Raw genomic sequence first — 72089 nt, forward strand, 5'->3', positions numbered from 1 at the left:
CTGAAGTCCGTCCGAATCATGTTAGCAATTGCCGCATACTATGATTATGAGATATGGCAGATGGACGTCAAAACGGCATTCCTTAATGGCTTCCTTAAGGAAGAGTTGTATATGATGCAGCCGAAAGGTTTTGTCGATCCTAAGAATGCTAACAAAGTATGCAAGCTCCAGCGCTCAATCTATGGGCTGGTGCAAGCATCTCGGAGTTGGAAAATTCGCTTTGATGAGATGATCAAAGCGTTTGGGTTTACACAGACTTATGGAGAAGCCTGTGTTTACAAGAAAGTGAGTGGGAGCTCTATAGCATTTCTCATATTATATGTGGATGACATACTATTGATGGGAAATGATATAGAATTCTTGGAAAGTATAAAGGCCTATTTGAATAAGTGTTTTTCAATGAAGGACCTTGGAGAAGCTGCTTATATATTAGGCATCAAGATCTATAGTGATAGATCAAGACGCCTCATTGGTCTTTCACAGAGTACATACCTTGACAAGATATTGAAGAAATTCAGTATGGATCAGTCCAAGAAGGGGTTCTTGCTTGTATTGCAAGGTGTGCAATTGAGCACGGCTCAATGCCCGACCACGGCAGAAGATATAGAAAAGATGAGTGTCATCCCCTATGCCTCGGCCATAGGGTCTATTATGTATGCCATGCTGTGTACCAGACCTGATGTAAACCTTGCCGTAAGTTTGGTAGGAAGGTACCAAAGTAATCCCGGCATGGAACACTGGACAGCGGTCAAGAATATCCTGAAGTACCTGAAGAGGACTAAGGACATGTTTCTCGTTTATGGAGGTGACGAAGAGCTCGTCGTAAAGGGTTACGTCGACGCTAGCTTCGACACAGATCTGGATGACTCGAAGTCACAAACCGGATACGTGTATATTTTGAATGGAGGAGCAGTAAGCTGGTGCAGTTGCAAGCAAAGCGTCGTGGCGGGATCTACATGTGAAGTGGAGTACATGGCAGCCTCGGAGGCAGCACAGGAAGCAGTCTGGATGAAGGAGTTCATTACCGACCTAGGGGTGATTCCCAATGCGTCGGGCCCGATGACTCTCTTCTGTGACAACACTGGAGCCATTGCCCTTGCGAAGGAGCCCAGGTTTCACAGGAAGACCAGACATATCAAGCGTCGCTTCAACTCCATTCGTGAAAGTGTTCAAAATGGAGACATAGATATTTGTAAAGTACATACGGACCTGAATGTAGCAGATCCGTTGACTAAACCTCTCCCTAGGGCAAAACATGATCAACACCACGACGCAATGGGTGTTCGATTCATCACAATGTAACTAGATTATTGACTCTAGTGCAAGTGGGAGACTGTTGGAAATATGCCCTAGAGGCAATAATAAATGGTTATTATTATATTTCTTTGTTCATGATAATAGTCTATTATTCATGCTATAATTGTATTGTCCGGAAATCGTAATACATGTGTGAATGCATAGACCACAACGTGTCCCTAGTAAGCCTCTAGTTGACTAGCTCGTTGATCAACAGATAGTCATGGTTTCCTGACTATGGACATTGGATGTCATTGATAACGGGATCACATCATTAAGAGAATGATGTGATGGACAAGGCCCAATCCTAAGCATAGCATAAAAGATCGTGTAGTTTCATTTGCTAGAGCTTTTCCAATGTCAAGTATCTTTTCCTTAGACCATGAGATCGTGCAACTCCCGGATACCGTAGGAGTGCTTTGGGTGTGCCAAACGTCACAACGTAACTGGGTGACTATAAAGGAGCACTACGGGTATCTCCGAAAGTGTCTGTTGGGTTGGCACGGATCGAGACTGGGATTTGTCACTCCGTGTGACGGAGAGGTATCTCTGGGCCCACTCGGTAATGCATCATCATAATGAGCTCAATGTGACTAAGGCATTAGTCACGGGATCATGCATTACGGTACGAGTAAAGAGACTTGCCGGTAACGAGATTGAACAAGGTATTGGGATACCGACGATCGAATCTCGGGCAAGTAACATACCGATTGACAAAGGGAATTGCATACGGGATTGATTGAATCCTCGACACCGTGGTTCATCCGATGAGATCATCGTGGAACATGTGGGAGCCAACATGGGTATCCAGATCCCGCTGTTGGTTATTGACCGGAGAGGCATCTCGGTCATGTCTACATGTCTCCCGAACCCGTAGGGTCTACACACTTAAGGTTCGGTGACGCTAGGGTTGTAGAGATATGTGTATGCGGAAACCCGAAAGTTGTTCGGAGTCCCGGATGAGATCCCGGACGTCACGAGAGGTTCCGGAATGGTCCGGAGGTGAAGAATTATATATAGGAAGTCAAGTTTCGGCCACCGGGAAAGTTTCGGGGGTTACCGGTATTGTACCGGGACCACCGGAAGGGTCCCGGGGGTCCACCGGGTGGGGCCACCTATCCCGGAGGGCCCCATGGGCTGAAGTGGGAAGGGAACCAGCCCCTAGTGGGCTGGGCGCCCCCCCATGGGCCTTTCCCCATGCGCCTAGGGTTGGGAACCCTAGGGTGGGGGGGTTTCCCACTTGCCTTGGGGGGCAAGGCACCCCTTTCCCCCCTTTGGCCGCCGCCCCCCCACCCTAGATGGGATCTGGCCGGCGCCCCCCTCCCAGGGGCCTATATAAAGGGGGGGAGGGAGGGCAGCAAACTACAGCCATGGGCGCCTCCCTCCTCCCCTGCAACACCTCTCTCTCTCGCAGAAGCTCGGCGAAGCCCTGCCGGAGACCCGCCACATCCACCACCACGCCGTCGTGCTGCTGGATCTCCATCAACCTCTCCTTCCCCCTTGCTGGATCAAGAAGGAGGAGACGTCGCTGCACCGTACGTGTGTTGAACGCGGAGGTGCCGTCCGTTCGGCACTCGGTCATCGGTGATTTGGATCACGGCGAGTACGACTCCGTCATCCATGTTCATTGGAACGCTTCCGCTCGCGATCTACAAGGGTATGTAGATGCACTCCTTTTCCCTCGTTGCTAGTAGACTCCATAGATGCATCTTGGTGAGCGTAGGAAAATTTTAAATTATGCTACGATTCCCAACAGAGGTATCAGAGCCAGGCCTATGCATAGTTACTATGCACGAGTAGAACACAAAGCAGTTGTGGGCGTTGAGTTTGCCAATTCTTCTTGCCGCTACTAGTCTTGTGGATGCTACCACGTGTCATCTTGTGGATGCTACCACGTGCTACTTGGAGCCATTTCAAATAATTGCTCTACTATACGAATCCGGTTTACTACTCAGAGTCATCCGGATTAGTGTCAAAGTTCGCATCGACGTAACCCTTTACGACGAACTCCTTTTCACCTCCATAATCGAGAAAATTCCTTAGTCCACTAGATACTAAGGATAAGTTCGACCGCTGTCATGTGATCCATTCCCGGATCACTATTGTACCCCTTGACCAACTCATGGCAAGGCACACTTCATGTGTGGTACACAGCATAGCATACTGTAGAGCCTACGTCTGAAGCATAGGGGACGACCTTCGTCCTTTCTATCTCTTCTGCTGTGGTCAGGTCTTGAGTCTTACTCAATACTCACAACTTGTAACACAGCCAAGAACTCCTTCTTTGCTGATCTATTTTGAACTCTTTCAAAATCATGTCAAGGTGTGCGTTCTTTGAAAGTATCATCAGGCGTCTTGATCTATCTCTATAGATCTTGATGCCCAATATGTAAGCAGCTTTATCGAGGTCTTCCTTTGAAAAACTCCTTTCAAACAACCCTTTATGCTTTCCAGAAATTTTACATCATTTCGGATCAACAATATGTCATTCACATATACTTATCAGAAATGTTGCAGTGCTCCCACTCACTTTATTGTAAATACAAGTTTCTAACAAACTTTGTATAAACCCAAAAACTTTGATCACTCCATCAAAGCGTATATTCTGACTCCGAGATGCTTGCTCTAATCCATGGAAGGATCACTGGAGCTAGCATACCTTTTAGCATCCTTAGGATCGACAAAACCTTTCTGATTGTATCACATACAACCTTTCCTTACGAAAACTGGTAAGGAAACTTGTTTTGACATCCATCTGCCAGATTTCATAAATGCAGCTAATGCTAACATGATTCCGACGGACTTAAGCATTGCTACGGATGAGAAAATCTCATCGTAGTCAACTCCTTGAACTTGTGGAAATACTCTTTGCCACAAGTCGAGCTTCATAGACGGTAACATTACCGTCCATGTCCGTCTTCTTCTTAAAGATCCATTTATCTCGGATTTCATGGCTTCTAACCATTTGTCGGAATATGGGCCCACCATCGCTTCTCCATAGCTCGTAGGTCATTGTTGTCTAACAACATGACTTTCAAGACAGGATCACGTACCACTCTGAAGTAGCACGCATCCTCGTCGTCCTACGAGGTTTGGTAGTGACTTGATCCGAAGTTTCATGATCACTATCATAAGCTTCCACTTCAATTGGTGTAGGTGCCACAAGAACAACTTCCTGTGCCCTGCTACACCCTAGTTGAAGTGACGGTTCAATAACCTTATCAAGTCTCCACCATCCTCCCACTCAATTCTTTCGAGAGAAACTTTTCCTCGAGAAAGGACCTGTTTCTAGAAGCAATTACTTTTGCTTCCAGATCTGAAATAGGAGGTATGCCCAACTGTTTTGGGTATTCTATGAAGATGCATTTATCCGCTTTGGGTTCGAGCTTATCAGCCTGAAACTTTTTCACATAAGCATCGCAGCCCCAAACTTTTAAGAAACGACAACTTAGGTTTCTCTAAACGGTGTCGTCTCAACGGAATTGCATGGTGCCCCTTTTAAAGTGAATGCGGTTGTCTCTAATGCCTAACCCATAAACGATAGTGGTAATTTGATAAGAGACATCATGGTATGCACCATATCCAATAGGGTGCAGCTATGATGTCCGGACACACCATCACACTATGGTGTTCCAGGCGGTATTAATTGTGAAACACTTTCCACAATGTCTTAATTGTGTGCCAAACTCGTAACTCAGATACTTATCTCTATGATCATATCACAGACATTTTATCCTCTTGTCACGATGATCTTCAACTTCACTCTGAAATTACGTGAACCTTTCAATAATTCAGACTTGTGTTTCATCAAGTAAATACACTCAGCATCTACTCAAATCATCTGTGAAGTAAGAACATAACGATATCCACTACATGCCTCAGCACTCATTGGACTGCATACATCAAAATGTATTACTTCCAATAAGTTGCTCTCTTGTTCCATCTTACTAAAAACGAGGCCTTTCAGTCATCTTGCCCATGTGGTATGATTTGCATGTCTCAAGTGATTCAAAATCAAGTGAGTCCAAACGATCCATCTGCATGGAGTTTCTTCATGCATATATACCAATAGACATGGTTCGCATGTCTCATTCTTTTCAAAAACGAGTAAGTCCAAAGATCCATCTACATGGAGCTTCTTCATGCGTTCTATACCAATATGACTCAAGTGGTAGTGCCACAAGTATGTGGTACTATCATTACTATCTTATATCTTTTGGCATGAACATGTGCACCACTACGATCGAGGTTCATTTTAGGTGCAAGACCATTGAAGGTATTATTGAAATAAACAGAGTAACCATTATTCTCTTTAAATGAATAACCGTATTGCGATAAACATAATCCAATCATGCTCAACGCAAACACCAAATCTCGATGGTAGAGGGAGCATGCGATGCTTGATCACATCAACCTTGGAAACACTTCCATATCGTCATCTCACCTTGAGCTAGTCTACGTTTATTCTGCAGCTTTTATTTCGAGTTACTAACACTTAGCAACCGAACCGGTATCTAATACCCTGGTGCTGCTAGGAGTACTAATAAAGTACACATTCATATAACGTATATCCAATATACTTCTGTCGACCTTGCCTGCCTTCTCATCTACCAAGTATCTAGGGTAGTACTGCTTCAGTGACCGTTCCTCTCATTACAGAAGCACTCAGTCTCGGGTTTGGGTTCAACCTTGGGATTCTCCACTAGAGCAGCAAATGATTTGCTGTTTCATGAAGTATCCCTTTTGCCCTTGCCCTTCTAGAAACTAGTGGTTTTACTAACCATCAACAATTGATGCTCCTTCTTGATTTCTACTTTCGTGGTGTTAAACATCGCGAATAGCTCAAGGATCATCATAACTATCCCTGATATGTTATAGTTCATCACGAAGCTCTACTAGCTTGGTGGCAGTGACTATGGAGAACCATCACTATCTCATCTGGGAGATTAACTCGCACTCGATTCAAGCGATTGTGGTACTTAGACAATCTGAGCACATGCTCAACGATTGAGCTCTTCTCCCTTAGTCTGCAGGCTTAAGAAACTTGTCAGAGGTCTCATACCTCCTGACGTGGGCACTAGTCCGAAATCCCAATTTCAGTTTTCGGAACATCTCATATGTTCTGCGACGTTTCAAAAACGTCTTTGGTGCCACAATTCTAAACCATTAGCATTACGCACTGAACTATCACGTAGTTATCAAAACGTGTATGTCAGATGTTCCGCAACATCTACAGACGACGCTGAGGTTCAGCACACCGAGCGGTGCATTAAGGACATAAGCCTTCTGTGCAGCAATGAGGACAATCCTCAGTATACGGACCCAGTCCGCATAATTGCTACTATTAACTTTCAACTAAATTTTCTCTAGGAACGTATCTTAAACAATAGAACTAAAGCGTATGACATAATTTGCAAAGACCTTTTGACTATGTTCATGATAATGAAGTTCATCTGATTGATGAACTCCCACTCAGATAGACATCCCTCTAGTCATCTAAGTGATACATGATCCGAGTCAAACTAGGCCGTGTCCGATCATCACGTGAGACGGACTAGTCATCATCGGTGAACATCTCCATGTTGATCGTATCTGCTATACGACTCATGTTCGACCTTTCGGTCTCTTGTGTTCCGAGGCCATGTCTGTACATGCTAGGCTCATCAAGTCAACCTAAGTGTTTTGCATGTGTTCCGAGGCCATGTCTGTACATGCTAGGCTCGTCAACACCCGTTGTATTCGAACGTTAGAATCTATCACACCCGATCATCACGTGGTGCTTCGAAACAACGAACCTTCGCAACGGTGCACAGTTAGGGGGAACGCGTCTCTTGAAATTTTAGTGAGGGATCATCTTATTTATGCTACCGTCGTTCTAAGCAAATAAGATGCATAACATGATAAACATCACATGCAATCAAATAGTGACATGATATGGCCAATATCATTTTGCTCCTTTGATCTTCATCTTCGGGGCACCATGATCATCTTTGTCACCGGCATGACACCATGATCTCCATCATCATGATCTCCATCATTGTGTCTTCATGAAGTTGTCACGCCAACGATTACTTCTACTTCTATGGCTAACGCGCTTAGCAATAAAGTAAAGTAATTTACATGGCGTTATTCAATGACACGCAGGTCATACAAAAAATAAAGACAACTCCTATGGCTCCTGCCGGTTGTCATACTCATCGACATGCAAGTCGTGATTCCTATTACAAGAATATGATCAATCTCATACATCACATATATCATTCATCACATCTTCTGGCCATATCACATCACATAGCACATGCTGCAAAAACAAGTTAGACGTCCTCTAATTGTTGTTGCAAGTTTTTACGTGGCTTGTATAGGTTTCTAGCAAGAACGTTTCTTACCTACGTAAGACCACAACGTGATATGCCAATTTCTATTTACCCTTCATAAGGACCCTTTTCATCGAATCCGTTCCGACTAAAGTGGGAGAGACAGACACCCGCTAGCCACCTTATGCATCTAGTGCATGTCAGTCGGTGGAACCTGTCTCATGTAAGCATACGTGTAAGGTCGGTCCGGGCCGCTTCATCCCACAATGCCGCCGAAACAAGATAAGACTAGTAGCGGCAAGAAGAATTGGCAACATCTACGCCCACAACTTCTTTGTGTTCTACTCGTGCATAGAAACTACGCATAAACCTGGCTCATGATGCCACTGTTGGGGAACGTAGCAGAAATTCAAAATTCTCTACGCATCACCAAGATCAATCTATGGAGTAACCTAGCAACGAGGGGAAGGGGAGTGCATCTACATACCCTTGTAGATCGCGAGCGGAAGCGTTCAAGAGAACGGGGCTGATGGAGTCGTACTCGTCGTGATCCAAATCACCGATGATCCTAGCGCCGAACGGACAACACCTCCGCGTTCAACACACGTACGGAGCAGCGACGTCTCCTCCTTCTTGATCCAACAAGAGGGGAGGAGAGGTTGATGGAGATCCAGCAGCACGACAGCGTGGTGGTGGAAGTAGCGGGATCCCGGCAGGGCTTCGCCAAGCGCAAGCGGGGAGGAAGAGGTGTCACGGGAGGGAGAGGGAGGCGCCAGGGGCTAGGATGTTGCTACCCTCCCTCCCCCCACTATATTTAGGGCCAAGGGAGAGGGGGGGCGCAGCCTTGGCCCTTCCTCCAAGGAAGGGTGCGGCCAGGGAGGAGTCCTTCCTCCCCAAGGCACCTCGGAGATGCCTTCCCCCTTTAGGACTCTCCGTTTTTCTTATCTCTTGGCGCATGGGCCTCTTGGGGATGGTGCCCTTGGCCCATATAGGCCAAGGCGCACCCCCTACAGCCCATGTGGCCCCCCCGGGGCTGGTGGACCCCCTTGGTGGACCCCGGACCCCTCTCGGCACTCCCGGTACAATACCGATAAAGTGCGAAACTTTTCCGGCGACCAAAACAAGACTTCCCATATATAAATCTTTACCTCTGGACCATTTCGGAACTCCTCGTGACGTCCGGGATCTCATCCGGGACTCCGAACAACTTTCGGGTTACCGCATACTAATATCTCTACAACCCTAGCGTCACCGAACCTTAAGTGTGTAGACCCTACGGGTTCGGGAGACACGCAGACATGACCGAGACGACTCTCCGGTCAATAACCAACAGCGGGATCTGGATACCCATGTTGGCTCCCACATGCTCCTCGATGATCTCATCGGATGAACCACGATGTTGAGGATTCAATCAATCCCGTATACAATTCCCTTTGTCTATCGGTATGGTACTTGCCCGAGATTCGATCGTCGGTATCCCGATACCTTGTTCAATCTCGTTACCAGCAAGTCTCTTTACTCATTCCGTAACTCACATCATCCCGTGATCAACTCATTGGTCACATTGTGCACATTATGATGATGTCCTACCGAGTGGGCCCAGAGATACCTCTCCGTTTACACGGAGTGACAAATCCCAGTCTCGATTCGTGCCAACCCAACAGACACTTTCGGAGATACCTGTAGTGCACCTTTATAGCCACCCAGTTACGTTGTGACGTTTGGTACACCCAAAGCATTCCTACGGTATCCGGGAGTTGCACAATCTCATGGTCTAAGGAACTGATACTTGACATTAGAAAAGCTCTAAGCAAACGAACTACACGATCTGTGCTAGGCTTAGGATTGGGTCTTGTCCATCACATCATTCTCCTAATGATGTGATCCCGTTATCAACGACATCCAATGTCCATGGTCAGGAAACCGTAACCATCTATTGATCAACGAGCTAGTCAACTAGAGGCTTACTAGGGACATGGTGTTGTCTATGTATCCACACATGTATCTGAGTTTCCTATCAATACAATTCTAGCATGGATAATAAACGATTATCATGAACAAGGAAATATAATAATAACCTATTTATTATTGCCTCTAGGGCATATTTCCAACACCGGGCGGCAGAGGCTCAACTTGACGCGGAGCGCGTGGATGCCGCTGCCATCGAGGCCCTCCTGCAGGCGGAACCGGACGTCCTGGACTTGAACCTGGTAGTGGAGGCTCAACTCGACGCGGAGTGCGCGAATGTCGCTGCCATCGAGGCCCTCCTGCAGGCGGAACCAGACATCCTGGACATGAACCGGGCGGTGCTCTCGTCTGTGCAGAGCGCCCGCACGCTCTGCGTGAATGAATAGCTGGAGGCCGAGGACAACGACGGTGCGGAGACACACGTCGGCAGCTACGGCTGGTTCGCGCCGGCAGCCAAAGACGACGAGGCTGTCTCGTTCCGCGAGCAGTGATAGTTTTTCTTTATGTTGTTGTTTTTAGGGATCTTTTTCTGTGTAAAAACATATATTTATTCAATTCGCCTGACTTTCATCATTTGGGTCAGTCGACCATTTCAGGCGGTTGGATGAATATCCTACGTCTCCTAACCCTTCTTCCTCACCTCTTCTTCTTCCCCAACAGACCACCGCACGGGCTGCACGGATCTTCCCCAACGTGCGGTTGGACAAACATACTGTATGAACAAAAATTATGTGTCAGCGGTAGGATGACTGAGTTTGGTTTGATCACATGCGGTAGCACGTGTCAGTGAGGGTGCGTTCCCTTGGTTGGGTTTGCGGTGTGCAGGAGCGACTGTGTGAGGGTGTGGTGCGACCGTGACAGCCGTGCGCAAGTGTACCTCCTTTTCATTTTGAAAACCTTAGGCAAGCTTGGCAAAAATGTGTGGCAAAGTATGGCAATGCAAGGCCTAGACCCAAACAGGATACAAGTATGTAGGTAGGAGTACTAGTGTTAAAAAAGAAAGGTGGGGTTTTCCTTTGCAGGATTAATCGATACAAATCCTCATTTGACGTGTCAATTAATGTGTATTTTTTCTCCAACGCCCAAAGAGCTAACCATCTCACTCCTCGTCGCTTGATTAATGCAGCACCATGCAAACCAACCTTCTCACTTCCGCATGCATGCAAGGGTATATTATTGTCCTGGGTTCCTAGTACAAGGCAAACCCCATTAATTTTGCCTCGATTAGTGTAGTGGCCTTCTGCAAATTGTAATTTTGATATACCGGCCTTGTGTACAAAAAAATGGAGGTAGTAACTATTTGACTTCCTTCCCCATTGCGGTGACGTCGACGATATCTCAAACGTTGTGGTTTGGCAAAGTGCGTTTGATGGAGAACATCATTGAGGGAGACCACGGTAAGTCATTCGCAAATGCCGTCTGCAAGCCGAGACAACCGCCTTATTTGCATCCAGAAAGTCCGTTGAACCAAAGGACGCATAAATGTACTAGTAATACACAATAGCGTCGTCCATCCAGCTTAGTGCGGTGAGGTGGTTTCTCGAAGAAGACGGTGGAGAGGCGGAGTCAGCGAAGAGTCAAATGATGGTTGCTTCGTCCGTGATTTGTGATTTGATGCCTCACTACTTTGTGATTTGTGATAGAAGGGACAGGGGAGTAGACTCTGTGCTCCAGACTGTACATGCGTCCAAGCACGGGAGAAAGAGGAGAGACGTTGCATTTTTCTATTCCTTCAATCAATCAATTAGGGAGCTTCGGTTCCATCAATTTGTCTTTGGCAGCACCGTCCACAATGGTTCCCATCGATGCCAAAAGCTATTTTCACATTTGGCTACACATTGTGGATGCCCTTAACCGTACCACTTGGTTTTGCTCCTGTGTGCTATCTATACAAATCTCAATTATATTGATCTAAAAAATTATACTATCAAGATTAGTAAAAAGGAGGTGATTTTGCCACGCGGATGGCGGGGGAGGTTTCTTATTTTTAGAGGACGTTGGCCTGGTGGTTTGCTAACATGCGGTCCCACTTGTCAGTGCTTTACCAAGCCGATCCGCGTCGCACATGAGGCAGAACAACGGCAGAAGCATCACGTGGTTAACTTGAAGAAGATGAGGGAGAAGCAGATTCAGCAACGAGTGAAATGATGGTTGCTTCGTCCCTCGAACTTCTTTTTTTAGCATTATTACATCGTCCCTCCAACTTAACTGCGGGAAAGGTGCAGCTTTGTGATTTGACGCCTCATTGCTCATTACTACACCGGCGCCATGACTAGGGTGCTTCATCCCTGCTGCTGTGCACTGTATTTCAGTATGGCACGTGGACCCGGTAGCTTGATGTCCCACATGTCGGCGAAAGGGACTAGAATATTTATGAAAGCGAGCGCTCCACTCTTACGACGGAGGAGTACACGACACGGCGGCCCAGTGAACTATTACTTGTACTGTAGTACTACTATAGTTTTGCTGTTTTGAACGATCCATCGATACAAACCCGATTAAACAGGAAAGGGCGGGATTTTTCCCGCGCGGTAGATGATACTGGCCATACATTTCAAAGGCAATTTTAATGTATGCAAACTGAATAATTAAGTAACAATATGAGATCTAGTAAAACTAAAAACACATATGATTTATTGTGTTAGAGTGTAGTAGTAGTGTTGTATTGCATAGTTATTAGATGTAACATGCGAGAACGTGTAGAGATGTAGTTTTGGAGGGCCTACGGAGAGAAAAGCGTAATACAGTCACCGGACTTCAGAATACGCTCATTACGGTTACTATATACGTGTTGCGGTGATTATACGGTCACTTGCTCACCGTTCAGCATCGGATTGCCACTACAAGAAATATGTCAACTAGTGACCTTCTGTCAGTGACCCTGGAAGAATTGGTCATAGATCTATGACCATTTCAGACCAATTGGTCAAAAGCTGTTCGGGGGGCTCCAAACCCTAAACTATAACGACCATTTTGGTCAGAAAGGTCGTAATTTCCTTACACGAAATGGTCATAAAGCAGATAGCACTGGTCCGCTGCCTTATTTCTACCTGATCACGACCAATATAGATGGTCATAACCTTGTAAATTGTGGTGGGTTGCTATGACTAGGCGCCACCTCATCAGTTTTGCCTATGTGTCATGTCCATGTGGCATTTTTTGCCCCAGGTTGTGAAGCAACCTATATTTCTGTCATTCCCAAAATTCCCAAAAAAATCTCATAAATTCTTTGGGTCATATCTTCGTCAAATATGTAAAAAACCTTCCTTGCCTAGTTCAAAAATATTCATTTTCCTATTCTGTTCAGAACAACACTTTGTGAAGGAAGTACCACTTTGGCATGTCCAAATAGTATCCATTTTCTACAGTGCTTCCTATGCCCAAATAACCATCCTCCACCAAATGCCAGCTCAACCATTCATTATTTTGAGCCCAGCTTCAACATTCGTATTTATGTCTAGTGTGGTACTTTGCAAAGCAAGTACCACCTAGGCTCGTCCTTTTGAACTGAAAATTTGTGAAGACGGTCTTCTTAGTAACTGATCATCCTCAGCCAAAACTCACACCCATTAGCCATGTACATTTCCCATACCGCTAATCAAACACTTGGCTGCTAATTCATGTTTGAGCATCGATCGGTCTCCTCGTGAGAATCTTTTGTTGTAATTTTCTTCCTAGCACCTACCTGGGGAGTGCCCAACCCACTAGACATGCCTAGGCCGCCCAAAACACATGGCAACGCCACGGTCACGCGGTGACCATGCAGCGGGCATGCGAGTTTATGCGCTCTAGAGTTGGGGCCCTCGGCCACTGCCCAAACCTTGACGTATCGCCACCAAACCATGTATTTATGGTTAAATAGGTACTTATGTAACTATAAATGATTTTTGAAAAAAATAAATAACAAACTATGAGGCAGCTGCAGTTCAAATTTGACCCGCTCCCAACTTAATCGGCGGAAATTTATCTTTTTCACGAGAGGTGGATCAAAACTTTTTACACCCAACCATTTTGTCAATTGTGCATTAAATATGTCCTAGTATTTTAGAAAATTGATTTGGTCCAATTTTGCAACAATTATTTGGGAGGTCCTTCACAAAAAAAACCTCCTTTTGGGCACTCGAAAAATGGAAAATGTTTTTTCGTCCAAAGAAAATGAGAACTTCCTTAGGCAACGTTGTTTGCCATTCTAATATGCACCCTTGTGCACAATATGAGATCATTTGAACAAACTATGCCATGAATGTGGCCACAAGATTGATCATTTGGCTTGAAACCCATTGATCTCCACACGTGGTAGCTCGTTTCTGAGAACACTTTTTTAAAATAATTGCCGTATTACAAGATTGTTATTTTTTCTGGGAACTTGGCCACATATAATGACACAATGCGAAGGTTTCCCAATTTTTTAATTTTTTTTAAAAATTTTTATGCCCGTTTCAAAATGTGGTCGAAACGGCGGGAATGGCCGTTCCTAACTAGTGGTTGAATCTTGGAAAACTTTTGATGTTTCTCTCATTAAATAGATATTTATGTACCTAGAAATGATTTTTGGAAAAAATAAAGAGCAAACTATGAGGCAGCCGCAGTTCAAATTTGACCCGCTTCCACCTGAATCGACGGAAATTTGTCTTTTTCACGAGAGGTGGATCAAAACTTTTTACACCCAACCATTTGGTCAATTGTGCATCAAATATGTCCTAGTATTTTAGAAAATTGATTTGGTACAATTTTGCAACAATTATTTGGGAGGTCCTTCACAAAAAAACCTCCTTTTGGGCACTCGAAAAATGGAAAATGAATTTTCTATGCAAAGAAAATGAAAACTCCCTTAGGAAACATTGTTTGAAATTCCAAGATGCACCCTTGTGCACAGTATGAGATCATTTGAACAAACTATGCCATGAATGTGGCCATAAGATTGATCATTTGGCTTGAAAGCCATGAATTTTCACACATGATAGCTCGTTTCTGAGAACACTTTTTTAAAATAATTGCCGTATTACAAGTTTGTTATTTTTCCTGGGAACTTGGCCACATATAATGACACAATGCGAAGGTTTCCCATTTTTTTTGATTTTTTTGAATTTTTTATGCCCGTTTCAAAATGCGGTCAAAAAGGCGGGAATGACCGTTCCTAACTAGTGGTTGAATCTTGGAAAACTTTTGATGTTTCTCTGATTAAATAGATACTTATGTACCTAGAAATGATTTTTGGAAAAAAATAAAGAGCAAACTATGAGGCAGCCGCAGTTCAAATTTGACCCGCTTCCTTCTGAATCGGCGGAAATTTGTCTTTTTCACGAGAGGTGGATCAAAACTTTTGACACCCAACCATTTGGTCAATTGTGCATTAAATATGGCCTAGTATTTTATAAAAATGATTTGGTCCAATTTTGCAACAATTATTTGGTAGGTACTTCACAAAAAAAACTCATTTCGGGCACTCGGAAAATGGTAAATGATTTTTTCGTCCAAAGAAAATGAGAAATCCCTTAGGCAACATTGTTTTCCATTCCAATATGCACCCTTGTGCACAATATGAGATCATTTGAACAAACTATGTCATGAATGTGGCCATAAGATTGATCATTTGGGTTGAAAGCCATGAATCTTCACACACGTTAACTCATTTCTGAGAACACTTTTTTAAAAGAATTGCCGTATCACAAGTTTATTATTTTTCTGGTAACTTTGTCACATATAATGACACAATGCGAAGTTTTTCCAATTTTTTGATTTTTTTTGAATTTTTATGCCCGTTTCAAAATGCAGTCAAAACGGCGGGCATGACCGTTCCTAGCTAGTGGTTGAATCTTGAATTTTTTTGGTGTTTCTCTGATTAAATAGATACTTATGTACCTACAAATGATTTTTGGAAAAAATATAGAGCAAACTATGAGGCAGTTGCAGTTCAGATTTTAGCCGCTTCCTATTGAATCGGTGGAAATTTGTCTTTTTTACTAGAGGTGGACCAAATCTTTTAACAACCAAGCATTTGGTCAATTGTGCGTAAAATATAGCCTAATATTTTAGAAAAATGATTTGGTACCAATTTTGCAACAAATATATGGCAGGTTCTTCACAAAAAAACGATTATTGGCACTCCAAAAATTGAAAAATGATTTTTTGTGCAAACAAAATGAAAACCCCTCAAATCAATATTGTTTGTCGTCCCAAGATACGCAAATGCGCAAAATATTGGGCCATTTGAAAAATTTATATAAACGGGTAATATGTTGAATGTTTATCCAGTAGAAGAGGGTACAAAATATAAGAAAACAGAAGAAAAAAACAAAATTACACTAGCTGAATTATGATTGGTGCAATCTGTTGTGGCATGGATCAGTGACATGGCAAACTTCCATCCATCCATCCATTCATGCAGCCCACCGCAGTAAACATCCGTCCATCGATCCATTCATCCAGCCTTTCTCCCTCTTGCGCGAACCCTAGAGCTCCGCTCCTACGCATCCACAGCCGCCGCCTTCAACCATCTCCCTCCCTCAGATCTCGATCCGCCGCCGCCACCAACCCCACCCCCACCGCCACCACCAACCCCACCCCCACCGCCACCGTCGACGACCCTCACCGTAGACAAGGTCGAGGCTGACCCAAGATCGAGCCCATGCCCAGATTCACGAGTGGAGCCCCGCGAAGCTGCCCGCAAACTGCTCCTCTTCCCCACCCCCGATTCCTCTCCAGTCTCCGCCGCCGCCGCCGATCCCCACCCCCACCGGCGACCTCGTCTCCCCGTCTCCGGCCCCATCCCCACCTCCGGCCGACCTCCCTCCTCATCTCGTCCATCCACCCATGGAAACCCCCTTTTCCACGGATCCACCCACCCATCCACGCCCACCCATGGATAGATGGATGGGGCGCACCAGTTCCGGCGACGGCGGCGCCGGATCCGCACCCACCTGCGTGATGGAGGCCGGCCGCATCGGGATCCACCGCCTGCTCTCGGTCTTGTGCGGCACACCGGACCACACCGGAGATTGCTACTGCGGTGGCCGTCGACGACGGCGCATCTCCGGCGGGACCTAGATGCCCAAGGTATGTACGCCGTCCTTGCCAAGTCTTCCATCTCCTCTCATGTACGGCGGGACCTAGACTGATTACATTCATGTCAGGCATGCATCCGTGGTTGGTGACCTCGCGTGCCGCCATTGCCGGAGGCTGGCTGGATGGACGGGCGTCCGCGGTGCCGGTGTTTTGCAGCCTTACATCTCAGGTGTGGTTTCTTCCTGCTGTCGTCCGGTACTCGTCCCTTGCTGTTCTAAATTTTCGTGAGGCTTGTGTTTGACATCTCTCGTCGGTGCTGTTTCCATCGCAGGGAAGACGCTTGCTAAAATGTGTGCATGCCAAGATTCCTGTGGTTCCAGACTGATTGGTGAGATTACATTCGTACTGAAGTGTTACGCAAATGTTATCTGCTATGCTAACTGAACATACAGAGCCGATTCCAAGTAAATAAAATCGTTTTGCTATGGTTCCTACTGCCTTCAGAATTTCGAAACGTGTCCTACACAGGATAGCCGTTTGGGATCTCTAGGGACACCGCGATTGAGGAATTGACCCGTGCAACCGTTCCCTCGGCTCCGTCGTAGATAGATGGTCGTACTCTACAGTACCAAAATTTTGCCGATAGGCACAAGGTTGTGTAGCAACCATCAAGATCAAGTGTCTCATTAATTTGTTGATGGGTGCAAGGTTGTATAAACCATCGACATCAAGCATCTCATTAATTTGTCGCTCGGTACAAGGTTGCGCATACTTACCAGGAACCATCAACATCAAAGTATCTAATGAGGATACAATTTAAGCCTGGCGATAGCATGACCCATTGTGATGTTTTGTCCCCTACTGCTTGTACCATTTGTTCAGTATGCATATGTCCACATATCCCAGGCTGCTATAGAACCACTGCTTATCCTTTATTCTCTTCTCTAGGCTCAGGTTCCATGAAAATACTCCTCTGTAATCGGCATGTAACATCATAAGCTTGCCTTTTCCACATGGCTGACAGCTATGTCATGTTTATCAGTAAAGAGGAGTCTGGTTATTTGTATGTTAGCATAGCAGATAACCAGACTGATTAGTGAGACTAAAATGTGTGCATCCTCTCGTTTGTTGTTACACAAGAAGATGATGATGGAAGAGACATTACTTACATTTGTACTGAAGTGTTACAGTATGCATGTTTTGCTTAGTTGAAAAATCTGAGATATCGTACTGAAGAGCATGCGAATGATGTTCACTCTGTTATGCTTCTAAAGCATCTGAATGATGTTCAATGTTGTTTAAATGATGTTCATCTGCTATGGTTTGCTTCAGCTCGTGCGGATGGGAGGTGGATGCCCGCACGGATCCGGTGTCTCCGACCTCGGCATCCACAAGGAGGAGCGGCGACAATTACATACCCAACCATGGGGCAGCAGCAATTCATGGTTGAGCCTCCCTCTACCTCTCTCACATTCCCTGATTTTGCTGCTGCTCTAAATTCACTTTCACTTGATTGAATCTAGTGCTACTGCTGTCAGTCCCTAGTCCCTAGTGCTACTACTCTAAATTCACTTGCATGTTTGACTAAATTCACTTGGCATTGCACTGCTTGCCAAATTGAGTTGCTTTCTTGCTGCCACAAAAAGTCAGTACTCCCTAGTGTTGAACCAGTATTTACATGCTTGCAAATATTGGTCTGAATCTGCGATGCTCCCTAAAGTTGACTAAATCTCATGGAGTAGATTTCATTTTACCAATTGGTCTGAATCTATTTATACGCTTTACTGAATCGGCGGAAATTTCATTTTATACGCTTTACCAATTGGTCTGAATCTATTTATACGCTTTTCTGACAGTTTTGGGCAGCGAGCTTCTGACTGAAAAACGAGTTCGTTATGCTCATAATTTCAAGTTGACCTCTACATATGAGTTGTAAAGGATGTTCTAAGGTTTCCGTAGAGTACTTATTTGCTTCGTTTGGATGTACGGTTTGAGAGCAGCCGTCTATTTTAGTTTGCTGTCCAGAAATATAGTACAGTTTTTCTGTGTAAACATAGTTAGCACCTCTGTTTTTGAAGTAGTTCCTTACTTACCTCAGTTTTTGAAGTAGTTCCTTACCTCTGTGTAAACTGAATTTGGTTCAGCTAAAAAACTGCACTACCTGACAGTTTTGGACAGCGAGCTTCTAACTGAAAAACGAGTTCGTTATGCTCATAATTTCAAGTTAGCCTCTACGTATGAGTTGTAAAGCATGTTCTAAGGTTTCCGTAGAGTACTTATTTGCTTTGTTTGGATGTACGGTTTGAGAGCAGCCGTCTATTTAGTTTGCTGTCCAGAAATATAGTATAGTTTTTAAAAGCAACCAATTCATGATAAGACTTGGTGAGGCTGATGCACATAGCTACTTTCAGTACCTTGTTAACAGTGTTGAGGACAAGCTAAATCCTGTATCAGGGTCCTGTTCTTGTAGACATTATGTAAAGCTAAAATTCTTCCGTGTCTTGCTCTTTTGTTGGTGCCACTATACATGTTAGATTGCTAGATGTACTTGTTTCCATCTCAAATTACTTGGGTGTCATTCATATGTACATAAGATAATTGTATTGCAAAAAGATCTTTTATATATATTCTGTTGGCTAACTTTCCATCTCAAATCACTTGTTTCTATCTCATGTGCCTTTAGTTTTTATTTTAAAAGTATTCGTGTAAGATTTCTTATATCAGTGACATACTTTTTGTTCTCTTTTGAATGCCCAGATGTTTTGCATCAGCCTGTCATTGCTAAGGAAGAAGCAGTACTTGAAGAAGCAGACTACATGTTTTCTTGTTGTGAAGCACTAGATAGTTCTATTTATTCTTTCCTGTTCTAGAGTATTTCAGCAGCTGAATGCTTGAATACGTAATGTTGTAGGTTGCTTGGATCTGTATAAAATACGGATGTGATGGAAATTTGTAGAATGTGAGTTTTGAGATATTTATGTAATATTCAGCTAATTGGTGGTGATTCATATTGTTATTCAAATTGGTTTGAAAATGTTTGTTAAATGGGTTGGAGTTGGACCTTAAAAGAGGCCGAGGATCAAATTATATTGGACAAATATTTTGGGTAAAAAATGAATAGAAAATAAGTGAATGTGGAAAGGCCAAGGCCCAGGAAAGAAAAAGCTTGAAAAACATTGGGCTGGAGTTATTTGGTTAAACATAATTTGGCAGAAAAAAAAGATAAAAAGGCTGAAATGTTGGGCCTGGCCCATGTGGCTGACTAAAATTAATAGGAAAAAAATATAAAAAAGCTGAATTGTTGGGCTTGGCCCATGTAAAACACCGAACTGGACCGGGCTGATTCTTATCCACGTCAGCTTGCCATGCTGGATCCTACGTGGTCTGGGGAGGCTGCTAGTGACCAAAATTTTGGTCGAAGAACCAACGACCTTTTATAGAAGGTCATTAATTTCAGTTTACGACTGCCAGCTTTTGACCTTATGTTTTTGGTCACAAAAATGTCGCAAATGAAAAACTATGACCTTTCAGCGACCAATAGTGAGGGTGACAAGTTGACATATTTCTTGTAGTGTGCACTCTGTTAACCGGCCAAATAGTCTGCGTGGCACTATGTTGACTAGTTAAATTGACTACGTTCCTTGTGGGCCCCACCTGCAAGTTCGCATAGGAGAGGGGTCAGATAAACACAAATTTACGCAGGCGCGACAACACTCCAACCCGTGCGCGGGAACCACCTGGTTGTGTATGTGTTTGTCAGGACCTGATGTGTGCGCATGCATGTGTAGGTTGAGCACTTGAGCGTGAGAGTGTGTGTTGGTCGTGTGGTGTGTGCATGCATGCGTGCGTGTGCGCGTGTGAGTGTTGCGTGCGTGCGTGGCTGCGTGTGTATGTGTGAGTGTTGCGTGCGTGCGTGGCTGCATGTGTTTGTGTGAGTGTTGCGTGCATGCAGTTCGTGTGCATGCGTGCGTGTGTGTATAATCACCACACCAGCTCATGTGTGTTAAAACAGACGGCTCAGCATACCAATACAAGGCCACCTTGTCCGCTGTGCCCGCGGTCATGACTTCGAACCACCGTCCAATATTTTTTTGTCGTTTGTTTTCATTCTTACTAGAAGATGCTTGTGCGTTGCACGTAACATCAAGATGCATTTGTATGAGTAGTTTATCTTGTGAGAGAAAAGGATGAACGAGGGAAGGCCTTATTTGCAAATGTGGAGAGGTGTGTGTACCTTTTTACAAAATTGCCATAGTTTCCTTCCTATCCGTCAGATATAAATTGGACGGCCTATATTGCAGGATGGCAGGTACACCATCATCACCAACTCTGTTTTTTATAAGAGTGTAGAGTAGATACACGCTGACAGGTGGGCCCAATGGTAGTGAGACAATGTGATGCAACACTAGAGGTGCCACGTGGAGCGTTTAACTGGTCAACTAGTCGTGTCTTGAGCAAATACAGAGCTGTACGGTGAGCCTCTGACTGTATAATAACCACAAAACGTAAATGGTGACCATAGTGAGTGGATTCTGAAGTCCAATGTACGTATCATGCTTTCGCTTCAAATACAATGATCGTCATTGTATATATCGCGAGAGAAAGATGAAACATGTGTGAATGTGCCGGGGGCGTACTTTTAGAGGACCTGGAGATAGTTTGTGTGAGTACGTTAAAGGGGCGTAGAGGGGGTGTATGCGATGGAGAGAGAGATGCTCTTCGTTTCTCTATTATGACTAACTTTATATATAGTATAAAAATATAAAAATTCACAGTGTGGAATAAATATCATTGTGGGCACCATGCAATGCAAATTAACATTCATACTCCTCTAAAAGGAATGTTGTATGTGAAATAAACGTTAAGAGAGTGCTTTTTAGATCAATGGGGTACGTGATGTAACATGTGTGAATGTGTAGTTGATGTATTTGGCAGTGCCAAGAGAGGGATGTGTGTGTATTACGTATTCGAGAGAGGCATGGATAGAGGGGCCGCCGGGAGGGGGGGCGTGGGAGAGATAGCACGAGAAATGAGAGAGGTCGAGAGAGAGAGACAGAGACGAATATGATGTGACGGCGAGAGATGCCCTTGAGTGTGTATATGCAAGGGGGGAGGGGATAGAGGCACGAGGAGAATTTTTTGTGTGTGGTGTCTGTGTTGGTATGTGTGGGTGTGAGAAGATAACGAGACCTGGGGGCAGAGGGTGTGTCACCGCGTGAGGTCTGGTGGGCCGAGGTGAGGCCCTTGGTTCGGTTCCGTCCTGCGCCACATTGGTCGGCCCGTGACGCATTTAGGGAGACCCATGGATGACTAGTCGTACAAGACAAAGATAGTAGAATCGTGAAGGACTCTGTGTCCACTGACAAAGCCCGCTAGGATTTGTAACCCTAGGTCCTCGGACTAAGGTAACCCCTTATCTCTGATACCACTATTCATCCAACCTAACTTTAAGGGGCATCCTACAGAATGCTCTGCTAGAATCATACTCATCGATTAGGAAGAGAGCTGTGAGACAATGCGTGAGAGACATGCCTAAAGATAATGTGCGTACGGGAGACACGTAGGCGGGTCTATGTATATACAAAGGGTCGATGGGGATTGTGCGTGTGTATGCTTGTGAGAGGAAGAGTGCTTGTGATAAAGGTTAGTGAAAACAGTCGTAAATGGTTACGAGAGGGAGGGAGGGTTATATCGAGAGCATGTCTGCAAGAAAGACACCTCGGGAGAGAGTGTGTGAGCATGTGTGAGAGACCACCGATGGATAGTGAAACTACACGTAAAAGACTGATGTACACCTTGATTAAAAGTATAAATTGTATCCAAATATTAGGATGGGATCATGATATTTGCAATTCGCGTAAGGAACGGTCATTGATCCATCAGACGTCTAGATTCTATCGAATTTGAGCATGTCTATGTTATTATTCGACATAATTGATCCTCATAGTTAGTATTTCGAACTCCAGACAATGCATCGCTTTAGCAATCGAATATAAACGTGAGTATAGTTCATGTTGTGTGTCTAAAGCACATTATACATACAAAAGTTACACAACGAACATTATAAATAGCTAGCTATGAACTAGCATACATTTGATTTCAACTTAAGGTGGTTTAAAAATTCGAATTCAACATGAAGTCCATTCAATTATTTGAATTCGATATCATGGCATTTGTAAATCATACCTAAATTATGGGGGCACCAATCTTTGCTCTGCTTTTGTACATAATCGCATATATTGTTGTGTACAAAATAGATTCAAATTTACCTCCTCCATTCCAAAATAATCGTAGTTATAGGATTTTCAAGTGTCAAAATTTCAAAAATAAGCGCATAATTTAATGAGGTTTTCAAACATACAACGTCAAATTTAACATTGTCTATTTAGGTCAATCCTCAAAGTTCAAGAGTACTCTAAACGTGAATGCTTCTGTTTCAAAATTTCGAACGAAGCACCAAAAGAGCCTCTACTTGCCCGAAACCGTGTGCGACCAATGTTTGGTAGAAGGAACCGACCCGACGTCCAAAAGTCTAAACCGGGGTAGGTTTGTAGCTTCATCTAGACGCCACACAACCGGCTCCGAAAAAACATTCATACACAATGGCCGCCTAAGCACACATGCGTGCGGCCGAAATCACTCCCGCTCACTATTTGGGACACCTGGGATTACCATCCTACCCCCGACCCGCAGTAGGTCCGAAATTTAAGAGGGGGGCAAAGTTTGTACGTTCCCCAAATTTCAAACAAGAACGTCCCAGTTCAAAAAAACCAAAAACAAGCGCGTCCCAGACCGAAACATGGTTCTCCTTAGCTCCCCCACCCCCGCCCCCCGTTCGATTCCCCATTCGTACTCCATGGGCACCAAAACTACCCCTCCACCAGCCGCGAAACCACGACGTCCTCCGTCTGCCACCCCATCCCACCCATCAACCATCGCCCTCCTCCATCACGCCGGAGCCGATACCCCGACGTCGTCGCCCACCGCAACCTCAATCGCAATGCCCTCCACGACTAGTAGTTGAAGCCGAGAACGAGCTGTCCGTACCCGAGCCAGTTCCACCACGCCGTCCTGCGCCTCATCGCTGCCCCTCTAACTTCGCCACCATCCACCGCACCTGAGCTGTTCCCACTACACCGTCCTTCCTCGCCTCAGAACTACTTCCCTCCGCCGACAAACGGCCACCGTAACACAATCAACAATTTGGCCATGGGTTCGTCCAAGGCTCGACCCTCCTCCAAAACATCGGTTTCCCAAGTAAAACCAAGAAAATCACCGCGACATCCGGAGGACCCAGCACTGGCAACCGGAAATGGTACTACTCTTCCCTTATTCGTGCAAATCTTATGTGTCTGCTTGCACGATATTCATCCTACAAAAGACACTAGTTGACCGCTTCTTCTTGATACTAGATGTTCCTAGTAACTAGCGATGCACAAGGTTTCTTCTCATATACTATTTCACCTTAGCTAGAGGTCCGTCGCCCCCTGGATTTCAATTCCTGGTCAGTTGATTCCCAATTAAAGGAAGCATTCCCCGGCGTAACAGGCGCTAGTACGCCTATTACGCCGGGGAAGCAGGGCCTCGGTGTTTATCTTAGGGGTGTGTGGGGCCTAGAGCTGCTGGCGCCCGATCTGGAGGTCGGCCGGGATTAAAGGGATGGCCGGGGGGGTGCTCCCAAGCATGGCGGTCGGGTGAGGTCGAGGGGAGGGCGGGGCGGTGGAGGCAGGGGTCTGGGCCGGTGGTCGCTGGCGGTTCGACAAAGATCGTCAACAGTGACTGGCGGGAGGTAGACGAAGGCCATCTGCCCGTTCCTTATAGATCGGACGGTTCATAAAAAATCGATTGACCTATTTATTTTCAGTCGACTGTTATTTTGATAGGACCACATGTGGTTGTGTGTTGGAGGAGTACCTGCATTTCCCAGCCATCCCTGTGCTCATATATTAGAAAATCATACCGAGTAGAATCTAATTTTGTTTGCCATGCTATCATATGTCTCTTGTCATTTATTTTTTAGCCACCTGCTATCTGCTACTTTTACAGTGCACTAGTTCTGCACACACTTCACCCATACTCTCACTATTGTGTTTTTATGCAAGGGTATTTCAGACTCTGCGTTGACAGAAGCAGAAAAGAAAATAGAGAAGTCACTCCTACTTGCTTCGGGCTTACGCAAGATACGTTTCAGCGCTATAAAGGGTGCAGTGTCAGCAGATGGAGACGGTAAACGTAGCTCTGGAGTTGATGATCTCGCTCGCCATGAACCACTATCCCAGGTGCTTGCTTTAACTTCGCAGTGTCATATGTGGTTGCATGTTGCATATGGTGTCTAGCTTGTATTTGAAAGGCAGAAGTCGGTCCTTATTAAGATAAGGAAAGATATTTTTTACATGAACCACCATCATGGGAGCACCAGAAGACAAATAGCTAGTCAGGGCACTGGCCGAGCGAGTGACAAGCCCAGCACAGACAGGCATCACATGGAAGCCAACTATAAAGCCACGATGGTGGCGAAGCAACCCACCTCCCACCGGGCTCTCAGGTCCTAGCTGATCATGCTCACCACTCCAACCGAATGTCTAGCTTGTATTGCTTCCAATTTGGTTAAATTGCATCTGCTTAGCTTACACATTATACCTTTCAATATGACATGCCTTCCTGTTTTTGGTACATACTAGTACATCTGTCTATTAACCATGTTCTTACATCAAACTAATGTTCTTGTGTATCCCTCATCAATCACTTATGATGAGGCAGTCACGCCAGTGGACTATTGTGAGTAAAGATCCTCATTTAAAGAATGAAGCGTCAGCCTCCCCACATGATTCTCAAGAAACAGCAAGGCTAGATGAAGATAGTGAACATAGCTCTGTAGTTGATTACCGCATTTCCCATACACGAGCATCACAGGTGCTTGCTCTAACTTGGCAGCGTGATATGTGGTTGCATGTTGCATATGGTGTCTAGATTGTAATTCTTCCAATCTAGTTAAATTGCATGTGCTATTCTGCTTAGTTTATACATTATACCTGTTAATGTGACATGCCTTCCTGTTTTTAGTACATAGTACATCTGTCTATTAAGCATTTACATAAAACTATTATTTTTTTGTATCCCGCATCAATCAATATGATGAGACACCTTTAGTATATGTAGTGCGATATTAGTTGCATCATTCATATGATTTATAGCATGCGCTGCTTCTAATTTGTTGAAATGCCATTTATGATGGGACGCTTTTAACTTGGAAGAGTCATATTGGTTGCATCTTTCATGTGGTGTCTAGCTTGCATTGCTTCTTATTTGTTGAAATGGTTTCTGCTTAGTTTACACAAACAGTTGTGAATATGCCATGTCGTCCTGTTTTTCGTACATATTCCATCCTGGTATCATGTGTTTGCCTTACATCAAAGTAGTGATTGTCAGTATCATGCACGAATGAGTTCTAAAGAGTGAATTTTATTGCTTTTTCTTGTCGGTTTTACTTGAGAATTCAAAATCAATAAAGCGGAAGGAAGTCAGCAAGGCAGCGGATAAAGGTGCTCCTTCCAAACGGAGGGCCTCTATAGATTCTACTCCTCCACCCCCCCAAGATGATTTGCAAGACAACACATGCATAGACACTCGACGTAGCTGTGTTGATGATGAGCACGTCTCCCCTAGTGCACCGTCACAGGTGCCCCCTCTAACTTGGCACTGTTATATGTGGTTGCATGTTATGTATGATGTCTAGCGTGTATTCCTTCTAATTTTGTTGAATTCCATCTACTTACTTTATACATTATACTTGTGAATAAGACACATGTTCCTGTTTCTAGAACATACAATATCTATCTATCACACCATGTTCTTACATCAAAGTACTACTGTTGTGTAACATGCAACAATCACTTATCATAACACACGTTTGACTTGGGAGTGTGATATAGGTTACATCTCACACTATTTTCTAGCTTGTAATACTTCTAATTTGTTGAAATAGCACTTATGACGAGACAATTTTAACATGGTAGAGTGATATTCGTTGCATATTTTTTTGACTAGGAACTGTAGGGGAAACGCCCACAGCATATCAAAACTTTATTGATAAAGAGAGAGCAAGTACAAGTATTATGGGGGATTACAAGAGGTAATCAAAATAAACTAAGGGAAGAAGGAGAAGAAACAAGTTAAAATTACAGAATATTGGCCTCAAGGTGGCAGAAATGAGATCCATCTAAGGAGATCATCCTTATATGCAGCTTTCACTCTATATTGCATTAAGCTAATATCATGGATGAATGCACTTCTCCATTTATTGAATCCAGCTCTCTCATGCCTGAAGACCTTAGCATTCCTGAGAATCCAGATATTCCAGCAAGCAATAAACACCACTTCAGTGAAGAAGGGTATCCTAAAACTCCTGCTAGCATTAATAACCAAATCAGCCATGGAGTCACCAGATGACCAATCAATTGCAGATAGTTCCAAACTCTGACACTAAAATTGCAATTAAAGAACAGATGATCTCTTGTTTCCCTAGTCTGCAAAGGACAAAGGACACAATTTACTCCATCCTCCAAATGCCAATGCCTCCTTTCCACCATGTCCTTGGTGTTCAACCTGTCCATAATAAGCATCCAAGCGAATACTTTGATTTTCATTGTACAGGAGGACTTCCAGATCCAAGCTGTCAAAGGGTTGAAGGATTCTGATGCAAAAGTATGTGAGTAAAACAACTTTGGTGAGTATCCCTTGGCCGTGCCATTCCAAAACCAAATATCCTTGGACCCAGGTGCTCTATTATGGCCGCCCAACAGAGACTGGAGAGTGGTCAGGTCATCAAAAGCCTGGCTGGACAAAGGAAGGTGGAAGTGCTGGAACATGTCCTGAGAGTCCAAGAACTCTTTAACAGTGATCCAGGGGTCCTTAACATAGGAAAAGAGCCTGGGAAATCTGAATTGAAGGCTAGACACCTGATCATCAAGCTGCCAGTTGTCTGACCACATGAGGGCAGTGTCCCCTTCATTAATCTGAACCCAAGCACACTCCCTAAAGTTTTGCATGACCTTGCATATATCCTTCCACCAGAAAGAGCCACAATCAAAAGTTCCTTGGGGTACTCTGCCATGATAGTAGGAATCCCAAATTAAAGACACCAATGGGAGATCCATTTTATTACGAAAGTTATTTGCATGTTTGAGCAGAAGTGCAACATTCTGAACACCAAGATTAAGAATACCAAGGCCTCCCTTGTTTTTTGGCCTGCAAATAAGGTCCCAAGCAGCAAGTGAAGGGGCAGGCTCACCCCTATTCTTCCTCCAGAGGCACTGTCTCTGGATTCTCTCCAATTGCTTTAGAATTCCAGCAGGAACAGCCAAACTGCAAAGGAAAAAAATGGGCATAGAAGACAAGGCAGAGTTTAGAAACTGCAGTCTTTCCCCCTGATTTAAAAAAGAGGAGCTAGCTGTCATTCTCCTCTCCATGCAGTCCACCAATGGCATAAAATCCACCATTTTAGGCCTTGTAGTTCCCACTGGTAACCCAAGGTAGGTAAATGGCATTTTCCCAATCTGGCATCCAAATGCAGCAGCTAATTCAGTCATGACAGCAGTGTCCACATTGATGGGAATAATAAAGGATTTGTGGTAGTTCACATCAAGACCAGTGGACACAGAGAAGACCTTGAGCATGTCCTTCAGAGCTAAAAGTTGGTCCTTGTCAGTAGGCAAGATAATGAAAGTGTCATCAGCATACTGAATCACAGGGTAATCCTGGTCATGGCAAGGTATAGGTAGATGAAGAATGCCCCTTCTGAACATGTCATTGATTACAGTCTGCAGGAGATCAGCAGCTAGGACAAAAAGGAGGGGAGAGACTGGATCACCCTGTCTGACACCCTTTTTACATCTGAACTTCCTACCAGGAACTCCATTAAGCAGAACAGATGAGGTACCTATGGACAAAAGTTGCTTCATCCAAAGAATCCACTTCTCATTAAAGCCCTTATATCTCAATATTTGCACTATTGCCTCATGCTCAAGGGAATCAAAAGCCTTCTCAAAATCCAACTTTAGAATCACAATTGGTCTCTTGGACTGGTGGCACTGGTGTAAATACTCAAAAGTCCACCCAATACAATCCTGAATTGTTCTGCTTTTTATGAAACCATACTGGTCCTTGTGAACACACTGCATAATCACCTCTTGAAACCTATTGGCTGCCATCTTAGATAGGAACTTAAGACCCATTCCTGTTAAAGAGATAGGTCTGAAGTCACCCACCTCTTCAGGTGAGGGATTCTTAGGCACCAGAGTTATATATGAGTCATTGATATTTTCCAGATGAGCAGTACCATCGAAGAAAGCCTGGGCCAGTTCATAAAAATCCTGAGAAATTATGTGCCAGCACCTTTTGAAGAAGAGACCATTAAAACCATCTGGACCTGGAGCTTTATCAACTGGCATATGCTTGACAATCTTGTCCATTTCCTCCTTCTCAAAAGGCTTAGTGAGAATATCTAAACCCTCAACTGGTTCAATGAGGGAAGAAAGTTCAAAACCCATGTTAATTCCCCTGGAAGAACCCATTCTGTTTTTAAAACAGTTCCATATAATACCCTCCATTTGTGAGTGATCAGTCACCAAAGTACCATCAGACAATTTTAAGCTAGCAATATAATTCCTTATATGCCTCTTAGTAGCCATAGCATGAAAGAACTTGGTGTTCTCACCACCCACTTTTATGTATCTGATAGTACATCTTTTCTTCCAATAAAGACATTGAAGGTGGAGCAATTTCTCTACATGGTTTTTAACCACTTTCCTGAAATTGGATTCATGTCTGTAAAGTGGTCTATATTCCTCAAGCTCATCCAAAAGCAGAACAACATTATTGCATTTACATACTAGAATTTTCAGTTTGGAAATGTTCTTCTGCCATCTCTTGAGACACATTCTCAGGGACTTAAATTTGTCAGCTATCCTAGCAGTAATATGCCCCTTTCTGGATTGTTTCTGCCATGAAGAATCAACACAATCCATAAAACCCTCCAACTCCAGCCAATAATTCTCAAACCTAAAAAGATTAGACTTGGGAATAGAAGTTTTGATTGTAACCACACAAGGCACATGGTCAGATGTAGTTCTAGCTAGAGGTAGCACCTCAGTCATGGGATAGTCAGATATCCAATCAACAGAAGTGAAGAACCAGTCTAGCTGCTCAAGCAGTGGAGTATCCTGCATATTGGACCAAGTGTAAGATTTTCCTTTGATGGGCAATTCCAAAAGACCTAAGTGCCCAATAATCTCATTAAAGATGAACATGTCATTCAAATCACCACCAGGTAGGTTTCTGTTATCCAAAGAACGCAAGAAATTAAAATCCCCCAGTAGCAGCCAATTTTCATCCACAGGAATATTCAGGTGATACATCCAGGTTACAAAATTATCCCTAGCTTCCCCCTGACAAGGACCATAAACAACCACAAGTGTCCACCTCTCATTGTTTTGCCTAGAAACAAACTCAATCACCACTGCAAATTGTTGGACTTGCAATAAAGTCCCATAAAAAATGGATGAGTTCCAAACAACTAGAATTCCACCAGAGGCCCCCAAAGAAGGAGAGAAAGCAAAGCTGTCAAATCTCTTGGGGCAAAAGCTTTTAATTGTTCTGGAATCGAATGAAGCACATTTAGTTTCTTGTAGACAAGCAATAGCACATTGACTTTCATCTATCTTTTGTCTAACAGCTCTTTGCCTAGTCTCAGAGTTTAAACCCCTGACATTCCAACACAGGACATTCCAGCTTCTACATTGAGTATTCATAAATAAAGATCATAAACAAGTCCCCAAACCACATGACACACAATGTCATATGCTCAAAAAGCACATAAAGGTCCGAACCAACATTATTACATAGCCAAGGATCAGAAAATGAAAACCAAACGTAGAAAGCAAATTTATGGGCTTGCAAAACCCAGCATATGAAAAGCACACTATTCATTAAAGGCATGATTTGTGGCAGCAGCAGGGTCCACCATAAGTGTATCCTCAGTGAGCAGTGTTGCATCAATCTCCAGCTCCTTTCCAATAGCTTGCAGATGACTTATGGGAGTAGGTGGAGGAACATCTCCATGTGCAGGGTCATCAGGCATCTCTGCAGAAAGGGGCTTGGCCTTGGGCTTCTTCTTCTTGGGCTGCAGAACCAGCTCATGGAAAGTGGGCTTAAACCCATCACGCTGGGCCGAACTTCTGGTACATCTTCGAACAGAGGTTTCAACGAGAGGCGTTGGCGCCAGAGTTTTGCGAGGCCTCCTCGTTTGTACACGCGTAGGGGGAGAAGGGACAACATTAGGCGTAGCCCTCTCAGCATCATCCACAAATAAAGCTCTAGCCACAGGTCGAGCAGGTTCCGGCTCCTTCCACATCAACAGAGGAAGATCATCTTGCTGAAAAGCAAAATCCCAGTTTCTCTTTGTCAAAGTGACCGGCGATAGAGGTTTAGGCAGCAGTGGTTTTGGCACCTCAAACACAACTGGTGCATTTAGCATGTTTTCAAACGATCGCCTCCAGATCATTTCAGGGGGCAGAGGGGGACCAAAGGGGACCTTAATCGCAGGTTGATCCAAAGCTTGAACGTCAATGACAGGAGGTTGATAGACCACAATTGCCTAGTTACTAGCATCCTCCAGGTCCGGTGCAATCTCCATAAGATCATTTTGGTTCACAGGTTGAGCCCCATCAATAAGAATGATAGGTGCAGGGGACACCTATTGCTGCACATCAGAGCATGGTTGAGCAGAACTTGGTTGAGCAGAGGCATTCAACACCATGGATTCTTGATCCTCAACAGCAGGTTCCGCAGCAGGCTCATCCCAGTTTCCCCAATTGTCCTCATGCACCTCATTATGTGCAGGTTCAGGCGGAGGTGGCGGCACATCGTTCCACCCCAGAGCTGGGAATGGAGGCAGAAAAAAGGTGACATCTCCGGGAAGGGCACACCAGGCAGGGGATGAGGATTGCCATTGATGGGCATCCAGTCTTCATCTTGGGGCATCTGTTCAGCAAAATTGGCCCCAAGAATATACAGAGGCACCGTCCAAGACACCCTGGCACCACCCCACGCTGCATAATCCATGAACACCACATCTCTGGGCACCAGAATATCTTTTGGAAAGGACGCAAAGACTAAAGTACGCACAAGGTATGGATCCTGACTAATCCAATGATGAAATTTCCCAAAGGTGTTGACCGCTGCCCGAATACCTTCTTCATTGCGAAGATCAAGCGAAATCCCCAAAAACATGAGCAGTCCCTGACGGAAACCCTGAACACCTCTAAAAGATTCGCCCTCATCGTGCTTCATAAAACGAACAAAACGATCATTGCCAAGAGGTTGGGGTGGCATCTAAAGGAGCGAGAATCTGACTGCAGCATCCCGAAGCTCAAAAAGACCCACCGATCTAATCCAAGGTAGAGCAGACCTCACCAAAAACCCATGAGCTTGCAGCCATTGAACAACTTCCTCTCTAGCAACACCAATCTGATCGGGAGGAGGGATGGGCATTACCTCAGCTAACATGAACTCCTCATGGCGGCGCACAATTGGGATATGTGGTGTCACAAAGGTCTGAGGCAAACGAGCATCACCGCCGTCCACAATGTGATGGCCCGCCGGCACATACAGCAAGGGGTCGAGGGGGAAGTTGGCCATCGGAGAGGCACAACCCGGGCTGGAAGCAGACGACGAGGACTCCGGCGGAGGAGGGGTCTCAGGCGGCGCAGTCGAAGGTGTTTTGGGACCAGGACTGATGGAACAGGGCGAAGGAGTTAATGTGGAAGTGCAAGAGGAGTCCAAGTTTGGTAAAAGCTGTGGGTACATCATAATCAATTGAAACCTCTTCCGAAATAGTGGATACATCACTAAATAAAGTCATGACCTCTCCAAATCCACTTTCATAAATATTATAAGATTCAACATCCTCCAAAATAGTGGGATCATTACTTCCTAAAGTTGACACTCTTCCAAACCCACCTTCATCAATATAATCATCATAGGTAGAAGGCATGCTATCATCATTATAAATTTGTATATCAAAACTTGGGAGACTAAAAATATCATCTTCATTAAACGTAGCATCCCCAAGCTTGGAACAAACATTAATTGCAGCAAGTATATTCTCAAAAACATCATCTTCATCAAACATAGCATCCCCAAGCTTGGGACTTTTCATATCATAAGCATAATCACTCTCATCATTAATAGTATGGATAGCACCAATAGTATAGCATTTATCATATTCATACAAGCAAGTGCCAAAAAGATTTTCAAGATCATAAGAAGTATCATTATCTTCCCAATCATAATCATCACAACAAGCAATAGGCATAACGAGATCATCATCAAGTGCATCATCTTCCACAATTATTTTTGATTCATTTTCATGAGGCACAACAATAATGGGAGCAACATTATTTGGGAGAGATATCTTTTTACCTCTCTTCCTTTTCCTTTTCTTCTTCTTCACCACATCATGTGTGGGTTCAATCCTCTTTTTGGAGCTCCTTATTAATGAGATTGGTTGAATAGAAGGCTCCTCCTCGTTACCTGATTCATCATAAGAAATAATAGGAGGATATTGGGAAGTCTCTTCCCTTTCATTAGTATTCTCTTCATCTTCTATTTGTTTTCTTTTCTTTATGTAATTGGCAATATAAGGATTTTCAATGCAATTCACCGCATAATACATATAAATCTTCTCTAGATCAAAATCAAGAAATCTATCAAGATTAAACTTTGGAATACCCTCAGTTATACGTTTCATTTCCTCATACCCCAAAAGAAGACTAAGATCTTTATGATGCTCAAGGGTAATCAAATTATCACAATTTTTGGACACGATTCGGTCATGAAACAATTTGCATTGGAGATTTAAATGACCATGTTCATTGCAAAGTTCACAAGGATCACGAAAAATATTAAATTTTTCAGCACAAACATCAAGACTTTCTTGCAACAATTTAGTTTCTAAGTACTTATGCCTCTTGCAATATCTATCTTCCCTATTTGGTGTGTACTTGCAAACCCAATGCACTCCACAAAAATTGACATGTTTATAGGAGACATTTTCATCATAACTAGTGCAATCATCATTAGTACTATGGATATTCAAGGAGTTCATACTAACAACATTGCAATCATGCTCATCATTCAAAGATTTAGTGCCAAACATTTTAATGCATTCTTCTTCTAACACTTTGGCACAATTTTCCTTTCCATCATACTCACGAAAGATATTAAAAAGATGAAGCATATGAGACAAACTCAATTCCATTTTTGGTAGTTTTCTTTTATAAACTAAACTAGAGCTAAAACAAGAAACAAAAAGATTCGATTGCAAGATCTAAAGATATACCTTCAAGCACTCACCTCCCCAGCAATGGCGCCAGAAAAGAGCTTAGTTGACGGGGTGTGAGTGCCGCTTACCTAGCCTCCCAGGCAACGGCGCCAGAAAAGAGCTTGATGTCTACTACACAACCTTCTTCTTGTAGACGTTGTTGGGCCTCCAAGTGCAGAGGTTTGTAGGACAGTAGCAAATTTCCCTCAAGTGGATGACCTAAGGTTTATCAATCTGTGGGAGGCGTAGGATGAAGATGGTCTCTCTCAAGCAACCCTGCAACCAAATAACAAAGAGTCTCTTGTGTCCCCAACACACCCAATACAATGGTAAATTGTATAGGTGCACTAGTTCGGCGAAGAGATGGTGATACAAGTGCATATGGATGGTAGATATAACGTTTTGTAATCTGAAAATGTAAAAACAGCAAGGTAACTAATGATAAAAGTGAGCGTAAACAGTATTGCAATGCTAGGAAACAAGGCCTAGGGTTCATACTTTCACTAGTGCAAGTTCTCTCAACAATAATAACATAATTGGATCATATAACTATCCCTCAACATGCAACAAAGAGTCACTCCAAAGTCACTAATAGTGGAGAACAAACGAAGAGATTATGGTAGGGTACGAAACCACCTCAAAGTTATTCTTTCCAATCAATCCGTTGGGCTATTCCTATAAGTGTCACAAACAGCCCTAGAGTTCGTACTAGAATAACATCTTAAGACACAAATCAACCAAAACCCTAATGTCACCTAGATACTCCAATGTCACCTCAAGTATCCGTGGGTATGATTATACGATATGCATCACACAATCTCAAATTCATCTATTCAACCAACACAAAGAACCTCAAAGAGTGCCCCAAAGTTTCTACCGGAGAATCAAGACGAAAACGTGTGCCAACCCCTATGCATAGGTTCATGGGCGGAACACGCAAGTTGATCACCAAGACATACATCAAGTGAATCACGTGATATCCCATTGTCACCACAGATACGCACGGCAAGACATACATCAAGTGTTCTCAAATCATTAAAGACTCAATCCGATAAGATTACTTCAAAGGGAAAACTCAATCCATTACAAGAGAGTAGAGGGGGAGAAGCAACATAAGATCCAACTACAATAGCAAAGCTCACGATACATCAAGATCGTGCCAAATCAAGAACACGAGAGAGAGAGAGAGAGAGATCAAACACATAGCTACTGGTACATACCCTCAGCCCCGAGGGTGAACTACTCCCTCCTCGTCATGGAGAGCACCGGGATGATGAAGATGGCCACCGGTGAGGGATCCCCCCCTCCGGCAGGGTGCCGGAACAGGGTCCCGATTGGTTTTTGGTGGCTACAGAGGCTTGCGGCGGCGGAACTCCCGATCTATTCTGTTCCCCGATCGTTTTAGGGTATATGGATATATATATAGGCGGAAGAAATATGTCAGGGGAGCCACGAGGGCCCCACGAGGTTGGAGGGCGCGCCCAAGGGGGTGGGCGCCCCCCTGCCTCGTGCCTTCCTCGTTGCTTTCTTGACGTGGACTCCAAGTCCCCCGGGTTGCTTTCCTTCCAAAAATAACTTCTCCAGAAGGTTTCATTCCGTTTGATATTCCTTTTATTCGAAACACTGAAACAAGGGAAAAAACAGGAACTGGCACTAGGCTTTGGGTCAATAGGTTAGTCCCAAAAATAATATAAAAGTGCATAGTAAAGCCCATAAAACATCCAAGATGGATAATATAATAGCATGAATACTTCATAAATTATAGATACGTTGGAGACGTATCAATTCTCAAGGGAAGGGCTGATAACTTCACATATAATCTGTTCTTTAACCAATCACATGTTGTGGACACATATTTTCCTGCGCCTGCTCTCTTTGATTATCACAGCAAGGACATATATTTTGTTCTTGAGAGCGAGGCCCGAGCTCATAACGCAGCAGTGGTGGCGGCACGGCGTCCTGAGGCATCCGCACCGAGAGCCTCTGTGAGCTACCACGCGGACTACTACCCTCCAGGCTACTGATCGATTAAAAAGCTAGGCCAAAAGCCTAAGCTTGGGGAGTACATGTTCCTCACCGACATTATATTCATGTCTACATATCATTCTATTTGTCAGTGCTCACACTTTTTCATTGTATCATCCATGCTTTAATTTATTTTCTTGCTTTCTTCTTGTGTGTTAGAAAAACTTTAGAAAAAAAAATTAGTTGTAGTAGTTTACTTTCTATGCATGCTTAGTAGTAGAACTAAAAAGAAAATCCAAAAAAAATATTTCCTTGTTCTTCTTTTGCTTGTTGGGAGCTTTCCCATGTAAATAGTTTTTCTCGTTTTTGTTTTTCCCTTTTATTTGCTTGTTCAAGAAAACCAAAAACTCCAAAAATATTTCAGTGTGTTTCTCTGAATTTCTTTTCTTTTTATTCGAGTCTTACCGAGGAGAAGACCACGATGAAAATGTTGAGTGGCTCCCATATGAATAATTGTTGAACTAATAAGAGCCCATTTTACCTTGTCTTCTCTTGTTGACTAAAATGTTTTGCAGATTCCAGCTTAGTCCATGGCACTCTTGCACTATTATTATTTTCATATCATTCGGTCGTGCAAGTGAAAGGCAATAATGACAATATTCGATGAACTGGCCGTGGGAAAGAGAAACTGGTATGAACTCGACTTGTTCTGTTTGTGTAAATATGTTTAACCTAGTATCCAGGCTTCAGCCCGTTATGATTAAACATGTTTGCAATGACAATTAGAGATTATAGTTTCTCATGCCATGCATAAGTAGCTAGGAGGGGATAATGATTTATCTTGGATATCAACATAGCGTTAAAATGATTGTGATGTATTATGATGATATGGTATCCTCCTCTAAATGTTCGAGTGGCTTGACTTGGCACATGTTCGTGCATGTAGTTGAATCAAAACCAACATAGCCTCTATAATATTTATGTTCATGGTGTTCATATCCTACTCAGGCTAGTCTCCAATGTTACTTATGCATAATGCCTGGTTATGATCGTTGTTGCTCTCTAGCTGGCCGCTTCTCAATCTTAATGCTAGCCTTCACCTGTACTAAGTGGGAACTCTGCTTGTACATCAAAAACCTTGAACCTAAAGTTATTCCAGATGAGTCCACCATACCTACCTATATACGGTATTACCCTGCCATCCTAAGTAAATTTGCATGTGCCACCACTAAAAACTTCTAAAAAGTATCCTTTTGTGTGCCTGGATCCTTCATGGAACGACAGGAGGTGGTCGATATCTTCCATGCTAAGCGGGTTATTCTCAGGTCGAGTGTTTATTCACTCGCCATCGCACGAGAAAATGGGCGGTAATAGGGATTCCCAGTCCCGAACTAAAAATGCAAATAACTGAACAAAACTTGCCGGGACTCATGTTGGTATGCACGGCACCCGTTGCTTCGGACAAGCCGTGGAGTGTGATTGATGGTGGAAGGGGAGTAAACCTTTACTTTTATCACTTGGGAACCGCCACTAGCGTGCTTAGCATGGAAGATGTTGATAACCGATGGCCGTGAAGTGAATGAGAAGGGTGCATGTCTCAAAATATCATTTATCTCTGTTTTAAAAATTGAGCTCTGGCACCTCTGCAAATCACTGCTTCCCTCTGCGAAGGGACTTTCTATTTACTTTTGTGTTGTGTCATCACCTTCTAAAACAAGCACTAGAAACTGAGAGAGCACAACTGTCATGATTTATGCATTGTGTATAGCTAATGTTGGGTGCATCATGATTGGATCTTTTCTACCATGAATTACAATGTTTAGTCGCTGCTTGAACTTTGGAGGTGCTCTGCATTTATGTTTTGCGGTCTCAGGAAGGGCTAGCGAGATACCACTATTATCATATTATATCATGGTTGTTTTTACAACGTGTTGCTGTTTGAGATATCTTATTATCGCTGCTAGCTGATTATGTCATTTGTATGAGTTAATATAATCTTTAAATGTTATTGTTGACATGGTTAGTTATAATGCTGGCTGAAAACCTGGGTGTTGTTTAAGCATATTTATGCAAACAAGAGCAAAAGAGTTCGTAAAAGTTTTTCTTTCTCACTTTCAGTTTATCAACTGAATTGCTTGAGGACAAGCAACGGTTTAAGCTTGGGGAGTTGATACGTCTCCAACGTATCTACTTTTTCTCACGCTTTTCCTCTTGTTTTGGACTCTAATTTGCATGATTTGAATGAAACTAACCCCGGACTGATGCTGTTTTCAGCAGAACTACCATGGTGTTGTTTTTGTGCAGAAATAAAAGTGCTTGGAATAAAGTGAAACTTTGCGAGGATTTTTTATGGAATAAAAGAGGATTTTTGGAGCCAACAACCACCAGAGAGGGGCCCCTGGGTGGGCAAAACCCACCAGGGCGTGCCCAGGTGGGTTGTACCCACCTGGTGGCCCCACAGACCTCAACCCTGACACTATAAATTCCTATTTTCGGAGAAAAAAATCAGGGAGAAAGAATTATCGCGTTTCACGAGACGAAGCCGCCGCCAAGCCCTATTCTTCCTCGGGAGGGCAGATCGGGAGTCCGTTTGGGGCTCCGGAGAGGGGGATCTTCGTTCTTCGTCATCTCCAACCACTCTCCATCGCCAATTCCATGATGCTCCCCACCGGGAGTGAGTAATTCCTTCATAGGCTCGCTGGTCGGTGAGGAGTTGGATGAGATTCATCATGTAATCGAGTTAGTTTTGTTAGGGCCTGATCCCTACTATCCACTATGTTCTTAAATTGATGTTGCTATGACTTTGCTATGCTTAATGCTTGTCACTTTGGGCCCAGGTGCCATGAACTCAGATTTGAACCGTTTATGAATTCATCATTATATCCATGTTTTAGATCCGATCTTGCAAGTTATAGTCACCTACTACGTGTTATGATCCGACAACCCCGGAGTGACAACAATTGGGCCCACTCTCGGTGATGACCTTAGTTTGAGGAGTTCATGTATTCACTATGTGTTAATGCTTTGTTCCGGTTCTCTATTAAAAGGAGGCCTTAATATCCCTTAGTTTCCAATATGTACGCCGCTGCAATGGGAGGGTAGGACAAAAGATGTCATGCAAATTCTTTTAATAAAGCACGTATGACTATTTACGGAATACATGCCTACATTATATCGATGAACTGGAGCTAGTGCCGTATCGCCCTAGGTTATAACTGTCACATGATGAATATCATCCAACAAGTCATCGATCCAATGCCTATGAATTTATTTTATATTGTTTCTGTTAAGGTACTACTGCTATCATCACTGTTACACTTGCTACAAATTACTGCTATCACGGTTACTGTTACCGTTGCTGCTGTCACTATTACCAAAACTATCAAACTACTTTGCTACCGATTACTTGCTGCAGATAATTAATCTCCAGGTGTGGTTGAATTGACAACTCAGCTGCTAATACCTTCAAATATTCTTTGGCTCCCCTTGTGTCGAATCTATAAATTTGGGTTGAATACTCTACCCTCGAAAACTGTTGCGATCCCCTATACTTGTGGGTTATCAAGAATGTCATCTTCATCATCTTCGGGCACACCAAGCAATGTGGTCCACTCAAGCACGCTAGACTGGTATTTGATTCCTTAGGTCATCCAACCAATCCTTCCATTGGAATAGAAGTGAGTTGTCAAGTAAAATTGCATGATCATCTCATCTTCCATGTAGTCACACTACTGCAGGATGCTGCTAACGCGACACTACGATCAGAGACCCTTCGAGAAACTGTGTGCGATGTAATAATCGCAAATGGTGCTGTATGAAAACCGTCAGAAATGATGCAAAAGGTTTGCGATCAATGATACATCAAACACGGTTCAGATTATAGTTGCGTGTGCGATGAGGGGCATACAGTTGATCTGTACGAACTGTTTGCGATGAGACAGAACAACAGAAACGGGCAGCCAGATCAAGGTGTGTGCGATATACGGCATACAACTCACTCCGATGAACCGTTTGTGATGAGTGAGGTGAACACAAACGATTCGGCCTAACAAGATGTGTGTGATACCCGACAAATAGGTCGGTAATCAGAATTGTGTGTGATCATTATAGACAGCCCATACGGTCTTTTTTTGTGAATTGTGTGCTCGTCAGGGCACGCAGTTCAACAAACCAACCTGCTGGCGATAATGTAGAAGATCTCTGTTGAATACATATTACTAACCGCGTGCGATGACATTGACAGGATAAACAGAGATATATACAGTCCGCTTAATTTAGTCCTTCTTCTTCTTGTTGTTCTTGTTGGATGGCCCCGCGACATCGTCTTGGCGAGGACGCTTCTTGCCGCTGACTGTTGGCTTTTCATCGCCGCCGCCGTCATCATCGTCGTTGTTGTTGTCGTCGTCCTCCTCCTCGTTCGACCATTCCTCCTCATCATCATCGTCGTCCTCTTCTTCGTCCTCCGACGGCTCCGCGTCTGTCTGGTTGTCGTCTGATGACTCCGGAGGCGGCGTCCCTTCCATGAACCGGATATAATCGAGGTCTGGGCTCGACGTCGGACTCATGGAAGACGAGCAGGATGATTCCGATGTTGACCTATCATCGGGTGCCAGACTGCTGGCCGAACTGTCGTCCTTGCTATCACTCGACATGGCTGCAGAGTGTGCACTAGTGTGTAGCGCGGCCTGCCAGGGACAATGAAGATGGTGGAAACTTAAGTGGGGTATGCAGAGAAGAGGAACTGCCAACTAGAGCGGGGATTGAAGCGGGGGTTGACGTTTATCTAACCGCTGATATAATCAACCGCAATTATTTGTACCCAGTCGCTCCAAATTCCGGGGGTTGCGTAGGATTCCTATTGGCTATTTGGTTGGTTTCCTTTTTCAGGACAAAAACAAGGAATGAGTTTTGGGATTATGCACCGGTACCGGTACGAACGGAGTAGGACAGTTGGCAAGCAATACATTGAGCTCTTCTTATTGATAATAAAGCCAGTAATAATCAAACTAGAAAGGAAAAGAAAAAAGACAAAGAAAAATATTTGCACGAATCTTCGCGTAACATCAATGGCATATATAGGACCTATATGTGCATTACTTAGAGCACATCTAGATGTGCTTTAGCAATACTGTCAAACAAACCCCTAATCATCATTGCAAACAGCGCATAGAACATGGCTAATGCGACAACCACAACTACACATGGTAGTTCCTTCTTGTCTCTTGCTTTCATCTCTTGCATGTGATTGATTCTTTCTTGCTTCATCGTACTGATTGTACATTCCAGATCAGACAGTTTCTTCTTCAGCTTTAAGTTATCTTCAGCGAGCTTGGTGATAACACTCCGAGCCCTGCCATGCCATTCTTCATCCAGCCAGTTAACAAAGGCACAAACCTCATATCCCTGCCAATGTTAAATATTATTCTGGATGAGCGGTCACATTAACTGAAGTAAAATGATGAACTTAATTAGCACTAAACTCTAAGGGGCAACTAAGAAACTGCCTGCCAATATAGAATCCCTCCGTGCATAGACGTCGAGCGGGAGTGTGCCCGTGCACACAACTCAGCTTTTGGTACTTCTCGGTGGCGCAAAACTCAGAGTCAAACTCGTGTTGAGGGAGTTTGGAGTCAAGCTCCGAATCCGGCGGCAGATCACTTTCCTGGGGGGGGGGGGGGGTCATTCAGGACGGATTCAGCAAGGAGCCATACTTTGGACATGCTAAAAAAGATCGGGATAGTTTGGAACCTGACAGGACGATTCGGATCCGTAGTACACCTGCCTTCTGATGACCTTAGGCAAGTGCTCGGCGGCGACCGCCGTCGTGGCGGCGGTACGAGCAGGAGCAGCCGCACCGACCATCAGCACCACTCGTCCGCATTCCCCCAATGTCAGCGCCACGAGAGGGAATTTGGAGGCTATGTAGGGATTTGGGGGAAATGGGGAAACTGTGGAGATAAGCTAACGGTCGGGAACTACTAATGGCACTATATATATGTTGTATATGGCACACTGTTTGTACATGTCGTTTGTGTTAGGTATTACAACGTCACACACGATTTCCGCACCAAACTGTGTGAGAAGACAACGTAGGTTTCTCAGTTGCCCGAATCCCCCTGACCAAACCGCACCAAATCCCCCTGATGTCACAACAGATCTTTTTGCATTAACTAGCTGCCCGAGAATCGACCAGAAATCTGCGGCGCCCATCCACTCTTCACCAAAATCATCAAGTAACGTCCTTCTTCTTTCTTAGATCCACATTAGGTCATGTTAGTTCTTGAGAGTTCATCGGCGTTCGTCCAAATTTGTCCATGCTCTGCCTAGAAGTTGCACCTTAATCCAAAAACAAGTCAGAAGTAGTGCGATAGCAATTTTAGCATTTATTTCATATCTTCGATAGATCCCTTCTTCCTGTGAATCAATACCAAGCTTACTAGTTCTTCTACGCTGCGGCCGTACGTGTTCTAGGTTTAATAATTATGCCCCTTTTTTCGAACTGCCGTAGATCTGTAATTGTAGCTGCAACCTGCAAACCTTGTTTGTCCAGCACTTAGCAAAATTTCAACAAACTTGGATCTGTAGGTAGTTGACCTGCCCTTCATTGTTCGGGCGACTTAATAACGGATTTGTAACCCACTAAGAATTTCAAAGATACTTTTTTCACTTAACCCGCCGACATGTTGCCGGCTCATACTTTCATAACTTAACCCGCCATGCTTTCATAACCTGATAACTACTCCACTCTGTGGCTAGGGCAGCTCATAATTTCTTTAATGGTTCATCATAATATGTAGTCTTTTAACTGTAGCTTTCTCATCATCGCTAAATTGTCGTATAATCATTTAGGAGGCTTACCATAGTAATTTTAACCTGCCACATCCTTATTCTTTGGTCACAGCTTGTTATTCTGGCTCATCATGACTAAAGCACCCACCTCTTGTGACTGGATTGCCTCCAGAGTCATAGAGGACACACTGAATGATTATGTGACCATGGGGGTTTTACCTGCCAAAGAGGTCATGCACTGGCGGGTTCCAGGCTCCGAATTTCCCCCTCAGCCCCAAGAGGGTGAAGTTGTGGTTTTGACGGACCACCTACTCCGTGGCTTCTCACCGCCCAGCTCAAAATTCTTCCGGGACGTTCAACATTTCTATAATCTTCATCCACAAGACATTGGTCCCAACTCTGTTTCCAACATACGCAACTTTCAAGTGTTCTGTAAGATGTACCTTGGGGAAGAACCCTCTGTTGATCTATTCAGAGACTATTTTTATATCAACCGCCAGACTGAGATGTCAGATGGGCCCAATCTTGAGCTTGGAGGTGTTTCTATTCAGAGGCTGAGAGATGTAACCTTTCCTTCAGCCGCTCTGCCAAGCCATCTCAAAGATTGGAACTATACTTGGTTCTACTGCAAGGACACCTCCCCAGCCAGAGAGAACTCCTTGTCGAGTTACTGCCCCTACCGGCTCACCACCAACGGCCAGCTTCCAGGTCGATTGAGCACTGCAGAACACGGTCAATATGCCTCCGCTTTTTCAAAAGGTCAGGGCTTTGATCGCCAATGGCTTAACTGGAATTGATCCGGTCCGCTGCTAGGTCGCCTGGAGGATTTTACCACTGAGCCGGCGCGGCGGCTTAATGTGCCAATATGCTAGTGATACAAAAGACCCACAATGCTTCAACCCAACACAACTAACTGACAAAGAGATCAACGACACTGTTAAGTCGCTGCTTGGGGAATCATTGGAAAACTGCAGCAAAACGGGTCTGGACCATTTCTGCGCTCTTAACCTAGCTCCAACTGTAAGTACCTCCAACTGTAAGTACCTTGAAAAAAACTTCATCTTGTTTATCTATCTCTTGTATGTCAAACTTTTTAACCTTATTGCTCATGTATAAACAAGCCGACTCTCCTTTCTGGAGGAAGAAAATGCGAGCCGTCGCTCCAGCCAAGAAGCCCAGAGGAAAGACTCAAGCCACAGGCCGCCGTAAGAAACAAACGGTAGAAGAACTTCTTGAGCTAGATGAGTCAGAGGTAGAACTTGACTCCCTTGGCCTTATTTTTATGCAACTTACTGATGATGATGCTCTCAGGATGACGCGGAGACAAGCCAGGCCCCCGAAGTAGAGGTAATCCTTGTCTCATCCGACTCAGAACCCTTACCAAGAAAGAAAACTCGACGGGTCATCCGGAAAGTGAAATTTTCTCATCCTCTAGCTCACTTGGATCCCAACTTTATATTGAAGAAACAACAACACGAATCAATGCGCCCGACCCAGAGTGGCGGCTCTGAAAAACTTGTCGCCGGCTCCTCGCAAGCATCGCGATGAAGCGCCCCTCAGTCCGACTCTATCTCTTCCAAAGGCTGGTCTCACTCATCAACCCGTTAATCCTTCCGACTCAAATTATCAGGGGACGCCTTCGTCATCCGGTGACTCTACTGGAACTCAAATGCCTGCTTTCAAGATTGCCCATGGGTAAGTATTTTCATTTGTTCATAAATGACTTGTAGTGATATACTCATGGACTCTTGCATTCTTGTCACAAAGTCATAGCAAAGGCGGGCGAGCAACAAAAGGTGGGCGGTTCTTCAAAGGACCCCAAAGCTGCTGAGCCGGGGAGGCAGGTGCCAGACGCCCCTGAGGCTTCAATCCAAATTCCTGAAGACCTTGCCAATGATCCGCCACCGCAAACTGACATTGTCGTCTTTGAGCCAATGAACACTGAGATTAACCCGGTCGCCAGCCCTGACCCGCCAAGTCCTAAGCCGCCGACTCTAGCGAAGCCAACTGAAGAGATCTCTCTTGAGAAAAATTCTGATGATATTTCTGTCACTGGGATGGCTTATATAGCGCCATGAGCGTCAACTGTGCTAACCAAGCATAGTACCAAAGAAGAATCACCTTCCTTGGAGAAAGGCAAGGCCAAACTGGATCTGGAGAGCTATTCCTCCTTCAATGCAGGTGATGTGTACGCGGGCTATTTGAGCCACCTTCACACAAGCCGGGACATGGAAGCTGGGTTAGTCCAGTTGATGAAGCAGAAATATGAGGTATGAAGATATCCAACCCCTCTTTAGCCTTGTGCATATACCTATGTCCATACTAGCCCCTAAGTCTGAAGTATAGTAAAATTATTGAGTATGCTTTAGACTTGTGAAATTTTCCAGAGTGTAGCCCCCAAGGGCCATCTTAACTTTGATAAGATGAGCCGGGTCTTAATGACTATACAGAACCAAATATGTAGCCCCCAAGGGTCGGCTTAACTTTGATAAGATGTCCTGGGCCATAATAGAGATTGAAATGACCTACATTAGGCCCCAAGTGCCAAGTATATTGCTTGCAATGTGCTTTGGGACTTGATTAATCGTATCACAAAAACTTGCTCCTTCTGTTGTAACCATTTCCTAAATATTGTATTTCAAGAGGCGTTGAACGTGAAAGGTTCGTAGCTTAGCGATTTAAAGAAGAATATAGAACTGCAGCAAGCTGATACTTCCAAGGCTGAGTCAAACCTGAAAATTTCATTGGAAGAAATTGAAAAAATGAAGGCAGGTTTTGATGCTGAAAGAATCGCCTGGGAAACCGACAAGGCTGCACTGCAAAAAAGAGTAGAAGATGCTGAGGCTGAGCTTAAACCGGTAACCGGAGAGTTAGCTGGCTTGAAGCAACATATCTCTCAAATGTCAGCCACCATCTTTGGTAAGCTTAATATGCAACTCATCATCTGTTTTGGTATTTCTTTAACCGTCTGGCGACTCATAATATATAATCTTTAACCCGCCTGGCGACTCCCACGCAAAATATTGAACAGGCCCCAGAAGCGCCGGTCTTGGTTAGAACATGCTGCTCAAATTGAAGGCGGCTTATTCATTGACTGAGCAACTATATGCGGGAACACTGCGCAGCCTTATAGCTTTGTCAGGTGGCTAAAAACCTCCAACTCTTATCAAGACTATCCTAGATCATCTGTCAACAATGCCAGCTCAAATTGGGGAAGTTAAATTATCAGCTGCCCGTGCCGGAGCCATTGTTGCTCTAAGCCGGGCCAAAGCTTGGCAATTAGAGCTTCACCTGAAAGAAATGGCTACCGGATGCCCAGAGTTCAAAGATGACGGGTCAATCTTTGAAGAAGAAGACTTCAACAAATGCGTCAGAGAGATGCGGCCCTTGGTGTGCAAACTTACCGAAGAGCTGGATCTGAATAAGTACTAGCCGACTTATGATGATAACAATGCAAAGATCAAGCCGCCCTCGCATGATGTTGTAGATCTTATCCCACCGAGGCGTAAGCATACCTTCGCCCCTGATCTTGATCCTTCTGTTATGTTTAACGATGAAGCCACTTTTGAAGCTTTAACCGGCATCGACTGGACCTCGGCCAATCTCCAGATGGCCATCAATGAAGATCCGACATAGGATGACCTGGGGGCTTCAAGCTCGAGGCAGCAAGATGACAACAACCTGCCAGGCCAGAATCCGGACGGTGCTAAAGCAGGCTCAACGGAGTAATTTTTAACTCTAGAAACACTTGGTCAAAAAACTTTGTAGGCTCAGCTGAAGCCTTGTAATAGTTAGTTTGAAAACAAATATCTTCTCTTCCATGCCATCGTGCATGTTTGAAAACAAGTATCTTCTCTGTCATGCCTTTGTGCATGCTTTTATTAACCTATGCTTCAACAACTTGAATTTCTGTGATCTTATCATATCCAGCTTATTTTTGCAATACTACCAAAAATTGGCGGCTTATATAATCCGTCAAAGAGCTACTAATCCTTCAACTGGCGGCTTATAATCACAATCCAGGGCGAGTTAAACAACTCAACAACCAGGCGACTTATAGTCATATCCAGCTTTTGAAAAGACCCCCTTGGCAACTTATAAGCATAATAAACTCAATATAGAGCAATATAACCCGGATCAGTATGACCCGACAACTTTTCACCCGTGAAAGGTTTCTGCAACACACAAAAATACAAAGTATGCATAACTCAAATATTTATTAAGCGGGCTTTCAAAGCATGACCAAATTTTTGAAAAAAATCAATTTTGTGCTCCAAATAAGCTTGGCACAAAAGCCCGCAATCCCGTAAGCCGGCTCTCACGTGACATAAATCTGTCGTTTAAACCTTATCCAGTTCAGGGTCTTATTGAAAGATTAACTGTTAAGAGTACGAATGAGCCACATAGCGGAGAGACTACAACAGGCAGGTGAGTTTGTCCTAGCTCACTGTAAGTCGTCCCTCACGTGACATAAACCATTGTTTAAACTTTGACTAGTTCAGGTTCTTATGTAAAAGATTGACTGTCAAGAGTTCGGCGGGTCACCTGGTGGAGTAGCAAGTTGCAAACAGGCAGGTTTAACTCAATCATGGCATAAAAGCCGGCCAAAATGGGTTATACGCTATGCTCATAGAGCAGGAAGCCCCCAAACGACCCATAACATGGCACAAAAGTCGATCAAAAGGGTTTTACGCTATGCTCATATAGCAGGAAGTCCCCAAACGACCCATAACATGGCACAAAGTCGATAAAAAGGGTTTTACGCTATGCTCATAGAGCAGGAAGCCCCCAAGTGACCTAACATGGCATAAAATCCGATCAAAAGGGTTATACGCTATGCTCATAGAGCAGGAAGCCCCCAAGTGACATAACATGACATAAAAGCCGATCAAAAGGGTTATACGCTATGCTCATAGAGCAAGAAGCCCCCAAGTGACCTAACATGGCATAAAAGCCGATCAAAAGGGTTATACGCTATGCTCATAGAGCAGGAAGCCCCCAAGTGACCTAACATGGCATGAAAGCCGATCAAAAGGGTTATACGCTATGCTCATAGAGTAGGAAGCCCTCAAGTGACCTTGTGAGTAACCAATAATGACTCTTGCTGCGAAGATTTGAGATGAAATGATAGAGGCCCCAAATTTTGGGGATGTCGGCTTTATTATACTGATCATAAAAAGTATGTATATCAATGAAAGTATAAACAATGGTGAGAGCCTATGACTCAAGTGTAGTAAGGCCGAAGATGAGCAATGTTCCATGGCCTGTTAGTCTCCTTCTCGGACGTGCGGGAATCTTTGTTCTCTCATATGTCAATGAGGTAGTAAGATCCGTTGTTGAGATTTTTACTGACCACAAAAGGTCCTTCCCAAGGAGGCGAAAGCTTATGCATCCCTGTCTGGTCTTGAATCAAACGAAGCACTAAGTCGCCCTCCTGAAATGTCCGGCTCCGAACTCTACGGCTATGATAACGACGAAGGTCTTGCTGATATATCGCCGAATGAGCCGCCGCAAGGTCACGCTTTTCGTCCAAATCATCAAGTGCATTCTGACGTGCTATATCATTATCAGCTTCAATGTAAGCCGCCACTCTAGGCGAGTCATGATGGATATCACTTGGGAGAACTACCTCTGCACCATAGACCATGAAGAAAGGCATATAGCCTATTGACCTGTTGGGGGTGGTATTGATACTCCAAAGCTGGAAGGTAGCTCCTCAACCCAACAACCCGGCGTTCGCTTCAAAGGAACCACAAGCCGGGGATTGATGCCTCTCAAAATTTCTTGATTAGCCTGTTTTGCTTGACCATTGGACTGTGGATGAGCCACTGAGGAAACATCAAGACAAATATGCTCTCGTTGACAGAACTCCTTCATAGCACCCTCAGAAAGATTTGTGCCATTATCAGTGATGATACTATGAGGATAACCAAAACAGAAAATCAGCTTTTTTACAAACTGAATAGCAGTCGCCACCTCACAATTGCTAACCAGCTCTGCTTCCACCCACTTGGTAAACTTGTGAACCGCCACCAAAAGGTGGGTCTCTCTTGGACGACCCAACCATATCAATCCCCCAGATTGCAAACGGCCAAGTTATTGGGATCATACGCAATTCCTGAGCTAGCACATGAGCTTGTCTGGAATTTTTTTGGCATCCATCACACTTGCTAAGGATATCTTCTACATCAGCATGAGCTGTTAACCAATAAAACCCATGATGAAAAGCTTTACCCACCAAAGATTTTGAGCCAGCATGATGACCACAATCTCCTTCATGAATCTCTCGTAAAATTTCACGGCCCTCCTTAGGAGAAACACAATGTTGGAACATGCCTGACACACTGTAGTGGTGTAACTCACCGTTGATGATAGTCATAGACTTAGACCTCCGGGTTATTTGCCTTGCCAAAAATCCATCCTCGGGTAACTCGCCCCGGGTCATATAAGCCATATAAGGCAAAGTCTAGTCCGGAATGGCATGAAGAGTCACCACCAACTGTGCCTCCGGGTCAGGAACAGCAAGGTCTTCCTCAAATGGTAACGTGACAGACGGATTGTGAAATATGTCAAGGAACACATTAGGAGGCACCGGCTTACGTTGAGATCCTAGCCGGGACAATGCATCAGCCGCCTCGTTCTTCCCTCTATCAAGGTGATTCACCTGATAACCCTTAAAGTGACCAGCAATATTATCAACTGCCCGACGATAAGCCGCCATGACCGGGTCTTTAGACCTACTTGCCTGAGACCTGCTGAGCCACAAGGTCTAAGTCGCCCAGGCACTTGACCTGCCTTAAATTCATCTCTTTGTCCATACGAAGGCCATGGAGTAATGCTTCATACTCAGCTGCATTGTTAGTACAAGGAAACATTAGCCTTAAAACATAACAAAAAATTTCACCTCGCGGGGAAGTCAAAATAACTCCAGCCCTGAGCCCTCCAACTGCCTGGACCCATCAAAGTGGATTGCCCAGTATGTGTTGTCAGGCTTCTCCTCAGGTGTCTGCAACTCTGTCCAATCATTTATGAAATCCACCAAAGCTTGAGACTTGATGGCTATTCTTGGCACATACTTCAAACTGTGAGGTCCAAGCTCGATTGCCCACTTAGCAACCCAGCCTGTAGCCTCCCTGTTCTGAATAATATCTCCTAAAGGAGCAGAGCTGACCATAGTAATAGGATGACCAAATAAATAAATTTTCAATTTGCGACTCCATGAGCACCCCAAACACCAGTTTCTGCCAATGTGGGTATCTTTGCTTGGACTCTGTTAAAACCTCGCTGATATAGTAAGCCGGCCGCTGAACTGGGTACTCATTACCCGCCTCCTTGTGCTCCACAACAACTGCCACACTGACTGCTTTATTATTAGCCGCCACATACAGGAGCAAAGGCTCTTTTTCAATGGGAGCACCGAGGACGGGCAGCTCAGCTAACTGTTTCTTGAGCGCCTCGAACGCCTCATTGGGAGCATCACTCCTGACAAGGTGATCTGTCTTCTTCATCATCTGATATAAAGGAATCGCCTTCTCTCCCAAGCGACTTACAAATCGGCTCAAAGCCGCGATGCGACCCGCCAGGCGCTGGACATCATTGACACACGCCGACTTAGAAAGTGAAGCGATGGACTTAATCTTCTCTAGGTTAGCCTCAATGCCCCTTTCTGAAACCAGAAAACCTAGCAACTTGCCTGTAGGTACACGAAAGACACACTTGGCCGGGTTAAGCATCATCTTGTAAACCTGGAGATTGTCAAAAGTTTCTCTCAATCATCCAGGAGAGTCTCCTTTTCCTAGATTTGACCACAATATCATCAACATAAGCATTACACCCAATCTGACTGTGAAGGCAATTCTGAACACAATGCTGATAAGTCATCTGGGCACTTTTAAGCCCAAAAGGCATAGAAACATAGTAGAAAGCCCCAAAAGGTGTGATGAAGGACATCTTCTCTAGGTCTTTAACTGCCATCTTGATCTGATGATAACCAGAATAAGTATCCATGAAACATAAACTCTCACAGCCCGTCGTTACATCAATGATTTGGTCGATACAGGGGAGAGCAAATGGATCAGTTGGACAAGCCTTGTTAAGATCTGTGTAGTCAATACACATACGCCATGTGTCGTTATTCTTGAGTACAAGCACAGGGTTAGCCAACCACTCAGGGTGAAAAACATCAATGATAAACCCAGCCGCTAAGAGCTGGGGTACCTCTTCTCCAATAGCCTTACGTCGCTCTTCATTGAAACGACAGAGGAACTGTTTAACCTGCTTAAACTTAGGATTCACATTAAGAGTGTGCTCAGCGAATTCTCTCGGAACACCCGGCATGTCAGAAGGTTTCCATGCAAAGATGTCCCGACTCTCACAGATGAACTCGATGAGTGCGCTTTCCTATTTAGGATCCATATTAGTCCCCACTGTGAATTGCTGAGATGAGTCGCCAGGGACAAAATTGACCTATTTAGTATCATCAGCCGAGTTAAACTTTAATAAAGGGTCTTGCTCAGTAGCGGGCTTCTTCAAAGGGGTCATATCAGCCAGGTCAACATTATCCTTGTAAAACTTGAGCTCCTCGGTAGCACAAGCCGACTCTGCATAAGCCGCGTCTCCTTGCTCACATTCCAGGGCGACTTTCTGATCACCATGAACCATAATTGTGCCCTTTCGCCCAGGCATTTTGAGCTGTAAGTAGACATAGCAAGGGCGGGCCATGACCTTAGCATAAGCCGGCCGTCCGAATAAAGCATGATACAGACTCTTGATTTTGACCACTTCAAACCACAATGTATCTGCTCTGCAATCATAATCAACACCAAAGGCTACTTCCAGGGCAATCTTTCCAACAGGATACGCCGACATACCAGGCACCACACCATGGAAGACTGTGGAAGACGGCTTAAGATCCTTGTCAGTTAAATTCATCCAACGAAAAGTGTCATAATACAGGATGTTAATGCTACTGCCACCGTCCATAAGCACCTTGGTAAACTTATAACCACCAACTTGAGGGGCCACCACAAGGGCTAAACGACCCTGGTTATCAACCTGCGGCGAGTGATCCGCCCTGCTCCACGATATCGTGTGCTCAAACCATCTCAAATATTGCGGAACAGCCGGTTCTGTGGCATGAACCGCCCGCTTATGAACCTTCTAAGCTCGTTTGCAAATACTTGTGGTGAAAACATGGTACTGGCCACCATTGAGCTGCTTTGGATTACTCTGATATCCTGACTGGTTCCCTTGCTGATGGTTACCATGACCAGACTGTTGATTATAACCACCCTGGTCGCCTTGATCTTGATAGCCAGAGTTTGAGCCGCCGCCACCAAAGCCAGACCCCTGAGAGCCGGATCCTGACCCGTCGCGCGGCCCATCATTATTACCATAATTCTGATTGAGCCCATAATTCCTGAACTCCCGCATAATCCAACAATCATTCCAATCATGTGTGGATGGCTTGTCAGGAAAACTGTGCTATGGACACGGGTCGTTAAGCGCTGCCTCAAGATTAAAAGGCTTTCCATTGTCGTACGACGGCTTACCGTTACCATTGTGGCGCTGGCCCTTGGTACACAATGTTGGTGTTAGCTATTAGATCTGACCCGCCATCGGGGTGTCTGCACTTACCACTGTTACCCTGGTTGTTGCCATTACTCCCTGCCACATTCTGCTGCTGACCCTTGCCATTATTATTCTTCTTACCCTTATTGGACTTTTCATCATCAGACCCAAGGTCCATGGTATTATCAGAGTCTGCATATTTAATGAGAGCCGCCATGAGCTCACCCATTTCATTACAATAGCGCTTAAGCCGCCCAAGCTTCTGCTTAAGGGGGGGGGGGTAAAGTGACAGTTCTTCTCCAAGACCAGAACTGCTTGACCCGCCGCAATGGTATCCGATGAGTGGATAATAGCTGAGACCCGCCGGACCCAATGGTGGGCCGACTCATCCTCCCGCTGCACGCAGTTATCCAGATCGATAATTGTTAGAGGCTGCTTGCATGTTCCTTGATTTTTTTTTGATGAAACGCACCTTCAACTCTGCCTATGAGTTGATGGAATTAGCAGGCAAACTTTTGAACCATGTACGAGCTGGCCCATCCAACATCATAGTGAAATACTGAGCATAGATCGCATCATTAACATCCAACATCTCCATGGCCACATAACTCTCAATCCAACCTTCAGGAGGGAGATCGGCTGTGTAATTAGGCACCTTACGAGGGCCCGTGAAATCTTTGGGTAGACGCTCATTACGCAAAGCCAACACTAAACACGGCACTCCAACTGTCCTGGAAATTGTCCCAGCCCCTACTGAAGTTGATGGGGTCATCAGAGGCTGCTGATAAGGCCCTGCTGAGCCACTGCATCCGCCTCACGATGAGCTCGGGCATCATCCACAATCGCCTGAGCGTTGACTAGCAAATTATCATCACGTGGCAGGTTATCACCATGGGGCAGGTTTCGATGTCGCTCGCTACTGGAAACTGTCGGCGACTCAATGTGCCGGCTATAACTCTAACTTGGGCGCGGGGTCGAATGAACACGATCGCGACTATATGAGTAAGCCGTCTGTTGTGCAACAACCGTTTGAAGGAGCTCGACGGTGTTCCGGGTTTCCACTGCAGCCAGTGACTCACCCTCGATCGGAATAGCCGCCAGCCGTGTTGCCACCGCTAACATGTTGTCCACCGGGTTAGAAAAATGCCCAGACGATGGTGTCAAGAAACGTTGAGGTGGTGTTTGGTTGGGGGGGCTAGGTATCTGTTCCTTCCTTCGTGCTGTCTCAGGCTGACGAGGTTGAGCCACCACCGCGCGGCTTCTAGGCACATCCGGGTTCAACTGAGGATTCACCCTGCATCAGGAGTGCTTGTTCCCGCCCCCGGTGTGTTAAACATATTCATGGGCTCATACTGCAAAGGCAGGCGAGTCTGGTGCCTTCTACGAAGAACCGCATTAGAGGCATACTGATCCAGGCTTAAATGCCAAGCTTCTACCTTGACACGCTCTAACTCAGCCACAATCTGAGCCTGTTCTGTTGCCATCCTTGCATTCTCTGCGTTGACATCCTCCTGGGCCTTAGTGATCTCTGCCTGAATCTTTACCATCTCCGCATTGCATTCCGCTTGATTCGCCGCAGTCACCTTAGTTTCCAACAAGGTTGTCAAATTGCCCAAGAGATCTGACAAGACTTGAGCCGGCGGTCTCTCTGAGCCGCTAGTACCAGCCGCCGCAGCCGCAACCGATCCAGATGTCATAGCTGCAGTTGTTGATGAATTTAAGGTCGGCCCTGTGCCAGCCATGAAGATAGCAGCCCTGCTTGGTGGCTCATAGGGGTCCGGAATATTGTTGCCATCGGAATAGCCCCCAAGCCCGCCGTCTTGAAGCTGATAGATTGATTCCGTCTCTCCGGTTGAGGACTCATCATCTGAGTAGACAAGAGTCTCTCTACCAAATGCAGAATTTTCAGCAAGCTCCAAGCCTTGCGTGAAATCGACGAAGGCACACTTCCGGCCGGGTTGAATCCGGGCGGGTTGCATGCACTAAGCCGACTCGAAGAGGTCGGTGGAGGTGTCCGGCTCAGGCTCAGATTCACCGATCTTGCCGATGAAGACGTGAATTCCACCAAAGGGGACCCGGTACCCATACTCGATTGAGTCGGCCTCGGGGCCCCAGCCAGCGTCGTCGATGTAGAGCTTGCCGCGGTGACTCTTGCTCATCCTGCCAACAGCGTACCCCTCGATCCCTGGGAAAGAGCCCTTCAAGAACTTGAAACCACCGTGCACTGGCCCCACAGTGGGCACCAACTTTCGTGGTTTTTTCACAGCAGATGCCCTCGTGAAAAGAATTAGGTGTGAGGCCATGGCTACGAAGATTAGCTTAAAGGGGTTGAGCGGGATGAGAGACGCGAGTTTACCCAGGTTCGGACCCTCACCAACGAGGTAAAAGCCTACGTCCTTCTTTGTGTTGTATTGATTGAGTATCGATTACACGGGAGCAGAATCACTTAACCTAGCACTCGATCGATTGTAACTTGCCTTAACCCGCCGCGGGGTCTTGCCTTTATATATACAGGTTGTGGCCCTAGGCTTACAAGAGTCCGGGTCGGGTCATGATACATGACCATCCCTGGTTCTAAGTCACCTTGCCTTACTAGGCAAGTCATCGTTGGGTGGCTTACAATGCCGGGTCTCACACCATCTTCTGGGCTTGGGCCTCTGGCTCTTCTCCACGTAAGTTGCCCTGCGGGTTCCATGTCTGGTTTCTTGGGCCTACTTAGGCCTTATCTCTGAGTTGCCAATAGTGTAACCCGACCCCTCCTGGGCGGGTCACACCGTGGGGTTATATCCCCAACAGATCATGTTTTTATGTTGATATCTATTGCATTATGGACTGGTATTTCACATTATGGTACAATTCTTATGCCTTTTCTCTCTTATTTTACAAGGTTTATATGAAGAGGGAGAATGCCAGCAGCTGGAATTCTGGATCGGAAAGGAGCAAATCTGAGATACCTATTCTGCACAACTCCAAATGTCATGAAACTTTACAAAGAATTATTTTGGATTATATAAAAAATATTGGGTGAAGAACAACAGAGGGGGACCCACCAGGTAGCCACAAACTTGGGGAGCGCGCCCTACCCCCCAAGGCGCGCCCCCTGATCTTGTGGGCCCCCTAGCTAGCCCTCGGTGTCCATCTTCTGCTATATGGAAGGTTTTGACCTAGAAAAATCATAAGGAAGCTTTCGGGACGAAGCGCTACCGTCTCGAGGCGGAACCTGGGCAGAAGCAATCTAGGGCTCCAGTGGAGCTATTCTGCGTGGGAAACTTCCCTCTGGGAGGGGGAAATCGAAGCCATCGTCATCATCAACGATCCTCTCATCGAGGGGGGTCAATGTTCATAAAAATCTTCACCAGCACCATCTCCTCTCAAACCCTAGTTCCTCTCTTGTATTCAATCTTTGCCTCAAAACTTCAGATGGTACCTATGGGTTGCTAGTAGTGTTGATTACTCCTTGTAGTTTTTTTGAGGGGGATTACTCCTTGTAGTTGATGCTAGTTGGTTTATTTGGTGGAAGATCATATGTTCAGATCCTTAATGATATATATTCAATACCCCTCTGATCTTGAACATGAACATGCTTTGTGAGTAGTTACGTTTGTTCCTCGGGACATGGGAGAAGTCTTGGTATAAGTAATCATGTGAATTTGGTATTCGTTCGATATTTTGATGAGATGTATGTTGTCTTTCCTCTAGTGGTGTTATGTGAACGTCGACTACATGACACTTCACCTTGATTTGGGCCTAGGGGAAGGCATTGGGAAGTAATAAGTAGATGATGGGTAGCTAGAGTGACAAAAGCTTAAACCCTAGTTTATGCATTGATTCGTAAGGGGCTGATTTGGACCCACATGTTTCATGTTGTGGTTAGATTTATCTTAATTCTTCTTTCGTAGTTGTGGATGCTTGCGAGAGGGGTTAATCATAAGTGGGAGGGTTGTCCAAGTAAGTACAACACCCAAGCACTGGTCCACCGACATAACAAATTAGCAAAGTAACGAACATGAATCATATGAGCATGATGAAAACCAACTTGACAATAATTCCCATGTGTCCTCAGGAGCGCTTTGCTTTATGTAAGAGTTCATCCAGGATTATCCTTTGCTATAAAAAGGATTGGGCCACCTTGATGCACCTTTGTTACACTTGTTACTTGTTACTCGTTACGAATTATCTTACTGCCAAACTATCTGTTACCGATAATTTAAATGCCTGCAGAAAATACCTTGCTGAAAACCGCTTGTCATTTCCTTCTGCTCCTCGTTGGGTTCGACACTCTTACTTATCGAAAGGACTACGATTGATCGCCTATACTTGTGGGTCATCAGACCGCACACACTCGCTTGAGCGGTCATTTTGCATGGAAACCGAGGCAGTTGTCCAACTACAACTTTTATAAAGGGGACCCCGTCGAAATGTCAAGAAAATGAGAGAAAGAGGAGCGTCGAGCACAGCTAGAACCTGTTCATCATCATCTTAATCCACAAACCCTAGCCACCGCCATTTTCACCTCCATAGCCATGTCCACCATCATAGTGCTATCTCACCTAGTTCATACTTGTAATTGTGCATCGCACAAGGCATCCGTTGTAAGATATATTGCAATCAATCAATCCCAAGATGTGTTCTTCAATGTTTTCTTCTCGTGATATTATCTCCATGTGTGAGTAGTTCGATAATGTATGGGGTGAGGCATGAGCCTTGCAACTGCAGGTATTTGGTGAAGGGATCAATGGAAGTCTTTCACACAACGTCTCATATGTGTGAAATAAAATTATTTCGTGGAGTATCTCTTGTCTTGTCCGCAATCTTCATCCCTGCAGGTACCCAGGATCATGGAGATTAAACATCGATGAGGCTAGGAGCAAGGGGACCGTGAAGTGTTATACCGAACACGGTGACAGTAAGGTTTAGTAGGGTAACATGGATCATATCCTTGGGGATTCATGAGGCGTAGTCATTAAACGCCCAATGATTTTGTGTGATATTATTATCTTAATTATCAGGGCAACCCCGCCAGACAGATAGGGCCTTTGGTAGGACAACTAATTCTTGATGCAGGACTCATGCTGGTCAAGATGTTATTTAGACACATCCCTCACTCCGATACGAAGCAAGCACCTGTTGGTGTGTAACTTCCCGAGCACAAACTAATATCACTTTTTATCCCAACACCAATACATGGTTGTAAGGATTAAGGCCTCATCCCCGTACCTTCTTTTTATTATAAGTGTTTGAATCACAATTTGCTTGTTGATCCAGTCAAAAGATGGATTTGACACACTGGCAAAAGCTTGCTAGAGACCATTGCTTCAAGGGAGTCTTCCTCTTGTTGGTTCGATATTCAGGGTCACCTCTGGGGAAATAGTTGCGGGATACCCTTTCTTGTTCCAATACCTTGTCAATAAAAAGGAGATATCATGCACCGGTGATGTGAAACTAGAAACTATTGCTATATTAGGCAAATTATTGTTGTACAGTTCTGTCAGTATAGCTCATATTTGCATAACTTCGTAAAAATGCACAAAAAGTTACCAGTCATCTAAAAGATCTTATTTTAGTTCACATAGGGAGTAATACTTTTTCATTCACAACATCATAATATTTGCACATGAAAGTAAAACTCATATTTGGTTAACAAATTTTCTTGTTTGTATTAATTAGTAGATCACTTTTAATAGATAATATTTCACCTTTTCATATATTTCTAACCTATATGAATGACACATTATGTCTTCATTGTTAACAAATATATCATGTCTTACTATTTCTTGCAGTACATCCCTTGCTTTGCAACAAAACATGTGGTAGACAAGTTTTGCCTCTTCTTAGATGAAGGCTCTCCTCAGTTCACATTACACACAAACCAAGGATATATGTTCCAAGTTGTACTCAATACCGATAGTCAAGGTCGCTCCTATTTTCATTCGTGCTTGTGGAGAGACCTTGCTCTGCGTTACTTACTGAAAGTTGGCACTGAATTGTTAGTGGATATAACACAACCTGATCTTATCATCCATCTTTTCATACAATCTGAGATCCCTCGATGGACGAACAACCTAAGCTAGTTTTCTTTCAAATTCTTGCATGCTGAACTACAACTTAGCAAAAATAATGTATCTCTTCAACTAGCTAGTATTTTATTTTCATGCAGTGCTTGTTAAATATGTAGTTAAAGAGATGGTGGTTACTCCAGCATCCAAATTTCACTGGAAATACTTGAAGCATCTCATCAAATTTGTTGGTAGACTTGACTCCCTTACTAAGCGGTTCCATGTTGGAGGCCAAATGGGAATATGTGTGCCACTGGTGCATACCTTGGGAAAGATGAATTATGTCATTCACAAAATTATGGTACAAAGTCTTTTATTTTAAATATGCTCTCAATGAACTGTTGCTTCATACAGTCTCACAATTGTTTTATTCCTCTTTTAATAGATGTTGCTTCCTTTAGTTGTTCCTGAAATGTGCCCAGACGTGGTGCAATCACACTAGCTATTGGTCACAACAAGAAGTTCATGGCAAGATACATAATATCCCCTAGAATTGGAACCATTCACATTACTAAATGGGACACTACTAGGGAAAAGCTTATACACATAGCCTTATTAGTAGCGCTAGCTGAAATGAGGCGCTACTGATACTTAGCAGTAACGCGTTCTAGAGACAAGCGCTACAGGTAGTTGCATAGCAGTAGCGTGTTCTGCTAAACAGTACTACCGTTATAGCTATCCATGGCCCAGCTTCCCGTCCCCACCTAGCAGTAGCGCCGGTCTTGGAACGGCACTACAACTAATGACATTAGCAGTAGGGTTGGGCCTCTACCCGCGCTACTACCAAGCCCACCTTATCATCGTCCTCCCCCGCCTGAGCTCTCACTCTCCCTCCTACCTCACTCCCCATCCACACTCTCCATCTCCACTGTCTCTCCCACCCTCGTCGCCCCGCCCCTGCACTACTCCGGCCGCCCTCCCCACGCGCGGCTGCCCTCCCCCGGCACCGGCCCTCCCCAACACGCGGTCGCCCTCCCCCTTGCCTGCCATCTCCATCCCCTCTCAGCCCCAGGCTGCCTACCATGAGTACCTCCTTCTCCTCACAATTCACCCAAAAGCTAGGTATCTCTGGATGTGTTGGATGAATTAGAAAATGCAATATGTTGAGATTTTTTTACTAATTTTGTTCATATATATGAACCCCAGGTGTTCATATATATGAGCCCATTTCATCATTAGAGCACTAAATAGGTTTTTTGAGTACAATAGAATGTAGATATATGTAACCCTAGGTGTTCATATATATGAACCCACTACTAGTAGAAAGCTCATAGATAAATGGGTGGATGAAATTAGGTTTTTTTGTAATGCTTGGATAGATAGATGGATAAAACTAGGTTTTTTTAGTAATGCTTTTGATAGATGGATGGATGGATAGCTGTTAGAGTTAGTAATACAAATTTTTAGTAAAAAACTAGTTTTACAAATTTTTAGTAAATGTAGGTCTTTTGAATCAGCATAATAATGTTTAGTTGATAGCTTATAGGGTTTCACTAAGTCCTAAAATCAGGATAATAATGTTTTTGTTTATATTTTGTTTTTGCAGAAATCAAGGAGCCCCTGCATCATCCCCGTCGTTATCCCCGTCACTGACTGCCTTCGACCTTGAGGTGAGAGCAGCCAAATCCCCATGACGTTGATGTCGATGATGATGATGTAGCCAAATAGGATATGTGCTGCCCAAGTGGCCTATGTTTGCAGGGAACACCTCCGAGTGGCCTATGTTTTGCCGGAGTGTTGATTAATTTCTGTTCCGGCAAATTTCAGGCGCTCGATATGTCCTTTTTAGCAAAGGTCATGCTGGATTTTTTCGTGAATTTTAGCATGGCTTGTGCTAGAATGTAGGAAATATCGAGTGCCTTGGATTTGCCGGAAAGAGCATTAAACGACATTTTGGGTTGACTCTAAGTCTGTTGGGGCTCCATACATGACAGTAAAAAAATAGTGAGGGAGTGTCCACCATATATGAGAGAAGAAGAATGATGACTATTGTCGTGGGGGTCGTTCTTCCTCTTCTTTGTCGTGATAGACCTTTTGGTAATGCACGGGAAGGAAGAGAAGAACGACCTTCACCGATGGTCGCAAATGTCAGAGATGAAGAATTCCGACTATTGTCGTAGCAATAATTCAAAAAAATTCCTACGTGTCACCAAGATCAAGCTAGGAGATGCTAGCAATGAGAGAGAGGGAGTGCATCTTCATACCCTTGAATATCGCTAAGCGGAAGCGTTACAAGAACGCTGTTGATGGAGTCATACTCGCGGAAGATCCGATCTAGCGCCAAATGGACGACGCCTCCGCGTTCAACACACGTACAGCCCGGGGACGTCTCCTCCTTCTTGATCCAGCAAGGGGAGAGGAGAAGTTGAGGGAGAACTCCAGCAGCACGACGGCGTGGTGGCGATGGAGCTCGTGGTTCTCCGGCAGATCTTCGCTAAGCACTACGGAGTTGGAGGAGGAGAGGGCTGCGCTAGGGGAAGGGGTCACGGCTGCCCTCCCACCCCCTCACTATATATAGGGGGAAGGGGAGAGGGGGAGGCACCCTAGGGTTTCCCCTAGGGGGCGGCGGCCAGGGCAGATTGGATCTCCCTAGGAAAACCTAGGGAGACTTGCCCCCCAAGCCAAGCGAGGTGGAGGCTTGCCTCCCAAGTCAGGTGGAGGCTCCCCTCCTCCCCAAGCAACGTGGGAAAGGGTGTGGGGGTGCACAGCCCCTTAGTGGGCTGGTTTGCCCCCTCCCCTTGGCCCATGAGGCCCTACAACACTTGTCGGGACCCCCGAAACACCTTTCGGTCATGCTGGCCATAGCCTGGTACCCCCGGAACACTTCCGGACTCCAATACCCTTCGTCCAATATACCGACCTTCACCTCCGGACCATTCTGGAACTCCTCGTGACGTCCGGGATCTCATCCGGGACTCCAAACAACTTTCAGTAACCACATACTATTTCCCATAACAACTCTAGCGTCACCGAACTATAAGTGTGTAGACCCTACAGGTTCGGGAACTATGCAGACATGACCTAGACACCTCTCCGGTCAATAACCAATAGCGGGATCTGGATACCCATATTGGTTCCCACATGTTCCACGATGATCTCATCGGATGAACCACGATGTCGGGGATTCAATCAATCCCGTATACAATTCCCTTTGTCTATCGGTATGTTACTTGCCCGAGATTCGATCGTCGGTATCCCTATAACCTTGTTCAATCTCGTTACCGACAAGTCTCTTTACTCGTTCTGTAACGCATGACCCCGTGACTAACTCCTTAGTCACACTGAGCTCATTATGATGATGCATTACCGAGTGGGCCCAGAGATACCTCTCCGTCATATGGAGTGACAAATCCCAGTCTCGATTCGTGCCAACCCAACAGACACTTTCGGAGATACCTGTAGTGCACCTTTATAGTCACCCAATTACGTTGTGACGTTTGATACACCCAAAGCATTCCTACGGCATCCGGGAGTTGCACAATCTCATGGTCTAAGGAAATGATACTTGACATTAGAAAAGCTCTAGCGAATGAACTACACGATCTTGTGCTATGCTTAGGATTGGGTCTTGTCCATCACATTATTCTCCTAATGATGTGATCCCGTTATCAACAACATCCATTGTCCATGGTCAGGAAACCATAACCATCTATTGATCAACGAGCTAGTCAACTAGAGGCTTACTAGGGACATGTTGTGTCTATGTATTCACACATGTATTACGGCTTCCTGTTAATACAACTATAGCATGAACAATAGACAATTATCATGAACAAGGAAATATAATAATAACTATTTTATCATTGCCTCTAGGGCATATTTCCAACAGTCTCCCACTTGCATTAGAGTCAATAATCTAGTTCACATCGCCATGTGATTAACACTCATATTTCACATCGCCATGTGACTAACACCCAAAGAGTTTACTAGAGTCGATAATCTAGTTCACATCACCATGGGATTAAGACTCAATGAATATGTGGTTTGATCAAGTTAGCTCGTGAGAGGTTTTAGTCAACGGGTCTGCAACATTCAGATCCGTATGTACTTCGCAAAACTCTATGTCATATCGTAGATGCTGCTTCCACGCTTCACTTGGAGGTATCCCAAATGGTTGCTCCACTATACATATCCAGTTTGTTACTCAGAGTCATCCGGATAGGTGTTAAAGCTTGCATCGACGTAACCCTTTACTCTGAACTCTTTATCACCTCCAAAACCGAGAAACATTTCCTTATTCCTCTAAGGACAATTTTGACCGCTGTCCAATGATCCATTCTTGGATCACTCTCATGCCCCTTTGCCAGACACGTGGCAAGGCACATATCAGGTGTGGTACACAGCATGGCATATCGTATAGAGCCTATGGCTAAGGCATAGGGGACGACTTTCGACCTTTCTCTTTCTTCTGCCGTGGTCGAGCTTCAAGTCTTAACTTCACACCTTACAACTCAGGCAAGAACTCCTTCTTTGACTGATCCATCTTGAACTCATTCAAGATCATGTCATGGTAAGTGCTCTGTGAAAGTCTTATCAGGCGTCTTGATCTATCTCTATAGATCTTGATACCCAACATGTAAGCTGTTTTACGCAGGTCTTCCTTTGAAAAACTTCATTCAAACAACCCTTTATTCTTTCCAGAAATTCTACATCATTTCCGATCAACAATATGTCATCCACATATACTTATCAAAAATGTTGTAATGCTCCCACTCACTTTCTTGCAAATACAAGTTTCTTGCAAACTTTGTATAAACCCAAAAACTTTGATCACCTCATCAAAGCGTATGTTCCAACTCCGAGATGCTTGCTCCAGTCCATAGAAGGACCGCTGGAGTTTGCATACCTTTTAGCATCCTCAGGATTGACAAAACCTTCTGGTTGTATCACATATAGCCTTTCCTCACGGAAACCGTCAAGGAAACTTTGTTTTGACATCCATCTGCCAGATTTCATAAATGAAAATGCAGCAGCTGCTAACTTAATTCTAACAGACTTTAGCATCGCTATGATTGAGAAAGTCTCATCACAGTCAACTCCTTGAACTTGTCGGAAACTTCTTTGAGACAAGTCGAGCTTCATAAATGGTGAAATTACCATCAGCGTCTGTCTTCTTCTTAAAGATCCATTTATTCTCAATGGCTTGCCGATCATCGGGCAAGTCCACCAAAGTCCATACTTTGTTCTCATACATGGATCGTATCTCGGATTTCATGGATCCTAGCCATTTGTTGGAATCTGGGCCCACCATCACTTCCCCATAGCTCATAGGTTCATCATTGTCCAAAAACATGACCTTCAAGACAGGGTTACCACTCAGAAGTTGTACACACCCTTGTCGACCTATGAGGTTCGATAGTAACTTGATCTGAAGCTCCATGATCATCATCATTAGCTTTCTCTTCAACTGAGTTAGGGGCCAGAGAAACATCTTTCTATGCTGCGCTACTCTCTGGTTGAAGTAAAGGTTCAACAACCTAATCAAGTTATATCTTCCTCCCACTCTATTCTTTCAAGAGAAACTCTTTCTCGAGAAAGGACATGTTCCTAGCGACAAACACTTTGCCCTCAGATCTAAGATAGAAGGTGTACCCAATCATCTTCTTTGGGTATTCTATGAAGACACAAGTGTCTGCTTTGGGTTCGAGCTTTTCTGGCTGAAGCCTATCGACATAAGCATCGCAGCCCCAAACCTTAAGAAACAACAACTTAGGTTTCTTGCCAAACCATAGTTCATACAGTGTCGTCTCCACAGACTTAGATGGTGCCCTATTTAAAGTGAATGTAGTTGTCTCTAATGCATAACCCCAAAATGATAGCGGTAGATCGGTACCATATCCAATAAGGTTCGATTACGACGTTTGGACACACCATTATGCTTTGGTGTTCCAGGTGGCGTCAACTGTGAAACGATTCCACCTTGTCTTAAGTGATTACCAAACTCATAACTCAGATTCTCTCCCCTTGATCAGATCGTAGGAACTTGATCTTCTTGTTATGATGATTCTCAACTTCACTCTTAAATTGTTTGAACTTTTCAAATGTTTCAGACTTATGCTTCATTAAGTAAATATACCCATATCTACTCAATTCATCGGTGAAGGTGAGAAAATAACAATATCCACCGCACGCGTCAACACTCATCGGACCGCACACATCAGCATGTATGATTTCCAACAAGTCACTTGCCCGTTCCATTGTTCTAGAAAACGGGTTTTTAGTCATCTTGCCAATGAGCATGGTTCGCATGTGTAAGTGATTCAAAATCAAGTGACTCCAAAAGTCCATCGGCATGGAGGTTCATCATGCGCTTTACACCAATATGACCTGAGCGGCAGTGCCACAAGAAAGTGGTACTATCATTATCATATCTACATCTTTTGGCATCAATGCTATGAACATGTATATCACTACGACCGAGATTCAATAAACCATTCACATTGGGTGCATGACCATAGAAGGTGTTATTCATGTAAACAGAATAACCATTATTCTTTGACTTAAATGAATAACCGTATTGCAATAAACATGATCTAATCATGTTCATGCACAACGCAGACACCAATGCAAACAACATTTATCTAGGTTCAACACTAATCCCGAAGGTAGAGGGAGCGTGCGATGGTGATCACATCAACCTTGGAAACACTTTCAACACACATCGTCACCTCGCCCTTAGCTAGTCTCCGTTTATTCTGTAGCTTTTGTTTCGAGTTACCATTCATAGTAACTAAACCGGTATCTAATACCCAGGTGCTACTAGGAGTACTAGTAAGGTACACATCAATAACACATATATCAAATATACTTTTCTTGAAGTTGTCAGCCTTCTTATCTACCAAGTATTTGAGGCAGTTCCGCTACCAATGACTGTTCCCCTAATAGAAGCACTTCGTCTCGGGTTTGGGTTCATGGGTTTCTTCACTGGAGCGGCAACTGGCTTGCCATTCATGAAGCTTCCCTTCTCACCCTTGCCCTTCTTGAAACCAGTGGTCCTGTTAACCATCAACTCTTGATGCTCCTTCTTGATTTCTACCTTCACGGCCTTAAGCACGACAAACAGTTCCGGGATCATCTTCCCTTGCATGTTATAGTTCATCACGAAACTCTAGTAGCTTGGTGACAGTGACTGGAGAAATTTGTCAATCACTCTCTTATCTGGAAGATTAACTCCCACTCGATTCAAGCGATTGAAGTACCCAGATATTCTGAGCACATGCTCACTGGCTGAGCTATTCTCCTCCATCTTGTAGGCAAAGATCTTGTCAGAGGTCTCAAACCTCTCAACACGGGCATGAGCTTGAAATACCAATTTCAGCTCTTGGAACATCTCATATGTTCCATGGCGTTCAAAACGCCTTTGGAGCCCCGGTTCTAAGCCGTAAAGCATGGCGCACTAAACTATCAAGTAGTCATCAGAACGTGTCTGCTAGATGTTCACAATATCCACAGACAACGCTAGAGGGGTTGGCACACAAAGCGGTGCATCAAAGATATAAGCCTTCTGTGTAGCAGTGAGGACAATCCTCAGATCATGGCCCTAGTCTGCACAATTGCTTACAATATCTTTCAACTTAGTCTTTCTCTAGGAGCATATTAAAACAGGGAGCTAAAGCGCAAGCTATTAATCTACAACATAATTTGCAAAGACAATTAAACTATGTTCATGATAATGAGTTCAACTAATCAGATTATTTAATGAACTCCCACTTAGATAGACATCCCTCTAGTCATTGAAGTGATACATGATCCGAATCGACTAGGCCGTGTCCGATCATCACGTGAGACGGACTAGTCATCAACGGTGAACATCTCCATGTTGATCGTATCTACTATACGACTCATGTTCGACCTTTCGGTCTCTCGTGTTCCGAGGCCATGTCTGTACATGCTAGGCTCGTCAAGTCAACCTAAGTGTTTTACATGTGTACATCTGGCTTACACCCGTTGTATGCGAACGTTAGAATCTATCACACCCGATCATCACGTGGTGCTTCGAAACAACGAACCTTCGCAATGGTGCACAGTTAGGGGGCACACATCTCTTCAAATTTTAGTGAGGGATCATCTTATTTATGCTACCGTCGTTCTAAGCAAATAAGATGTAAACATGACAAACATCACATGCAAATCATAAAGTGACATGATATGGCCAATATCATCTTGTGCCTTTTGATCTCCATCTTCGAGGCGCGGCATGATCACCTTCGTCACTGGCATGACACCATGATCTCCATCATCGTGTCTTCATGAAGTTGTCTCGCCAACTATTACTTCTACTACTATGGCTAACGGTTAGCAATAAGGTAAAGTAATTACATGGTGTTTTCAATGACACGTAGGTCATACAATAAATTAAGACAACTCCTATGGCTCCTGTTTGTTGTCATTCTCATCGACATGCAAGTCGTGATTCCTATTACAAGAACATGATCAATCTCATACATCACATATATCATTCATCACATCCTTTTGGCCATATCACATCACATAGCATACCCTGCAAAAACAAGTTAGACGTCCTCTAATTGTTGTTGCATGTTTTACGTGGCTGCTATGGGTTTCTAGCAAGAACGTTTCCTACCTACGTAAAAGCCACAACAGTGATATGCCAATTGCTATTTACCCTTCATAAGGACCCTTTTCATCGAATCCGATCCGACTAAAGTGGGAGAGACAGACACCCGCTAGCCACCTTATGCATCAAGTGCATGTCAGTCGGTGGAACCAGTCTCACGTAAGCGTACATGTAAGGTCGGTCCAGGCCGCTTCATCCCACAATGCCGCCGAATCAAGATAAGACTAGTAACGGTAAGCAAATTGAACAAATCATCGCCCACAACTACTTATGTTCTACTCGTGCATAGAATCTACGCATAGACCTAGCTCTGATACCACTGTTGGGGAACGTAGAAATAATTCAAAAAAAAATCCTACGTGTCACCAAGATCAATCTAGGAGATGCTAGCAACGAGAGAGAGGAGTGCATCTTCATACCCTTGAAGATCGCTAAGCGGAAGCGTTACAAGAACGCGGTTGATGGAGTCGTACTCGCGGCGATTCAAATCGCAAAGATCCGATCTAGCGCCGAACGGACGGTGCCTCCGCGTTCAACACACGTACAGCCCGGGGACGTCTCCTCCTTCTTGATCCAGCAAGGGGAGAGGAGAAGTTGAGGGAGAACTCCAGCAGGATGACGGCGTGGTGGTGATGGAGCTCGTGGTTCTCCGGCAGAGCTTCGCTAAGCACTATGGAGGAGGAGGAGGAGTTGGAGGAGGAGAGGGCTGCGCCAGGGGAAGGGGTCACGGCTGCCCTCCCACACCCTCAATATATATAGTGGGGAGGGGAGAGGGGGAGGCGCCCTAGGGTTTCCCCTAGGGGGCGGCGGCCAGGGCAGATTGGATCTCCCTAGGAAAACCCTAGGGAGACTTGCCCCCCAAGCCAAGCTAGGTAGAGGCTTGCCTCCCAAGTCAGGTGGAGGCGCCCCACCTCCCCAAGCAACGTGGGAAAGGGTGTGGGGGCGCACAGCCCCATAGTGGGCTGGTTTGCCCCTCCCCTTGGCCCATGAGGCCCTGCAACACTTGCCGGGGCCCCTAAAACACCTTCCGGTCATGCTGGCCATATCCTGGTACCCCCGGAACACTTTCGGACTCCAATACCCTTCGTCCAATATACCGATCTTCACCTCCATACCATTCCGGAACTCCTCGTGACGTCCGGGATCTCATCCGGGACTCCGAACAACCTTCGGTAACCACATACTATTTCCCATAACAACTCTAGTGTCACCAAACCTTAAGTGTGTAGACCCTACGGGTTCGGGAACCATGCAGACATGATCGAGACACCTCTCTGGTCAATAACCAATAGCGGGATCTGGAAACACATATTGGTTCCCACATGTTCCATGATGATCTCATCGGATGAACCACGATGTCGGGGATTCAATCAATCCCGTATACAATTCCCTTTGTCTATCGGTATGTTACTTGCCCGAGATTCGATCGTCGGTATCCCTATACCTTGTTCAATCTCGTTACCAGCAAGTCTCTTTACTTGTTCTGTAACGCATGATCCCATGACTAACTCCTTAGTCACACTGAGCTCATTATGATGATGCATTACCGAGTGGGCCCAGAGATACCTCTTCGTCATACGGAGTGACAAATCCCAGTCTCGATTCGTGCCAACCCAACAGACACTTTCGGAGATACCTGTAGTGCACCTTTATAGTCACCTAGTTACGTTGTGACGTTTGATACACCCAAAGCATTCCTACGGCATCCGGGAGTTGCACAATCTCATTGTCTAAGGAAATGATACTTGACATTAGAAAAGCTCTAATGAACAAACTACACGATCTTGTGCTATGCTTAGGATTGGGTCTTGTCAATCACATCATTCTCCTAATGATGTGATCCCGTTATCAACGAGATCCAATGTCCATGGTCAGGAAACCATAACCATCTATTGATCAACGAGCTAGTCAACTAGAGGCTTACTAGGGACATGTTGTGGTCTATGTATTCACACATGTATTACGGTTTCCGGTTAATACACTTATAGCATGAACAATAGACAATTGTCATGAACAAGGAAATATAATAATAATTATTTTATCATTGCCTGTAGGGCATATTTCCAACAGTCGCTTCTCCTTCATTCCCGTGTGCTAGGCAATTTGGTGTAATGCACTCAGGGACGAAGGGAGGAGCGACCATCACCGACGGTCGAATATATGAGAGAGGGAGTTCCCACAATATACACCACGTGAGATGAGAGTTTTCAAGGAAGACTCGAAAGACCGAAAGTCAACCTGTGATGAATATTAATGATCGAATTTAGTTTTTGTAGTACATATATTGAAATTCAGAAGTTTAATCTTTGAATTATGAACACATGAGATGTCTGATGACGATAGGATCCCGGAGTGCGATTACTGCTACGATGACCGGGGTTTGTGCGATAGGTTTCCTCACCTGCAAAATGATAGGTTTTTCACTGTGAAGCTGGACAAGACCTTTGATGTTTGTATGGTAAGCAACGAAGCATTTCATCGTAATTAATATCATCACTTGTTCTTCTTTTGTTCAACGTGTAATTTCTAGATTTTTTTCAATTAGATTAGTACATCCGTGCCATGCAAGACCATATGTATTGGAGAAGCTCGGTTTCAAAGACTTTGAGAATATGGAGATGAGGAGGGCTCACTTAAGAACTAAACATGGTTATGCATTTCTGGCTAACCTATACAATCACTACTGCAGGATGCTGCTAATGCGACACTACAATCAGAGACACATCGAGAAACTGTGTGCAATGCCATAATCGCAAACGGTGCTGTATGAAAACCATCAGAAATGTATAAAACGTTTGCGATGACGGATGCATCAAACACGGTTCAGGTTTAAGTTGCGTGTGTGAAAGGATTGAGAAGAGGTGTCTAGAGGGGGCGGGGAGGGGGGGTGAATAGAATCTTTACAAAGAAAAGTTGCAGTTTTTATTTTCTTCAAGTTAAGGTAGAGTTTTAGCACAAGTTTAAACATTCACAACACATTCAAGCAAGCATGGCAAGAGTATATGAGCAGCGGAAAGTAAAGCATGCAATTTGCAAGAATGTAAAGGGATGGGATTGGAGTGTGCAAACGCAATTGGAGACACGAAGATTTTTGGCGTGGTTCCGATAGGTGGTGCTATCATACATCCACGTTGATGGAGACTTCAACCCACGAAGGGTAACGGTTGCGCGAGTCCACGGAGGGCTCCACCCACGAAGGGTCCACGAAGAAGCAACCTTGTCTATCCCACAATGACCATCGCCCATGAAGGACTTGCCTCACTAGGGTATATCTTCATGAAGTAGGCGATCTCCTTGCCCGTATAAACTCCTTGGTTCAACTCCACAATCTTGACGGAGGCTCCCAAGTGACACCTAACCAATCTAGGAGACACCACTCTCCAAAAGGTAATAGACAGTGTGTTGATGATGAACTCCTTGCTCTTGTGCTTCAAATGATAGTCTCCCCAACACTCAACTATCTCTCATAGGATTGGATTTGGTGGAAAGATGATTTGAGTGGAAAGCAACTTGGGGAAGGCTAGAGATCAAGATTTATGTGGTTGGAATGGAATATCTTGACCTCAACACAAGTGTAGGTGGTTCTCTCTCAGAAAATGTATGTTGGAAGTGTAGGCATGTTCTGATGGCTCTCTCCACGAATGAAGAGTGGGTGGAGGGGTATATATAGCCTCCACACAAAATCTAACCTTTACACACAATTTACCAAACTCAGTGGGACCGAATCAGAAAACTCGGTCAGACCGATTTAGTTCATAATGTGACCGTTAGGCATTTCGTTGGGACCGATATGATCAACTCGGTAGGACCGATGTGCTAGGGTTAGGGTAAAGCCTCATCTTGGTTTGACCGATTACACAATCTCGGTGGGACCGATTTGGGTACTAAGTGAAACAAAGAGTTGGCCAAGCAAACTCGGTGAGACCGATTGCTTATTTCGGTGAGACCGAAATTATTGCAATAGGCAACAGAGAGTTTGCAAGCCCATCTCGGTGAGACCGAGATCCCATCGGTGAGACCGAATTGATTAGGGTTTCTGGCAGTGGCTATGTCAACTGAACTCGGTGGCGCCGGATAGAAAGATTCGATGGGGCCAAGTTTGACTTTTGGTTTGGGACATATGTGGATATGAGAAAGTGGTTGAGAGCTTTGGAGCATATCACTAAGCACTTTGAGCAAGCAAGCCATTAAGCAACACCCCATCCCCTTTTAATAGTATTGGCTTTCCTATGGACTCAATGTGATCTTGGATCACTAAAATGAAAATGCAGAGTCTTGAGATTTTGAGCTTGAGCCAATCCTTTGTCCTTATCATCTTGAAGGGGTTCCACATCCTCTAGTCCATGCCACTCCATCTGTTGAACTTGTCTGAAATATACTAGATGAAAACATTAGTCCAACAAGAGATATGTTGACATTAATTACCAAAACCACCCAGGGAGCACTTGTGCTTTCAATCTCCCCTTTTTTGGTAATTGATGACAACATACACCAAAGCTTTAGATAAAGATAAAGAGAATAACAAGTAAAGCTTTGGAAAGACATGTAACATGCATAGGATCCCCCTGCATGTGTGCAATCATGTCAATATGGAATGTAAGAGCATGTGACTGCATAATCATGACAGAGCAGGCAATGTGTTACATGTATCTTGGCTATATGCATCAGAGCAAATGATATGAAGTGTGACTTCATGTTCATGATTCTTCCTGCAAACAATATGTACATTAGCAAGAAATCCTCATGCACATGAGTGTGATGCATATACTTACCTTGTGGTCTTGAGCTGGCTTCGGAAGAGATGAACCTGAGTAAACAAGGTTAGATAACACATATACATCTACTAAACTAAGCAAACACACGAAACCACAAGAGTACCAAGACTGGGATGACATGTAGAGAGTGATATAGACATGTCCCCAAAGATAAAAGATATGCAATGAATTCAAAGACTTCCTTCCCTAGCAGTCTTTCTCCCCCTGATTCTTATATTGCATAATGGGAGAAAATAGGGAAACAACATCAGAGCAAAATAGATCATAACATAATCATGTCTTTCCCCTCTTAAAGACATGTGACTTCTCTCCTCTTGAACACCAAGCATCTGGGGCATTTGATGAGATTGCCTCTCTCCCCCTGTTTGAAGTATTCTCTCCCCTTTTGAAGGA

General features: G+C 44.5%; 1 long non-coding RNA gene across 1 annotated transcript; it reads left to right on the forward strand.

Annotated features, from left to right (window-relative positions):
- Positions 1-15969: 15969 nt before the first annotated feature.
- On the forward strand, positions 15970-19617 carry LOC109756358 (uncharacterized). The gene is made up of 5 exons (XR_002231223.4): positions 15970-16634; positions 16712-16812; positions 16915-16971; positions 17916-18028; positions 19341-19617. It is a non-coding gene; the product is annotated as an uncharacterized lncRNA (long non-coding RNA).
- The last annotated feature ends 52472 nt before the right edge of the window (positions 19618-72089 follow it).

This window comes from Aegilops tauschii, chromosome 7 (assembly GCF_002575655.3).
Source record: "Aegilops tauschii subsp. strangulata cultivar AL8/78 chromosome 7, Aet v6.0, whole genome shotgun sequence".
Taxonomy (NCBI): Eukaryota; Viridiplantae; Streptophyta; class Magnoliopsida; order Poales; family Poaceae; genus Aegilops; species Aegilops tauschii.